Genomic DNA, 72,089 nt, shown 5'->3' on the forward strand with positions numbered 1-72,089 from the left:
GTATGAAACTGTTAATAATCCAAATGTGCAGTCTTCAATTGCATTATATATGCCTTAAACAACAAGACGGAAGGAAATGAATATAATAAATCTTTTTTTTTTGCCATGTAATACAAACGTATTCAGAAAACCTACTGAAAGACCCCCGCGGGGAGTCCCTTCTCAGGGAAGTACGCACCCCATAGGCCCATAGGAAACTGAGGCCAAACTCCCTGTAGCTATACAAGGATTTAATGGCACACAAACACACAAACAACAAAGGATCACTCAAGCCAGCATGCTGGGGATGAAACTCATGCACCACGCAGGGGGCAGGGGAGTTCAACCCCAGCCCAAACTTTTTACAGGCTTATAAAGGCAAACAAACCAAAAACAGGGGAGCCAAAAGAATTCGCGCCATTACACATAAATGGCTTATTTAAATGGCGGCGGGATGATTACAAATTAACAGGGTAATATATGCCTGTAAAGATGTAGAAAGACACAAGGGCTTGGGACTTCTCGAGGTCAGCAGAACACCTGGTCAATGTATGATTTATGGGGTCTATAGGGAGGTGCCATCCTGCCAGATGGCCATTTGGTCCGCCCTGATAGCAGTGGCTAGTTCCTGTATATTCTTTTTTATCTTTTATGTCTGGACATTCTTAGCTACAGGGTGGTTTTGGCTGTGCATGGACTCACCTGGGTCTATTCTTCAGCCCCGAATTTCTTGAACTTAGATACCACAATGCTATAAGACCCAAAATTATAACTTTTGCTGTTCATTACCCACTTCTTTTAGTGGATAGCTCTAATTTTAGAACGACCATTCTTCTTGTTGAAGAGTCTGATATTGCTGTCTGAGGACCATGACTTGTATGGTGTTTATTTTATCTTTAACAAAAGCAACCAGCTTATTTAAAATACATGGCCCAAAAGAAAGCAGGAGGAAAAAAATAATCAGAGGGTCTGCCAGGGTGGAATCAGTGTCGTAAAACAGGGAGACCTATTAAACCAATTTTCATACCATCCTTAATATGCTTCTCTTTCTGTGCTTCGTTTTTCTAACCTTTCTCTGAGCTTAGCCATGGAGTCCCTGATAAAACCAGAATGGTCTACATAAAAACAACACTCTTCTTTTAGTGCGGCACACAGTCCACCTTCTTTGAGAAAAAGTAGATCTAGCCCCCTCCTGTTCTGTAGCACTACCTCTGATAGCGAGGTCAAAGATTCTTCAAGTTTGGTGATGGACTGCTCTAGTGCTCCTAGGTCTGCATCCATAGCGGTTGTGCAATTCATGAAAATAGTGGGGGGTCTGTATCAAGCCAGTTGTGCCTGTGGCGACCCCAGCTGCTGTTCCTAGACCCAAAAGGACTACTAAGGTCATGGTAATGGGTTCCCTTTCATACCGGGTCCAGTGGTTGAATCCATTGACAAAAAACTGTCATCATGATACAGAAGCCTCGGAACACTCTGAACTAAACGACAATAATCTTTAGAAGTATTAAAAACAGAAGTAAATACACAGGGAGTGAGTCCAGTGTTGCAAGCCCATACTGTGTCTAAGGGAGGGACTAAGTACTGACCTCTATTATTGGAAGACTGGAGATGATGAGTCTGATTACAGAGGTACTGTTTGTCATGTGGGACTTGTTCCAGGCAAAGTCCATTTCCACAGACAGCTGCTAATGTTATTTTTCTGTTTTCTCCCCAAGGACACTGAGAATTGTCCTCAGCCTTATTGTATGTCCTGACTTGAGCAACTCCTTCATAACATGGGGGATTGTAGGCATAACACAGCCAACAAGACTTAGTGATGTTGGGATTGGTACATTTGAGTACCAAAAAGCCCCCTGTACCAGATTAAACAGACAGTTTTCAGAATCTGGGGGAGTAGGGGCAATGTAAGTTTCACGTCTGAGGAAGGGGTATAGACTTCTGTTGGAATAGCTGGACCAACTAGGGTAGGTCCGGGAAAGGTAGGTCTGGGAAGGGACATTGGAAGTTTTTTAACAAGAACGGGGTTAGGTCCTACTGCCTGGGTTGGGGGACACTTCATCTTTAGCCGAATCTTAAATGTGAATCCAGGGCCTGTCCCTGTCACATAAAATGTTAGGCCCCACTGTCTTCCCTTTATCCAATCTTTTTTTGTCTCTTTTGCTTTTTGAGTAAAAGTGATGTTTAAGGAATCATGGCCCTTATTTCATCTGGATACTATAATAATATCGAGCTACAGGTAGGGTCCCAATGAGTGGTACCAGTGGTATCACATCTCTACTGACTACAGAAGATGCCCTCTATTCCCCCACACCAGCAAGCCTCTTTTTTATTTACCCTATCCCTGGGACAGACATAAAAGGGCTCCTGACCAAGTCTCCTCTGTTTAGACCTACTATTACAGCCTGGTATATCTGCATTGTACTTTCCTTGGGAACTTAACCCCTGGTGATATGGCAGCTTGTGATAGATTACCTCATCTTGGGGCACCGTTTCATGTGACTATTCAGGGATGTTCCAGGCGTCTAATCCATCTATCAGGGCACAGATTTCAGGAAACAGAGGGGGCCACCATGTATAAGGGGGGGTCACCTTTGAAGTACTCCATACAGTATCTCCATCTTGATAGATGTCCTCCCATGTCAGGGTCATAAGAGTGTGAGGATTATTACCCAAGGTTGGGGTACAGTGAAGGCACAGTTTAAGAGAATTGTCAGTAGCTGCCACCGTCCAATTTTCTCTGAGGTCGTCTTCATCCTGGTTGGGTGCCTTTTTTTATGTGGGATGTGTGGATCCAGGTGGCGATCCTGTCTACCTTTGCGACCTTGGGGGTGGTCAGCAGCACTAGATAAGGTCCCTTCCACCGGGGCTCAAGCATGCCAGCCCAATGTTGTCAGACCAGAACTGAGTCCCCGACCTGGAACCTGTGGGGCACTGCAGTGGTCCCTGGTGTGTAGACTTCTTTGATCTGGTCCCAGATCTGTGTTTTGACAACTTCTAAGGCATATAATGGGTAAACAGAGAAGAGGGTGAAGAAGAGTCATCACTGGAATCAAATATCCCATCAGACTCGGTCAAGGCGGGTGGTCCCCCATGTAGAATTTCATAAGGAGAAAGGCCGAAACACCCAGGTGTGTTTCGGGCCCTAAGGAGCACAAAGGGAAGGAGGGTCACCCAGTCTTTACCGATGGTCTCAATAGCTAATTTAGTTAGGGTTTCTTTTAGAGTCCTGTTCATTCCTTCTACCTATACTGAGCTCTGGGGTTTATAAGCACAATATAACTTCCAATTGTTCCCCAATTTTGTGGCTAATTCCTGACTTACCTGGGCAACAAATGCAGGCCCAATATCCAAGCAAATTACCCTGGGGATCCCAAACCGGGGTAGGATCTCTTCAAGGATCTTCTTGGTCACCACCTGAGCAGTTGCAGACTTGGTGGGGAAGGCTTCTACCCATCCTGAGAAAGTGTCTATGAAAACTAGTAACTCTTTATTACCATATTTTCCATGTTTAACTCAGTGAAGTCTACTTCCCAGTAAACTCCAGGTCTATCCCCCCGTTGTCATTTTTCTTGTTCATTAAAGGGGCGTGCAGCATTAATTAGGGAACACACTTGCAGGATTTAGATACTTGTTCGTCTCTTAGCCTGATCACATAATAGTTTGAGGACTGGATTAAATCACACAATTTCTTTGCTTCCAGATGTGTCAGGGGATGGATGCGTTTTACATATGCCTTTCCTTCTCTATAGGGCAAAATAATTTTTCCTTCTTTTGTTCTTGCTATCCCATGGTAGCTAAATCCTTTGGACTTCCCTTGTTCTTCAAGATCTTCAATCATCTCATAATCTTTGAAGGTGTATTCAAAACTGATCTCTGGGGTCCCTTTTGGTTCTTCTATATTCTCTAGAGGCAGTGCAGGGATGCCTTGTACCACCTGTTTGGCCACCCAACCTGCCATCTGATTTCCCTGGGCTACAGCACCTTGCCCCTTTTGATGGCCAAGGCAGAGGATGATGGCCACTTTCGTGGGCATGTGTATAGCCTCTAGGAGGGCCAAGATTTCTTCTTTATTTTTGATTTCCTTGCCTGCCCAAGTAAGTAGCCCCCTTTGTCTATAGATGGCCCCATGAATGTGGGCTGAGGCAAAAGCATATTGGCTGTCAGTGTAAATATTGATTGCCTTACCTTCTGCCAGCCACAGAGCTTTAGTTAGCATCAGGAGCTCAGCCTTCTGAGCCGAAGTTCCTTCTGGAAGTCTACTTGCCCAAATTACCTGTTTTCTGTAAACCACTGCCTCTCCTGCTCTTTATTTTCCCTCCACCACAAAGCTGCTACCATCTGTGTACCAGTCAGACACACCTGGCCAAGTTCGATCAGTCAGATCCTTTCTCATTCCAGTTTCTTCAGCCAGGATATCAGCACATTGGTGTACCCAGGTGGAGTCATCCATCTCGGGGAGGAGGGTGGTAGGATTGAGGATGGCAGGTGGGGTAAAAGTCACTCGGTCATTTAGCAACAGGCTCTGGTAGTGGATCATCCGGGCATTTGTCATCCAATGGTCAGGGGGCTGTTGTACAATACTCTCTAACACATGGGGAGCGATTACAGTCACATGCTGACCTAGAGTAAGCTTGTCAGTATCTTTAACAAGTAGTTCTACTGCAGCGATGGCTTTTAGGCAGGAGGGCCATCCACTGGCAACTGGGTCCAATTTTTTTGACAGGTAGGCCACTGGCCGCTTCCAGGGCCCCAGAGTCTGAGTCAGGACTCTGCAGGCTACTCCAGCTGGCTCGTCAATGTATACGGTGAAATGCTTAGTCAAATCTGGCAGGGCCAAAGCCTGGGCTGCAATCAGAGAAGCCTTTATGCTGTTAAAGTCTTTTTGGTGTTCCTCTGTCCAGGTGAACGGGACTTTTTCTTTAGTGAGTGGTTACAGAGGGGCCACCAACATCGTGGACCCTAGTATTCAGAGTCTACAAAAGCGTGCCTTTCCCAGAAACTCAAGTACTTGTCACAGAGTGGTGGGGGTTGGGATCTGCATCACAGTCTTCTTTCGAGCTTCAATGAACAACTGCTTTCCTTCTCGTGGGGGTGTATCCTAGGTAGGTCAAGTCCATAGGGCATAGCTAAGCTTTCTTAGCGGTATACCAATTCACTTTTTTCATTTAGAAGGTTTTTAGTCTCTTCAAGGCACAGTTCCTGGGTTGAAGCTGCAAGGATTAAATCATCTACATACTCCAGGAGAGACATTTGGGGGTTCTGTTCCCTAAAGGGCACAAGGTTGTGGTGGACCACTTCATCAAAAAAAGTGGGTGAATTTTTGAACCCCTGTGGCAGCCTAGTCAAGGTTAGCTGACCTGTATATCCTCCTTCAGGTTCTCACCACTCAAAAGCACACAGAAGTTGACTGCTCAGGTTTAATCTGAGACAGAAAAAGACATCTTTTAAATCCAGGACGGTGTTCCAGGACCCTTCAGGTGGTAAGGAACTTAGCAAGTTGTGAGGGTTGGGCACAGTTGGGTGAATGTCCTTTACCCGTTTATTGACTTCTCTTAAGTCCTGGACAGGCAGATAGTCATTTGTCCCAGGTTTACACACTGGCAGGAAAGGGGTATTCCAATGGGACTGGCATGGGGCCAATATACCCTGTTATAGCAGTCTCTGGATATGTGGTCGAATGCTGTTTTTAGCCCCTTGACTATTGGGGTATTGCCTGACTGAAACAGGTTTGGCAGCCACTTTTAGCTCGACTATGTTGGGTGGCACTTGCCTAGCTAATTCCATCCCAGCCTGCTCTGCCCAAACCTCTGGAAAAGCTGTCAACCATTCTTTAAAGGGTAAAGTCTCAGACTTCTGTTTGTGGAGGTGATATTCTTCTTCTAAATTTAAAACTAAGTATGCCACTGGATTCTTCTTTCATGATACCTCAGGTCCGTCAGAAGTAAACTGGACTTGTGCTTTCAATTTTTTCAAAAGGTCCCTGCTTAGCGGGGTGCTGGGTGTCACAAGAAAAGAATGTGTCACTTTATTTTTTCCTATGTCTAAAATACTTTTGGTTGTCCAGGGATAAAGCTTGCTACCAGTGGCTCCCATAACTAAAATCTTCTTTGATCCTAATTGTCCTAAAGCTTCAGTAAAGACTGAATATTCAGCTCCTGTGTCTATTAGAAAATTAACGGGGGTCCCCTCCACAGAGTGAGTTACCCTAGGCTTGGGGAGGGGGACCGAGCCCCGACTTCCCTGGTCTTCTTCAAGTGCCAATACTTTGGGGCCCCTCTGCTTCTTCTTTGGGCAGTCTCTGGCCCAATATTCTTTTTTCTTGCAGTATGTGCATTGGTCTTTCTCAAGTGGCGGTCTCTGTTCTCCTGGGGGTCTTCTTGCCCTGTTGGGCAGGTACCCTGACTGACCCTTCTGTGAATTTTCTCCACCTACCACTGCGGCCAAAATCTTAGTCAAGTTCCTATCCTGCTGGCGTTCATGCCGGTTTTCTCTTTCCTTTACCTCTTTCTCTTCTCTCTCTTGCTTTTCTACCTCAGTCTCTCTCTTGTGGTACACTTTCTCAACTTATTTTACTAAATCCTGCAGAGTATAATATTGGAGCCCTTCTAACCTCTGTAACTTTCTTTTAATATCAGAGACAGACTGACCAATGAAAGCTATGGCTACAGCTGCCTGCTGTCCATCCAAAGAGGGATCAAACGGGGCATATCTCCTATAAGCCTCCATTAATCGTGCTAAGAAAACTGAGGGCAGCTCCATTGAACCCTGAAGGACTTCTCTTACCTTGGCCAAATTGGTGGGTCGCTGTGTGGCCCCCTCTCTCCCTGCTACTAGAGTCCAGCAGTAGACTGTGAGATGCTCCCTATCTTTCACAGTATTGAACACCCAGGAAGAACGGGCCAAGGGGAAAGCTGCATGTATAAGGTTGGGGAGATTAGTGGGGGTCCCATCTGGTCCTGGGATGATTTTTTCTGGCTTCTAGCAGGATCCTCTCTCTCTCTTCAGTTGTAAAGGGGACCTGAAAAAGTTGCTGGCAGTCATCCCAAGTGGACTGGTAGGAGAACATTAGGAACTCAAGGAGTCCTGTTAAGGCTGAGGGATTCTATGAGAAAGAGGAGTGATTAGTTATACATATCTGTTATACATATCTGCCAACACATCTACCAATGAAAATGGCCAGTACTGCAATGGGACTAACTGCCCCGGGGCAGAGGCAGGTCCTCCTACATAAGCTCTTAAAGGCAAAGCAACAGTGGAATCTGGTTTAGATTCACTTCCCTCTGAATTATGGCCTTCTCAGCTAGGAGTCCCTCCCAACGGTCCTGTCACAGAGGCTACCCTGGGGTTTGCTGGGGTGGGCAGCTGTGAGGGATCAGGATTAGAAGTTCTTTGGGGGTAAGGGGGTGGGAAGGAGTCAAGGAAAAAGGCATCATCAATTTCAGGATAGATCCTCAGGGGGGCCGATGGAACGTGCTCTGGCAGACCCGCAGGCATCATTTTCGGTTTCATGGCTACTGCCACCATCGCTGCCTCAGCTCCGGAAGTCCAGGAACCCAGTCAGGGTGGCAGATTTTGTACCAGGTCCTGCCACACAATTATATATGGTACCGGATCAGGATGCCCTCCTGCGGTCTGAAAAATAACTTGACACCTAGAATAACAGGCAGGCTAAAATTTCCCTGCGAAGGCCAGCCCACACCGAAAGCTGGCCATTTAGAGGAGCAAAAAGTTTGCCAAGGTCCCTTCTTGACATCAAAGGAAAGATTGTTGGCCCTAGTCATAACGTCTGTCCAATGGTTCTGAGTAAGTGTTAGTGGGGTCGTCACAGTCTTTCCCATGTAAAGCTCTGTCACACACATGATAAAAACGATTACAAAGGCTACAAGACTCAAAAACAAAACCAGTCGCCTACTCTGTGTCAACCAGAGTTTCTGAAAAGAATCAGACGGCCTAGTAACAGGTCTCAGAAAGAGATCGTCAAGGAGAAAATTTATCTCCTGACTTTTCCCGAGGGGGTTTACTAGGCATCTCTGGCCCTCCCCCTGACTTCCCTGAAAGTCTCCCAGGGCGAACAAATGGTGGACACCTAGACACATCGGTCCTTATCTACTTTGCTCTCCCTTCGAAGCGCTGTCTCATAAGAGCATTTGCAAAACTGAAACTGTGATCTCACAAGATTTTCAGACAGAATATAGAGACAAAACCAAGACAAGATAGAGGGCCTTACCTCCAAGTGGGTCTAGGACCCCTGGGTGGTCACGCACCTCCTGGCCAATGCACCACATGAAAGACCCCTTCAATGAGTCCCTCTTCAGGGAGGTGCGCACACAGTAGGACACTGAGGCAGAGTTCGCTGTAACTATACAAGCTTTAATCTCACACAAACACACAAACAAACAAAAAAAAAAAGCACCCAAGCCAGCATGCTGGGGTCGAAACTCATGCACCGCGCAGGGGGCAGGGAAGTTCAACCCCGGCCCAAACTTTTTACAGGCTTATAAAGGCAAAAACCACAAACCAAAAACAGAGGAGCCAAAAGAATTTGGGACATTACACATGATTGGCTCATTTAAATGTTGGCGGGATGATTACAAATTAACAGGGCAATATGTGCATGCTAAGGTGTAGGGAGGCACAAGGGCTTGGGACTTCTCGAGGTCAGCAGGACACCTGGTCAATGTATGATTTATGGTGTCTATAGGGAGGTGCCATCCTGCCAGATGGCCATTTGGTCCGCCCTGATAGCAGTGGCTACTTCCTGTATTCTCTTTTTTATCTTTTATGACTGGACATTCTTAGCTACAGGGTGGGTTTGGCTGTGCCTGGACCCGCCTGGGTCTATTCTTCAGCCCTGAATTTCTTGAACTTACATACCACAATGGTATAAGACCCAAAATTATAAAATTTTGCTCTTCACTACAACATCCAAAATTTTACCTCTTAATCAGATCTCTAACTTTTTAGCTCCAAGTTACTATAGGTTTTGCAATTTTCACAATGTGTCTGACAATCTCCATCACTACAGCCTGCTGCTGTTCTTCAACAATTGTCAGACAAGCAACCAAGCTCCTGCTCTTTCTATCAAAGAAAGTCCCACCGATTCCTCTTGTTCAAAAGTGCGGCTGCACAGGCACTCTCAGGCCAAGGAGGCCTCAGTAAACTTTATCTGAACATTCAGGTGCTCTCAGGCACTCCTTTGTTGAGCCATGCCCAGGCGTTGAAAAACAACAGCCCAGTGGATAAAAGTCATTTCATTTGTACCTGGCTGTCCACTTTGAACAAATGAGCAATAATTCTGTTTTTGTGAAATATAACAGGTAATGACTATTTTAGTTTCAGTCAGTGGAAACTAACAGCTGTTCCCATTAACTCTTTCACACAAATTAACATTTTTGCTTCACGGTCCCTTTAACATTTTCGATTTCCACAGTATTCACACTAGGATGAATACTGAGACATTAAGACCAGGGACATCTTTAGAGCAAAGGTAAACAACTCTGTCTCAACATATGTTTTTTCACAATGGAAACAGACCAGAGACCATGGGGATGCACAACTCTGAATAGTTTATAAAAGGCCCTGTAGATATCTGTTCCTGTATATTGAGGGGTGTGTTTAAGTGGAAAAAACTTACATCTGTCATTTGGGAATAACACATATAAACCTCAAATGTTTTTTTTTTTTTTAAATGAGAAATGTTGACAATTACGTTTCTTATACATAGGGAATATCTGGATTAAGAACTAATCCTTACCCAGACTTCACACTTCCTCTGACCCTGACTCTGTACCTTCCAGGCTAAGAATAGTCTTGATAGCCTGATTTCCCCAGTAACAGGCTATCCAGCAGAAAAGAACAACAAACTTCTCAAGATGCAACCAGTATACTAAGACATGGTTCATGTCTAATTGTTTGCACAGACAGGCAGAATACAGTACCACTACAAAGATTTGGGAATAAGAAGCCAGTGTCTATGAAAATCAAAGAAACCTTCTGCAGCATCATGATCAGGAGTAGTGGAAACTGCAAGCTTTGTGGCTGCAGTGGTGAATACTTCTTCACCTGACAGCTCATCCCAGATTTATCACACTAACCTCACAGGCCACTTTGAAGAATACAAGCACTTTGGATGTGGACAGCTTAAGACAGAATGCTACCCAACAGGATGCCTTACATAGGCTCTATGTGGTAAGGTTGCTACAGAAAGTTAGATGTGTCTGAAGGCATTACTTGGGATCCGTGATGAGGACATCTTCTAAAGAAGTATTGTTAGACAGAAAATTAAAAAAAATGTTGATGTCTGCTTAGAAAGGGGTTTAATATCAGGATTTGGTGATAAAATCCAGTAGATTTGAATTCAGGACTGAACTGCACAAGAAGGCCCAGAATTGCTAGGACTATACAGAAAAATCCATTTCCAGATAAGTTAAACAGAAAAAAAGAAGAGGAATGAAATGAAAAAAGAAGAATGTCAGTGTCCTGATGGTAAATCCTGTCTTTGTGAGCAATAATCAACAAACTTTGAAAGGAATAATGCAACAACGTGAAAAAAAATGGACACACCATTTGAAATATCTTACATAAATCAGTAAAAAAAAAACATTAAAAATATCTCACTAAAAATGGCAATATTTGCAGGGTGTTGGTGGTGCACAGCTTTAATCCCAACACTTGGGCGGCAGACGTAGGCAGATTTCTGAGTACAAGGCCAGCATGTTTTACAGAGTGAGTTCCAGACAGCCAGGGGCATATAGAGAATTCCTGTCTCGAAAAAATCCAAAAATCAGACCATACACACAAATAAGAAAATAAACAAACAAACAAAAACAAAAAACAAAACACACACACAACACAGAAAAAACAGAAATACACCAATATAAGGCAATATTCCCTTTCCGTTTTGTTCTGTGGTTTTCTTTTTTAAATGTGTTATTGCATCTCAGAGATGCCTCCTCTTTTATAAACACTGGCATCACAAACACATCATAGATAAAAACTTGCAACATCGCCACAGGTGGTTTACAACTCCTTCTACTTCAGTGACAAAAGGGACTCCACACACATACTCCTTCCATAGAGTAAATGTATCCAATATCATACAGATTATTCAAAACAATGGAAATATCTTCAAATTATCTCAACACTTATGCCCAGTGATCAGGTGTCTCAGCTTGACGCTCCCAATGATCAATTGTTTATAAGTACTAGCTTGTAAAACTGTAAATGAGTTGTCTATCTGGAACCCTTTATAAGATCCTGACCTCAGAAAGGATCCTGTTCAAAGCCATTAGCCACTTTTTTTTAATGTGCACATTTAATGGGATAAAGTAATGAGACTTTTCCTAATTGTAGAAACGACCTCGTCTCTTTATATTCCCCCACATTTTTTATTACATATATTCTTCTTTTACCTTTCAAATGCTATCCCAAAAGTCCCCTATACCTCCTGCCCCCTGCTCACCTACCCACTCACTCCCACTTCTTGGCCTTGGCATTCCCCTGAACTGTGGAATATAAACTTTGCTAGACCAAGGGCCTCTCTTCCCAATGATAGCCGACTAGGCAATCTTCTGCTACATATGCAGCTAGAGGAACAAGTTCTGTGGGTACTGGTTAGTGCATATTGTTGTTCAACCTATAGGGTTGCAGACCCCTTCAGTTTTTGGGTACTTTCTTTAGCTCCTATATTGGGGGCCCTGTATTCCATCCTATAGATGACTGTGAGCATCCACTTCAGTATTTGCAAGGCACACTATTTCATACACCAGCAAGATTTTACTTAAGGGACCCTGATATAGTTGTCTCCTGTGGTGTTTTGCCCTCAGTCACTTCTATGCTTCAGAAGAAACAAAGTTCTAGTTGTGTGCCATGCAGATCATGTACAGGGCTGTCAATATCCCCTCTCCTCCAGCAAAGCCTCACAAACAGTCACAACGATTGTCTTCCAGGACAACTTTGAGTGCCTAAGATAAGGATCAAAGCACCTCTGCTTGCTCCAATGTCTAAATGCCACTGAAGATTAAGAAATTCCCTAGCAAGACCCTAAGATTCACAGTCCAGGACCATTTCAGCAACCCATTACTTTTCTAGGGTCCAAACTTGTTGCAATTCTACAGACCTATACATTAGAGCCCTTCTCAAGAGCAGGCAGCAACTGCTCCAACTGCTTTCTCCAAAAGCAGCTAAACAGAAACAACCTGCAGAGGCAGGTAATCTGCTCCTGGTTCCACCAAGGTGACTTTGCCTTTTGTGTGGGGTGGTGGTGGGAGTTTACCTGCTGTGAGACCCTTTTCCTGTAGTTGTGCTCATCCACCAAAGCACTTGGAAAGACAAGGAAAGAGTTCCTCATTCAAAATCCCTCCTCCTGCCTGTGTTGTTTGTGTTTCTAAGGAGTGGTAAATTGGCTCTATTTGGGGGGGTTCTTTTTGTCTTTGTGAGTCCACACACAGTGATTGCTCTCTCCTATTGTACCTTTCTCAGAAAAATTAGAATCATAGTCTACACATCATTTCTTTTATTTTATAAACTTTGATGGTGGGTATGGTTGTTTGTGTACATGTCATTTTGCTTGGACACTTCATGTGTAAAATACCTGCAGAGGCAAAAAGACACTACAGCAGCATATGCTGCTGGAAATGGAGGAAGTGAGAAAGAGAAAGGAAGAGGGGGACTATTAATAAATTTTAAAGCTTTCTAGTTAAATCCGCTCTTCAAGATAAACAATTGAAAGTGTAATTAGTCGCTGGCCTTGTTATATTAGTACTGACTATAACAGTAAAGCATTTGAAATGTTTTGTAAACATTTTTATTAATTTTCAAATACAGGGTAATGTGGAACTTTAAAAAAAACACTTCTTCTTTAAAAAAAAAAAACAAAGGACAAGATAAATTATATCCCCATGCACATTATTTAAATCACACTTTAAGAACTTTGAAATTTGGATGTCAAAGAACTTAAAAATGCCTGATAGTATCTTAAATAGGAGACATAATCATGTCTAGGTCAAATGAAAATAATCTACTTATTGGTATATGGCTTGATCCTAAGTAGCTACTTTATTGGGAAATGGACAAGAATAGGTTCTCTTCACAGAATGCTGCATATATGAAGGCTAATTTTTGTGACAAACTAAAAGGTGTGTTTGCTTAGTGCCCTGACTGTAGTGACAAGAAAGCTGTATTGGGTATATGTTTTTGACCCACCTTTGTTTATCATTTTCCCAGTTTGGACAAGCTAAGATGCCTTACTTCAAGGTTTTTAAGACTTATGGGACATGGCACAGTAGAGACTGTGTAATCTGATTTAGAAAGCCTAGTCTCAGGATAGAATTATAGTGATTCATCTTCTAACCTCACTGTGAGCAGTTATTCTAATTCAATATTGGACTGGTCTATTTATAATTCCAGTATTAGAAGAATTAGGGAAGATAGCTAAAATCTTAATTAGCTAGCAAATTTAATTTGAATCACAGCCTCCACCCCAGAGAGGCTGCAGCCTTTCTGCTATTCTCAAAGCCACCTCTCCCACACCTGGATCTCTAAGACTAAGCTTGATCATTGCTAATTTGCAACTGAATGGGGTACCTGAACTTCACTAAAGAAACTTTCACACTGTTGCTTATCACAGTCCCACCTTTGTTTCTCAAGCAGGTCATCCAAGTCCTTCAGCCTGACTGTATCAGATATACAGCCTTGCCTCCAACAGCGCAGGTGGCAGTTATTGATCTTCATTCTAGTACATATTATGACTTTGGTATGAATTGGGAATAAGGTGTGCTAATGAGGGCTGGACATTCAATGACAGACATCCAGATCTCAGAACCATACCAATCTAAGACAGAGGTACATGCCAAAGGCCATGACTGTTGATAACACAACACAGAGCCATGTTTTGTGTGAAATATAACACAAACTTGTTGCACGTAGCATCCATAATGGAATTTGATGCTTCAGGAAGATCTAAGATTTCCTAAGGTGTGGCCTCCAGCCACCATAACTCCCAGGCAAGACTATACAGCATAAATACATTTTAAGCCTCAGTACAGCACTTTTTAAAATATTATTAATGGGGGGGGGAGATAACCTCCTCCAACCTATGCAGGTTCAGACCTTATGCCATTGAGGCAGGGCCACCTGCAGTGCAGCTCCTCAGCTAATTTCCTTTGATGTGAGACTACCTGCCATCTGCCATGAGGCCAAATTGGTTCTCCAAGATTTTCTGTAGTTAACTGCAATCTGTGAATTTGGTGACTTAGTGCTAAAAGGCTGTGCTGACAAATTGGTATCAGGAAAGCAAGAAACTTGGCATGGCAGAGAATGGGCTTCCCCCTTTATAAGTGCAAACTTTTATTAAATGTTTGAGCCTAGATCAGAAAAATGTCTTGGCTCCATTTTTCTCTCACCTATATAGTTCCCCTCTCTTTTCAGCCTCTGTTTGCCTCCCAGGTGAAACACAGTTCATGTTAGGTAAGGCCTGGTTTCCAACAGTTTTGGTCCTGATCTTTATCACATTGAACACAAGACAGAATTTTACACTAACACTAAAGTTATTTGCCTGTGCTTAAAATTCTGATTACAAAACACTTCCTTTAGAACAGTGGAGTGGTTGATGAACACCAGACTCTTACTTAGCAATAGTTGGCCTAGGAATTTGGAATAAATTTCTTATTATGTGGAAGAATCAAATTGAATTTAATAGTTTTACAACAAGCTAGGAAGGAAGCAGACATAAAGGAAAAAAAATTCTAGAGTAGATCAGTACTAAAACTGAATTAATCTGAGGGTTATCTGTGTGGTAGTGGGGAGGCTAGAGAAAGAGGGTGATATAGAGGGAGAGGGACAGGGACAGGGACAGGGACAGGGGCAGGAAGGAGGAGGCAGAGGCAGAGGTAGAGCAGAGGCGGAAATGGAGGTGGAGGTGGAGGCAGTGGCAGACTGAGGACCTAGAATTCCAAGCCACAGAAAGGAGCGTAATTGAGGCATTGTCTCCATAACAACTGAAAGCAACATAACCTAAGAGCATCTGTAGATTTCCTGGACAACCATTCAAAAAGCTAATCTTTCAAATTCCAACCAAAATTTTCATAGAATGAGAGGATTGGGATTTCGAAATCAGGTGAACATATTTCTTATTATTCATTAATATTTTTTACTTAAACTAGCAAAATGTATGTATTCATTTTTTTTAATTTCCAATGTATTTCATTATTATTATTATTATTATTATTATTATTATTATTATCATTTTTTTGTTATTTTTATTACTAAAAATCAGTTTTTCAGTACAGTTCTTGTTTTCCTCTTGGTTCAATTTGGTTAGAATAGCCTCTAATTTTCTCTCATTGATTAAATAGGTTGTAACTTCTTTTGCTTTTATGTTGTGAATATAAGTTATCGTTGTTAAAAGCCTGTTAAATATACATGACATTTTCTAAAGCTAAAATTCATATACGTTATAACTGTATTTAAAATCTATTTGTAATATTAACCATGGTAGAAGCAAAAAATAATCTCAAACAAAGTCCTGTATGAAAGGAAGAAGTGACCAGTTCCTCATTAGGCAGTGACCATGCCATCTCCACAGGAGAATATGCAGTGTAACTGTGGCTTCATAGAATGAATTGGGTAGTGTTCCTTCAGTTTCTAATTTGTGGAACACTTTCATGAGAATTGGTATTAGGTCTTCTTTGATGGTCTGATAGAATTCTGCACTACAGCCATCTAGGCCAAGGGTTCTTTTGGTGGAAAATTTTCATGATTGTTTCTATTTCTTAAGGTGTTAAGGGGCTGTTTAGATGGTTTATCTTATGGATTTGGTATATGTCTAGATAATTGCATATTTCACTCATCTTTCGCAGTGTTTTTTTTTAATTATTCATTACTTAACTATGTAGTTTATTCATTTCAAGTTTTTTTTTTTCCAGGCTGCATTCCATGGAATATCTTTGGCTGAACTGGAATTAGCTCTATAGACGAGACTGACAAGGAATTTAGAGATTTTCCCGCCTCAGCATAATAAGTCCTGGGATTAAATGTGTGTTTGTCCCCCCATTCCCTGGCACCTAGGAATTAATTTTGAAGACTACTTACATACCTTCATATAGTTCAAAATATAGTTCAATATTACAAAATGGAAGCCTATCACAGTGACTCCTGCTTTTAACCAGAGGACTATGGGTCTTATGAAATCATATCTCTTTTGACTTCTAAGACAGCCATACATACATAGCCAATTTGAGGCCAGCCAGTGCTAATCAATACAATTTGGCCAAAATGGAAAGAAAAAAGAAAACAAAGTGAAAGTGCCTTTCTTATTTTAAGAATGGGCTACATTATAATAACACATACTCACTCACACTCAGACTCACAGAAATAGACACACACAGAAAAACACACATACACAATCAGACAGAAACAGAGAGTGAGACAGAGACAGAGAGAGAGAGAGAGAGAAAGAGAGAGAGAGAGAGAGAGAGAGAGAGAGAGAGAGAGAGAGAGAGAGAGAGAGAGAGAGAGAGAGAGAGAGAGATCCACAGTGCTGGTGTTGGGAATCATAGCCACCTCCTATGTGGTAGCTTCAACTTTGTGTAACAGATAAGTCATCTTTTTAGATGCTGGCTCTACTTTTGAATTGGCCAAGAAAAAACTGATGCTATGCAGTCTGGAGCTGACCTTTTGGATTTCATAGGATCCCTGAAAATGGTTTCTGAGCTAGAGAACATAAAGTTTAATCATTCCTGGTGCATCTCACATATCTTCTGCCCAGTCTCCAAATGAGACACACGGAATTTACTGTTGGGGAATTGATAAAGGGTGTTTATTTCTGACAAGAAGCCCCTGAAGGATTACACCAATACAGTTGAAACAACCTTAGCACTTGTCAGAATGTGGTACCTGCCTTCTTTATGCTTCTCAGTGCAGCTTCATTTAGTGTGTTCATTTAGTCCTGGTCAGAACACACCACAGAGCAGAAACAAACATTCTTTTCAATTTTTACCACCTTCTATTTTTTCTTCTTTTTGTTGTGTATCTTGACAGACCCTTGCAAGCATTAATTTATTCTTAAATGAATTTGGAGCTTTTGAGTAATGTTCTCTTCCTACACCTTCCTTCTCTCTCCAGAAATGTGGAGATCTTTACATGACTCAGAGTATAAAATCATTGGCTACTCTTGCAGAGGGTCTGGAATTCAATTCCCAGTGATCATCCTGTGTGTCACAGCCACATGTAAGTTTTGTTCCAGGGGATCTGATACAAGCTAACTTAGGACCTCCATGTAGTCCAGGAATGTTCACATCCAAAAAATACACTCCTTCAGGTAAAAATGTTCATCCAATAAAAATAATGAAAAGTATGCTGTTTACCAATCGCCATGTAGAACTTGATTTCCAAATGAACACACATATTATGAAGAGCAGACTTTAAAGTATGCATGTAGGTCAACCATTGTGATATGTTTGGTACTTATTTTTTCTTTCTTTTCTGTTTTGCATCCCCTAGGACCTCGCATCCCTATGACTTGGAGGAAAGTAATCCAGAGTTCTTCCATAGTCTCTGCTTCAGTTTCTGCCTCTACTTACAAGCTCTGAATCAAGTTCTGTCCTGACTTTCCTAGGTCATGCAATTTACAAGCTGAGACTTGTAAACAGAAAGAAACCATTACCTCCTTTTGTAGTTTTGGGCCCCGATCTTTATCACATTGAAATCAAGACAGGCTTGCATACTTACACTTATGCTATCTGACTGTGTTTAAACTACTGGCTACAAACAGTTTGTTCAGAACAGTGGAGTGACGGTTGAATGCCAGACAGTTACCTAGCAATTGTTGCCCTATGAATTTGGGTTACATCTCTCATTATACTGAAGATTCAAATTCAATCAAATGGTTTTAGTACAAGGTAGAGAGGCAACTTAATGTTCATAGAAAACCAATTCCACAGTAGATCAATTCTAAAACTAAACTAACCTGAATGTTATCACAGCACTAATAAGTAGCAGTGGGACAATCAAAGGTATAGGAAGGTGCAGAGGCAGAGGTTCAGATACAGGCTGAGGAAGAGAATGTAGAGGCAGAAATAGAAGGAGAGGCAGAGTCACAGGGACAGTCATAGGAAGATTCAGAATTAGAGAATGAGTCAGAATTTGTGGTGTGCATGTACCTGGTGTGTGTCTTTGTAATTCTTGGACATTTTAGGAAGTTACATTAATTCAAGTCCTGAGAGGTGGGGTGATTGGTTATGACAAAGCTATCAGATTGCAACAAGTATACCAAGACATGGTTTCTGTCTAATTGGCCACGCAGACACAAGGAATACTTATAAAAGGAGAGATTCCAAGATAATGGCTTTCTTCCTACTGATAAGCCTGCCTCCCGGAGTCTCAGCATAAACGTTAATTATGATTCATTAGAAAAGAGCACACACAAGACTGCAGAATCTCAGCCAACGCTATTGAGAACACTTTTTTTTTTAATCACAAAGCACTCACACAACATTTTAAAAATCCTTTACTGGATTCATCTTCTAAGTATACACTATATGTTATATTTAGTGTATCATAAAATACTAAAGAGGAGTATCTACTTATGCACACTGAAAGTGTACTTCAAACAGAAAGCATTAATACTGTTACTCCATATATGAAACATGTTTATGAAGTAACACTAAGGGAGATTTACACACAATATTTGCATTTCATATGAGGTCCCCAGATGAAACTTAATTGCATCAAAACACATGGCACAGCATGGAACAGGTATGACTAATATTAAAATAGTAAACAGCTGAATGCAGGAAGTATGGAATACAGAGTTACGAAGATTGGTGGAATACTATATTTACATACAACAAACATTAGTGAAAAACTCCTGCTGCATTAACTTTGCACAAGATCGAGCGTCAAAGCTAGTACTTTTTGTCTGGTGTTTGGTGGTTGGTTACGCAAGTTGGTTGTGGTTTTTTCGTAGCCATAGTTAAAGAAGAAGCACTAGGAAAAAAAATTAGAATCAGAGATTTTCTAATTCCTCTCTCTACCCTTATTTCTGTCCTTTCTAGTGTTTTGGGGTATAAAAAGAAGAACCTAGAAAATATCAAACACAAGCTATAAAAGTGAATCTTCCTTGCCCTCCACCAGAAATCATCAACCGTGAAGAAATACACTTCATCTTCTTTATCATAAATTTTAAAGGACTCTCTTCAATAGCTTCTTGACAGGACTCTTTCTTTTTACTTGTGTGTATGTGTGTGTGTGTATGTGTGTGCCTTGCTGTGTATAATTCCTTCCTGTGTTGCTATCCATTCATGTTTGTGGATTTACTCACAACAAAGCAGATACAGTGCATTGGATTATCTTTTGCCTTTTTTGCTTGTTTGTTTGTTTGTTTTTGTTTGGTTTTGTTTTGTTTTTTCTTTTCTTGTGGTAGGGAGTGCATCTATGCTTTTTGTTGGGAGCTATTACTGCAACGCGATTGTCTTGATCTCTGAATTGGGTCTCACCCCCCCCTCCGTTAAGAAAAGAGGGTCAAAAGCAGGCCACAGACATGCTGCTCCAAGAACAACTACAGATTGTTCCAACCCTAAGTCAGTGCTGGATGTCCTGACCTCAAGATGTACCCTGATAACACCAGTTTCCTGCTTCCACCAGTAGTCGCCAAAAGAAAAATTTCCGCTGCCCCTTCCTTCCTGCTGAGAAGTACTTCCTCTCCCCCCCTACCTCACTGCCCCATCCCTCTTGCTGAGGTGCATTGCTTCTGCCCCATTCCTCCTGCTGAAAGGCACTTCCCTTTTTGCTTGTGCATTTAAACCTTGGTCATGGTTAATACATTGGGGTCCTGATATAATTCAGAACGTTTCCATATCTTTTTTTCGCACAATACCCTAATCCCTCTCTACCCCCCATGTATTTCTTAGGAGAAAGTCCTCTCGAGACCCTCGAATAACTGGACCTGCTGGACGGGTCAGCTTTTGAAGTTCCAAATCAAATTGAGTGACAAATCTACCTTAGACAGGGTTTTGAATACTTTAACAGAAAGTATTTCTCTCTTTATTACTAAGAAATTATAATCTTGTTTTTCTTGTACTCATGAACTGTTACAGAACATTTAGTTCCATTTCTACCAATTTTATGCAGACACTAAGCAATGCCAACCCATTGCTGATATTTTTTATTGATAATGCAATTTGATCAATACATGAGTTCTTGTTTCTGCCTTGTGTCAGATTGTGTTTTCTTGAAGACTTGTATCTTATGGGCTATAACAAAAACTTGGAATGCTTGTAATGTACAGTTGAGGAAGGTGGTCTGGAGACTCGGGGGTATTTCTGTGTATAGAATGAATGCCAAGTGCCTGGTGTTCTATCAGGGAAATGTTGCACCTTAGGCTACAGGCTCATCGTTTGTCCTCATACATTTGGGGACAATATTTTTTAGTACCACAGAGCAAACATTACAGGTACTTACTTTTTAAACTGTCAGTAATCTCTATATCTGAAATTTGGGTTTTGGAACACACTGTTCTCTCAAAGCTAGTCAGAAAATACTTAGCCATATGAGCCCAATCCTTGCTTTTTATCCTGAGAGTGGAGGAAAACTGGTTTTTCCTGTAAGGGTTTTGCAATTCGAGATTCTGGTGTCAGCAGAGCTTACATGACCCCTATTGAGGTTGATCATTTGTAATAGCAAGGGAAAGGTGGGAGGATCAGTACCCTGATGGCTCAAAATAAGTCTAGAATACACTGCATTCTTCCCCTTGTGGGTGCCATCCCTGTCACATTTTGAAGAGAAACATTGCTCCTCCAGGAAGCTGGAGGAAATTGGCCTGTATTCCTTTGGATGCTGTTAGACCCAGCCTCCAGGTTTGGACTGACTATCATTAAGGCCCCTGACCCTGCTGCTCTCACAGTTCTCCACAAAACAAGAGACTCTCTTTAGCTTTTGTGCTGAGTGATGTCAGCGCTGCTTCTCATATACTGATTAACTAGGCTATTTGGGTCTTAGAAGAATGTCTTTTTCTCAACTATCTATTTACCAGGTAAACTGTCAGTGAGAATGGTGAGACATATATTCTTGGCAAGGTTACCATAATTAAGGGCAGGGAATATGAAGATAAGGCAGACTTTTTAATATATTCCCAAAGTCTAGCTTTAATTGACACTCTAATGACTGGCACAAGAAACATGAGATTGTAGGTTGACTTCAAAGTGTAACATATGAGGTCCATATAGAAAATCAGGAGATGACTCTTGAGAACAGCACTGGGCTTTAAAAAATTTGTTCCACCATTTCTTTCCACTATGTCACCATCTTAATAAGTATGTTGTGAAGGCAGGAGATGGTGTAAGAGTGTTCTCATCAGCATCTAGCTCCCCATGGATGCTTGTACACTCTATCACTTCAAGATATCTGTGGCACAGTGGTACCTGATTAACAAAGAAGCCTTTGTAGTGCCACAGAGCAGCAAATAGTGGCCTAGGAGCAGGAAGTAGGAAGGTTGACCATGGCCCTCCTTTCAGGATTTACACTATAAAGCCGAGACTCACTGTAAAAACACACGTGTTTCAGACATTTATCTCATGGAATGTACAGAGAATATCTCTGTCGATTGGTGTGATGGATTTAGACATGACTGAAAATGCTTTTATGTTAATCTGAGTGTGCTAGTAATCTTATGCCAACTTGTGAAAAACCTAGAGTCACCTATGAAGAGGAAACATCAAATAGGATCTCCCTACATTAGATGGGTCTATAGGCATGTTTTTTGGATTAAATAAAAGTATATATTAATTTAATTTTTTCATGTAATATGGGTTGAACAAATTCTTTCCCTACTTTATATCCCTACCATTCAACTCAGAGACACTGTGAAACTTATAGAAGTCATGGGCCAAATGGATTTAACAGATACATGTGGAACATCTCTCCCTAAAACAAGAACACACATGGTATGCACTCACTGTTATGTGGATATTAGACAAAGAACACAGAATACCCATGATATTATACAGTAAATATCTGCACCGAAGCAGTACCCATACTGTATTCATATCATCACGAATCAGTATGCACAGTTCTCAGTACTGTGCATCTCCTAAAGGAGAATTGCCAACCTCAGATTTAGCAAGGCCTCAACAAGAATTATATCACTGGTAACACCACAATTCGTGGCTTTTAGGCTATATTAGGAGCTGGAGGTCATCCTCCTCATCTCTGTTATTCCCACAGCCTGAGGAAATTAGGGGAGCATGCAGTAACAGCAAGGGTGGAAAACCAGAGACCAGCAAAGGGACTAAGACCGTCTATCAGAATAAAAACCAATCTCTTCTAATATTTGAAATATCTGCCTTTCTAGCCCTTCTAATAAACCTATTTCTCTAATCAGACCTAAAGCCAAAATGCATGGTAGAATGTCTTTAGAATGAAAATAGCAGTTGCCACCTTAAGCCTTTGTTTGCAGGGATGCACTCCCACTGCAGTCTGATTGGAGGATGTTGATTGACCTGCTTGAGAAAAAGAGATCCATCCAATGAGAAAGTAGCAATGCAAAGCTTCTTTTGGGGAAGTCCAGGTACTTTATTCAGTTGCAAATTGCAAAGCTCTGAGAGTAGCAAGAAAACAGATTTTCTGGGAGGCTGAGTCCCCAACTAAATTCTATGCAAAAGAGGAATTTTAGTTCTCAGAGTGATACTTATAAGAAGATTCAGGATCTGTGTTCAGCAAACAAATTAATCTCTTGGGCAGCCTCTGTACTCCATCTTCTCATGAAAAAACACAAACCGAGCCCCTTCCCCAGATTATAATCGGATCTGGACCCTTCCATTCCTTAGTTAGTGGGTCCTTTCATTTTATCAATGCATATGAATTAGTAGTAACTGGATGCCAGTGGTGATCTACTGCAGACTGACCTTTAATATCAGTTTGCAAAAAAAATTAGTTCAAATAAAGTAAAGGCAAGATGTGCCTTTGGTGACCTTGGGCGATATAACTGCCACTGTTTTGTCATAAAAGGCCAATTCTTTAAGGTGTGATGAGCACATTGAACTATTTCGTTTGCCATGGGCTTATAAGGAATTCAAGTTTTATATTTGATTCCAAATTCCTTACAGAATGAAATAAAATATTTACTAGAATAGGATGGCCCATTATCTGTTTTGATATGTTTAGGCAATCCTATTGCATTAAATGCTTGTGGGCAATGATCAATTACATTTTTAGAAACCTCTCCTTTATGCAGAGAAGCAGAAAAAAGCAAAAAGAAATCCTGAACAAGTATCGATACAAACATGTTCATATTTTAGTTTTCCAAATTCTGCATAATGGGTTATATCCATTTGCCAAATATGTTTAGACATAAGGCCTCTAGAATTGACTTATAAATTTGGCACTGGATATAATGAAATATATTTAGGACATTGCTTTACAATCATTTCGCTTGTTCCTTAGTGATCTTATGTCTTGTGTGTGTGTGTGTGTGTGGTGGTGTGTGTGTGGTGTGTGTGTTTGTGGGTATGTTATTAAAATAAAAGTTTAAAAAAGCTTTGAAATTTTGTAAGAAGAAAAGCTGAGAAAACTGTGCTGAGAAAGCAATCCAATAAGCCGCCTTTCTCCATGTACCCTGCCTATACTCCTACATGTGTCCTGTCTTGATTTCACTCAGTGATGGAGTGCAATGTAGAAATATAAGACAAACTAAGCCTTTTTTTAAAGGGAAGGGAGGAGATGGTTGGTGGGATAGGGATTTGTTGAATGGAAAATGGGAAGGGAACTATCATTTAAAATGTAAATAAATCCCAAAATTAATGAAAGAAAATATAAGTCCTGTGCAGAAATCCAAAGTGACAACATGAAACTGCTCACCTACAATCTCCTAAGCTCAAATGTGTAGGGCTTGGGCATGCATGACTTCCATCTGTGCCTGCAGGCCACTGAAATCTGCATCAACTATGTGGAGATCTACCCTGACTTCCTGGCACAGATGCTCCCCAAAATGAAGTGGGAAGTGATTGTGCTGAGAGCAGACTCCTCAATATTGGCTGAGGTACTTAAAGATCCAACTGAAAGCTATTAACAGGATGAAACGTTTTTGAGGAAGATGTACGCACATGTGGCTTGAGAATTGGATGGTACCCTGCAATGCTCAGAATCTGGACATCTCTTCCCTATAAGCTGCAGGATCCCCAATATGGTGTTGAATGATGAGGATACAGAGATATAAACTTGCTAGCCACCACACTGTGAGGTGGGAATGGGTGCACAGGTGAAGGAACACCCTCGTGGAAGAAGGGGGACAGGGGATGTGATAGCGGGTTTATGGAGGAGTGGGAAACTGGGAAAGAATACAACATTTGAAATGTAAGTTAAAATATATGTAATTAAAAAAAAAAGACCAACCATATAATTCAAATGAGGGGCTCATCGCTGCCACCGAATATGGAGCAAATGATGGCCTAGTTGGACACAGTGAGAAGAGGGGATCCTGGTTCTGAGAGACTCTATACCCCAGTGTAAGGGAATGGCAGAACAGGGAAGCAGGAGTGCTTAGGTTGGTCAGTAGGGGGAGGAGGGGCATGTTAATGGGTTTTTAGAGGGGAAACATGAAATGGGATAACATTTAAAATGTAAATATAGAAAATATCTAATAAAATAAAATAATAAAATAAACAACCTTGGGAACAATAAGTTAATAGCAGAATAAAAAAAAATCAAAGAAGCTGGGTGTGGTGTTGCAAGCCTTTATTCCCTTGACTTGGTAGGCAGAGGCAGGCAAATTTATGAGTTCAAGGCCAACCAGGTCTTCAGAATGAGTTCTACAACAGCCAGGACTACACAGAGAAAACCTGCCTCGAAAAAATAAAAAAATTAAAGAGAAAGAAAGAAAGAAAGAAAGAAAGAAAGAAAGAAAGAAAGAAAGAAAGAAAGAAAGAAAGAAAGAAAGAAAGAAAGAAAGAAAGAAAGAGCAAAGCACCAAAGCACTCATGTGCATGCAGAATAGCACTGGTTCTAAAGACAGCCCTGTCCAAATGATACAACAGCACATGTTTTCACAAAATGGATTCTGAACATGTCCTCAGATTGGTCCTTTGACTATACTATCTAGGTTATTCCCCTCATGGTCACAAGAAACAAAAGGAAGTAACATAATAGTCTGAAGCAGATATCAGACTGATGCCAAGACGAGCCTATGACTCCATCATGTTTTCTGTTTTCAAGCATCCAGAGAGTGGTTCTCAACCTTTCTAATGCTACAGTTCCTTCATATATATTCTTCCTCATGCTTGGTGAGCCCCTACATAAAATTATTTTTTCCTACTTCATAACTGTAATTTCCTAGTGTTATAAATCCTAACATACATACCTGACATAAAGATAATCTTAGACAACTCCCATGAAAGTGTCACAAGTACTTACAACTTGTAGGTTGCCATTCACAGTGCCAGGCAATACTAGTAAGACTAGCCAGCTCCTTGATATTTACACTTTCTGCCTTCCAGAACTGTACTAAGATAGATGTGGTCTATTTAAGTTGTTTAATCATGTGATCATCTGTAAAACTACTTGGAAACACATACCCAAGTGGATGATGGAGTCTATTTTTCCTGTCTTGGAATCTTGGCAGGGATGAGTCAGCTCTAATGAAATAGATGAGAAAGGTTACTGGATGAATTCCTATTCAAACTCATTGGAAACTACAGCAAATCTGTTTTGTCTGCATGAAGAATGGATGAGGATTTGTGCTCCATTATAAAGGTCAATAAATTGACTAATTTGATTCCTGCCTGTATATTTGTGTGCGCTTTGTACTTTTTTCTGCTTTGTGTTGTGTTCTGTGTTCTTGATTATTAACTCTAGGGTCCTTACCATACTTGCAAAATGAAACTTTTCTCACTTGGAAAAGCTTTCATTTTTGTCCTCTGTATACAATACGATTCTTTAAAAAAATCAGTTTTTGAACCTTTGTACTAATAGTAAGATCAAAATTTCTGGGAAGACACTTTTCATTGAAAATACAGCTTTTCATTCAATAGATTCAGATTACTGTCCCCCCAAATCCTTCTACAATCTCTCCACTTCTTGACCCACCCAAATTCACACTTTTTCTTTCTCCCTTTATTAAAATACAAACATGCATCTAAATAATAATGATACTATTAATGATACTAATAACAATAATAATGAAGATTAAGATACAAAATAAACAAATGAACCAGAACAGAACAAAGCAAACATAATAAAAAGAGGCAAAGAAAAAACACAAGAAATATACATGTAGACACAGAGACATATACATTCACAAACACTCAGAAATCTCATAAAAACAAAAAAAACTGCAAATCATAATATATAAACAAAGGACCCTTAAGGTATTCTTTAAAGAACCCTGCCAATACCTTATTATATAAAGGACCTCCAAGATTGTTATCCAATTCGGTTTTCATTTGCCAGGCAAGGCTGAACTAGAGACTTAGATTTAAGCAAGGTTTGCATACCCAGTGATACCCTAGTGGAAATTCGAATATTTTCCTTTCCAAGCTACAAACTAGAAATAACTTCTGAGATAAAGATAGTGGCATGCATGCCCTTCCCTCTCATTGCTTGGGCTCTTTCTATCTCAGACCTTGCAGGCGCTGTGCATGCAGATACTGCTACAGACACTTTTAGTTCAATGCAACTCATATTAGAAGGCCTTGGGTGAGAGTTTTAACCACTTCGACCTATGGGAGTGATAGGATGATAAGAAATATCAATGGCTCATTTAAACTTTGATTGCTTCATTTTCTATACTCATGCTGGTTTGCAGCATGACCACCTTCATAGTCTCTGTGAGTTTTGACATGATGAATGAACAGGCATTCTTCAGAGGATGTAAAGAATTAAAGCTCAAGAAATGTATGAGGTGGCCCACTAGCCACTCAAGTAAGGTTACTAGCCACTCAAGACCGCATGCCTGAACTTCATCTCTGAAATAATATACATGGTAGAAGAAGAGGATTGGCTCTTCCACACTGTCCTGCAATCTCTACACATGTGCAGTGGTTTGTGCACAGTTACACACATCTGTACTTAAGCAAACAATTGTACCCATAATGTAAGTACATTAAAATGTATAAAATCATATAAAAACAAGCAGACCTCCTACTGGAAGTTTCAGAGAGACTACATTTATAGGATTTGGAGCTTGTTTGTTTCCTACAAACCTCCCATGCAGATGGGAGGTTTTACATCTACTTTCCCACAAGTAAGTCTTCACTTGAAGCACTTGCCTGGGATTCCTGTAGAGTTGGTTTTTCTCACCACATATGAAGAAACGTCTGTGTATTCTGAGTGCCCTAGATGTTGCTGAATTGAAAAATGTACATGTAACACAGACTTCCCATAATTGCTGAAGGCAGGCCCTCCTTTCTTTCTTTTACTGTAGAAGTATCTTTTCCATTTTGTAAACAACAGACAGTAGTAGTTTCCTTCCTAATACAAATGTCTCTGGTTTAGTTAAATAGATTTATTAGCTTCAAATCAGACAATACCATGAAAGTTCATTTTCAGAAGGGTTAAGTGGAATTGAATTTGTGTTGTGTATTACTAACTGAGAGGCCAATTTATAACCACAGAGCACTTTGAGGTGAGTGGAAAAAAAATTTACAATTATAAAATGCATAAAATTCCTTACCAAATTTTTATCAAACTTGCTTTATACGTAAGATCAACCAAAAATTAACAGACAACTACCAAACAGTTAAAGCATAACAATGCCAATAAATTAAAAGAAAATGCTTATTTAGAAGTGGGAAAAGATAAGCTTTTATCGAATCTGCTTAATTGTATAAGAAAGAGAAACATCACTTTTCTTCACATGCTCAGAATTTAAGAGGGGGAAACAATTCCACGCGATAATCCAGTTCTATGTACACAAAATTAAGCAAGATCCTCATAATTAATGTGTGAGTACACAATGCCTGACTCAAATTCTATCAAAGACGCTAAAGTCCTGTTAATGCAGGCTCATCAGTCTCACTGTATTTATTATTATTATTATTATTATTATTATTATTATTATTATTATTATTATTATTATTTATTAATTGCTGTTGTTGGTTTTTTGTTGTAATTAAATAATTTAAATTTAAAGTTTATTAAATTTCAGTAGGTGATATTCAAGAAATGTATAAAACTTTTCATATTGACCAGGGACAAATGACTCTGCACTAAAAAACTAGATCTCATTACCCATATTATTATCTGGTAACAGTGTGCACAAGCAGACCTGAGACCTAACAAAGTTGTCCTTTAGTTCCTCATTTTGCTCACATCAGCATATGTAAACCATTGCCAAGTTCAGAGGCTAAGAATCTGCATAGTATATTTCACAGACCAAGTCCTCATCGATGACAGAAACTGTGGCTATGTACTCTGTTTATACTTTATTCCTCACGATGAAGGAACAGGAGAAAGCAAGAAACTGATGCTCTAAAGGGCTTACCAAGAAACTTCCCTGGACAATATTGGTATGAATTAGTAGAATTTGATTAAAAGAACACTTTGTCCACCAGGCTTGGAAGATGTAGAAAATGTAAAACTATTAAAGAGAAAAATGTAAAGCTGTACTTGTAATATAGTTAACAAAACACCCATGGAAGGAGTTACAGAGACAAAATTTGGAGCTGTGACGAAAAGATGGAGCATCTAGTGATTGCCATATCCAGGGATACATCCCATAATCAGCTTCCAAACGCTGACACTACTGCATACACTAGCAAGATTTTGCTGAAAGGACACAGATATAGCTGTCTCTTGTGAGACTATGCCGAGGCCTAGCAAACACAGAAGTGGATGCTCACAGTTACCTATTGGACTGGGTCACACGGCCCCCAATGCAGGAGCTAGAGAAAGTACCCAAGGAGCTAAAGGGAACTGTAACCCTATAGGTGGAACAACAATATGAACTAACCAGTACCCCGGAGCTCTTGACTCTAGCTGCATATGTATCAAAAGATGGCCTAGTCAGCCATCACTGGAAAGAGAGGCCCTTTGGACTTGCAAACTTTATATGCTCCAGTACAGGGAAACGCCAGGGCCAAAAAGGGGGAGTGGGTGGGTAGGGGATTGGGGGGATGGGTATGGGCGACTTTTGGGATAGCATTGGAAATGTAAACGAGGAAAATACCTAATTAAAAAAAAAGAGAGATAAAAAAGAGTTTATGGTTAATGAGGGTACATTTTTGTTAAGATTGGTTCACATAGCCTGTCTTCCACTTAGCTCTATTTCCATAGCCAATGGGATGAAATTCTGCCAGGCCTGTCTATCATCAATATGAGTGGATGTGCAACTACAATAGCCAAAACTAGGAGTTATCATGGAAGAACTCTTTTCTAAAGAAAAATTGAGGAAGAGTGGATTGGGGTAGCAAGAGTGGAGGAGAATTCAGGGAGCAGAGAAGAGAAGGAATACTGGTTTTGGGATGTTGATTGATTAAATAATTTAAAAAATCAGCTCCAGGACAGATTATTTTCTGGTGTTAGAGAAAACTCATCTCAACAATTATTTTTAAGGAGAATTTTATTCTCTGTGATCCTAGAGTGAATTCGTATTGGTGTGTGTGTCTGTGTCGGTGTGTCTCGGTGTGTGAACCTACCATGTTGCTTAAAGTATCTAGCACAATATAATTTGTCTTTCATGAACTCACAAGCCAGGATTCACTTCTCTGACTCCATGGCCATCTTAAGAAGAATCCTCCTGGCCAAGCAGTTGTTATTTCAACATAAACCTGGGATTCAATCTACCTTGCTTCTAATTGGGACCAAAAGTATAAGCCACATGTGTTTCTCTGCCAGACTACTAGTGGATGAGACCCTCGAGTATCCCAGATGCATACCATGTTGGAGAGGGTACATAAGCTCCCATGCACTGACCTTATCAATAAATTAAATGCTCAAACGTTTCTATAGAGAAAACTGCTATACTCATTTAAAATTAAGAAATCACAAATTGTACAACCCTTTAGGCACAGGAGTAGTATTCAATCATTTAAAAAGTCCAGTGTGTGTAATAAAAGCCAAAATAATCAAAGTCACTTTACTGCTCTCTTTTACTTCCAGAGAGATGGATAACTAGTATGGACAGTGAGATCTGTAAGTGGACTTCAAATGCTTACAAGTTTCTAAGGTTTGTGTTGGCTTTCAGGTCTTCTTGTGTTCCCCAAGCTTCCTTGAAAATAGACAATGTCAAGGGAGAAACTGAGGTGACAACTACCTTGCTTACACTGAAGGAAGACACAATCTTATCATGTTGTTCATAAATTTACCTGAATCTTTGTTTTGGTATTCTATGGCGGTCAACATTATAGCCACTGAAACTATGCCATGAATATTAATTCTTTCTGACTTCAAGAGCCCTAATAGCATTTTACATCTCTTCTGAGATAAGTGAAGATTTAAATCATAGTCCATGGTACCTGAAACCAGAGTATAGTGTCTAAGAAAACATTGCTGTGAACACAGATGTCAAACAAAAACATAGGTATGGATACAAATGTCAAAGAAATACTCATTTCTTTTATTACTAATACAAAAAAAGTGTGTGGATAACACAGATAATGAAAGACAGTGGGAAGCAACATAGAATTCTATTGTATCTTTTTTTATGATATGAAACATAACTCTCCCAAATTTTCTAGATTTTAAACCTTCTTTACATTCTGTCCCTGCAATATGCTAATTTTCCTTAGCTTGGCAATTCTGTCTGAGTTTTCTGACTAAGTACATTCTGGTGTCTGAGAAGCCTTGATCGTCTGTTAAACATTTTCTCACACAGGTTACATGTATAGGGATGGTCAGCAATGTGGGTCAGCTGGTGCTTAATGAGGTGAAATATTTGAAGGAATGGTCTCTCACATTCAATACAGTTAAACAGGATTCTCTCCTGTATAAAATCATTGATGTTCAACTAAATTTGTATTATGATTAAAGGTTTTCTGGCACCAGGGACACTGATGTAGTTTTATTTCTTAGTGAGTCAGATAATGTATTTTAAAATCTGAACGGTGTTTTTCTGCGTGTGAGGGTGCATGTGTGTGTGTGTGTGTGTGTGTGTGTGTGTGTGTGTGTGTGTGTGTGATATGTATTCAAGGTCCAAAGAGACCAGAAGACTTAGAGACACAAGTAGGTTTTTATTCTTGGTTTTTTGTTCTTTTGTTTTGTTTTGTTTTGTTTTGTTTTCTAGACAAAGTTTGTTTGTTTACGCCTGGCTTTCCAAAAACTCACTCTGTAGACCAAGGTGGCCTCAAACTCAGAAATTCGCCTGCCTATGCCCCCAGCCCACAAATGATGGGATTGAAGACCTTTTCCCACACTACCTGACATTAGACAGTTTTTTTGTTAAACTATATTTGGTGTTATAAACAGAACGGGAAGTTTAACATGTACTGTTTAAGAATTGAGCCATCTCTTTCTTCACAATGCAAAAAATAACAAGAATGAATTAAGTAGAAAAATATTGTGTAATAGATATGAGGGCTTATTTATAATTGTTTAAGAGTTAAATAATAACAACAAAAAGTCAAAAAGCTCAGTATGGACATATGTATACAAGTTGCCAAGTAACTTTTAACAAAACACACAAGCAATTCAATGAAGGAAGGCTATAAATGTCAATAAATGATGGGGAGCCAATTGGACAATGTGATGAGTGTTCTTGGGTTTGAACTTTACTGCATCAAAAATTAATTAAAATCCAACTGACTGGGCAAGACGTTAATGGATTTTTTCTTAATAATTTGAAATGGCAAGATCCATTTTGAATCTGAATCTTTCAAGTGGGAAAAGTCACCTTAAACCTGGCACACACTTATATAAATATTCTGCAAACTATATGAAAGACGTGGAAGAAGAGAGTTTGTTTTCTTTGCCTGTTTGCCCTCATTGGGAAGCCCATTCCTTCACTGTCAATACAGGCCATTTTCAGTATTCCATAATACACTGGAGACTACCTGTGACAATCCACCTCATTGACTGAATAACTATTAGGTTCTTAGAATATCAGTTGGTAGACAGCTATTGTTAGATCACACCCTGTAATTCACTTTAAAGTATATTTAAAGTATATTTAAAGTATATTATTTAACAAAATATTATAAATGATAAAATATATTACATATAAAATAAATTATATATAATACATACACCATAGTTTTATAAAATTATGCATATATATAATTTGTGCTGTATGTTTTGTTTCACCTGAGAGCAGTGACACATAATAGGTAAAAGAGTCAGCCTCAAACTCAATCTCAACTTCATACTGTATGTAAAATAATTCACAAGGGCATGTAAGAACAAATTAAAAGATTTAGGAAAATTGGAGTATATGTATGATTAAGAGAGTTAAGAGTTCTAGATTTCATGGAAGAAATATTCATTCTAAGAGAAATAATTGATCCTCACTAAAATTAAGAACTTTCACGCTGAGCTGGATGGTGGTGGTGCATGTTTTAAACCCAGAACTTGGGAGGCAAAGGCAGGTGAGTTTGTGGTAAAACTGTTGTACAGATTGATCTTGAGGACAGCCAAGGTTATGCAGAGAAATTGTATCTTAAAAAAACAAAGAAAACAAACAACCCCAAAACAAAAAATAACATAGAAAATTTTTTTTTCTGTAGCCATTCCTGATTCAACAGTGAAGAAGCAATCTAAATCAATTATAACCCAAAAGGTAATATCTCCCAGAGTGTATTTTTCACCGTTACAGTCCAGGTTACACAATGTATACACAAAGGAAAGGAGTTATAGTTAACCAGTTAAACTAGTCAGGTGGTTAGCTTGTAGATGACCAGCATTACAACACTGTAGAGTGTCTTCTTCAATGGGTTAGCATAGCCCATTCTTCCTCAGATAAATGCATTTGTATATCGTCAAATATTAACATTCCTGAAGAAGAGAAAGGACTTGAATTTAATACTGAGGCAGAAGCAGTTGTTGTACCTGTCTGTGAATCATGGCAGGCTGCATAGTGAGGAAATTATCAGTAACGAATTTAGGTGGAGAAACTGGGATAACCAGAGGTAGGCAAGTGGACCAGATAATTGGTTGTAAAATATCCAGTTTCCACTCTGATCCTGACAAGTCTAGTCGCCTGGAGATCAGTAAGGTTGAATGTACCAAAGAACACTAGTGGTCTTAGCAGCAGGAAAAATCTAAAATGAGACTGCCTGAATTCAAAAGGGAAATGTTAAAATAAAATAAAACAATAACAAAAAGCAATCTGACTTTCTCCAGCCCCTCTATGGTCCAGTAGCCTCCATGGCTATTTAACACCAACAAACCACTAGTAAACACTAGTGTTGGGCAGATTTGTGTGTTGCTATAAAGCTGCCTTGATCATTTGCTTTCTTGGGTGTTATCCTTCATGAAGTTATTTCTCTCTTTTCCTTCTCTGTAAAATATATAAGACTAAACTTAAAAGCATTTTCTGAAGTGATACATGAGTCCCATCCTCTCCATATAAGATCTGGTTACCATGAGTCAGCCAAAATAAACTCTGCCTGACATTCTTAGGTTGGATTCTGAAAGAGGTGGTTTCTGTTGTCACTGGGGTGTCACTTAGTTCCCCATTCACTAGCAGCACCTAGAACATGGCACTAGGGTACAAAGGCCAGTGGAAGTCCTCCTCTCTCAACTCATGGATGTATTTTCATAAAAAAGATATTAATCTCAGCATCTATTCCACCTCTAGAGAACATGAATGCCAGCCTAGGCTCCTATACCTAACAAAACTCTCAATCACCATAGACGGAGAAAACAATATATACAACGACAAAGCCAATTTTACACATAATATTTCCTTAAATCCAGCCCTACAAAGAATAATAGGTGGAAAACAACAACACAAGGAGTGAAACTACACCATAGAAGAAACAAGAAAGTAATCTTACAACAAATCCACAAAAACATGCTTCCACCTCTAAGAATAAAACTAATAGAAAGTAACAATCACTTTACCTTAATATCTATTAATATGAAAATTAATATTATGATCATAACCTAATTGAATGAAATTCAAAAATATGAGGAATTAGAAATTGTCCGTTTTTCATTATGTTGTTCCTAATTTGGTAAATAGGATTAATAAGTACAATATTGTATAATCCATATAGTCTTTCTTCTTGTTTGTACATAACACTGTATTGCTGTGTGCCACATAATGGTCTTGAAAACATGCTTCCCCTATCTCAGCGTCTGTATTAGTAGGATTGTTTATTTGATATTTTTACACTATACTATGGTTTTCAAAACAGCTTAAATTTTTCAAAACTCTTTATAAACCAAAATAAATGTAGACAATTAATTTGGGAGGTGGCTTATAAGAGAACAGCAAAGAGTGAGACTAAAGGGTTTGCTTGATATTTATTATTATTGTATAAATTCTGAAGAGGACTTTATAAGTTACTATTATTCTGAGATGAATGCTTTTGAAAAAAAATCACATCCAATGAAACTATCATCAACTAACTTCTGTGACACTCTCCAAGCAGAACAATTCTTCATTGAAACAGTTGATCAATGACTTCATGGATAGACCATCTTAATAAACACCCATTCCTTAAGTGAATGTACCCTGTTACCTGTGGCCTGAGAATGACAACAATCACTCAAATCAAATAGCTTTGAACATAGCAGGAAATTAGTATCCAAAAATCATGCCTATAGTTCATTCCTTGCCACAGCAGATATGTCAACTCTACCCTTAGTACTATGAAGGTAAAATACTTTGGTGATGTGAGGGACATTCAAGTACAGCCTTATTACAATGAAATCCAGTGTCCATAAACTGTTCTTCTTTTTTTCTTTTTTTTTGTATCACAGTAAGCCAAGATTTTTTTTTAATTTTACAATTATTATATACTTTCTTTGTTTACATTCCAAAAGTCCCCTCCCGCCTCCCCCCTTACCTCTCCTTGATCCCCAACATACCTATTCCCACCTCCAGGCCCTAGCAGTACCCTGAGCTGAGGCATATAACCTTCACAAAACCATAGGCCTCTCCCCCCACAGATGGCCTACCAGGCCATCCCCTGCTACACATTCAACTAGAGACATGAGCTCTGGAGGTATGGGTTAGTTAATATTGTTGTTCTTATTTAGGGTTTCAAACCATCTCAGTTCTTAGGGAACTTTCTCTAGCTCCTCCATTGGGAGTCCTGTGTTCCATCCAATAGATGATTGTGAGCATCCACTTCTGTATTTGCCAGTCACTGGACTATCCTCACACAAGACAACTTCAGGGTCCTGTTAGCATAATCTGTAAGTCAAGAATTTTAAGATCTACTAAAAACAAAACAAAACAAAACAAACAAACAAACAACAAACAAACCTAAAGACTATTTATGTTCACCAAAAAAACTAATAGTGATATATTATTTTAATATATCATACAGTTAATATATTTGGAGTTATTTAAAATTTATGAGAAAAAAGTATTTTCAGTATTGCTGCAGACAAATATATAAATAAGACTATTCAATTGATTGTTGTTTTCTATCAAACAACATTTTTAATATTCATTTTTATTGTTACAATATTTTATAAATATTAAGGAACATGATAAAAAATGGAAGGTTTGATAGGTTTTGAGTGGGCATCAGCTGGAGGAGTTGGGGTACAAAATAAAAAGAAGAATGTAATGTAAGTCTGTTTACTCAAAATATGTTTTTAGATGTTAACAAATTCAGATAAATTGAAATTATGTACATTTTCTTATCATAATGAAATAAAAATTAAATCAAAACATATTTCTAGAACTGGTGGGATTGCTCAGCAGTTATGAGAACGGGCTATTATTTTACAGTTCCTGAGTTCAATTCCCAGCAACAACATGGTGGCTTACTACCATATATAAAGTGATCTGATGTCCCCTTCTTTCATGAAGGTGAACCCATAAAAAGAGGACTCATACATTTTAAAAATGATAGACTTAAACACATTAAAATGGTTCTATAATTATTATTTATTATTATTATTATTATTATTATTATTATTATTATTATTATTATTATTATTAAAGTGTCTAACTACTTCCTTTCATTTCTTTCCACCAAACCAGCCTTGGAAATCTAATGCACAAGTAGGAAAACACTGGAAGTAAATGGGCGGAATGCTCTTGGATACATGAAATACACACTAGACTAGTTGAAAAAATGGAAAAACTAGCTGTTAAGGGCAACTGTTGGTTGGGCATTGGTGGTTCATGCCTTCAATCACAGCACTTGGGAGGCAGAAGACAAGGATTTTTGAGTTCAAAGTCAGCCTGGTGTAAGTTACAGGACAGACAGTGCTACACTGAGAAACTCTGTCTTGAAATTTAATAATAACAATAATAATAATAATAATAATAATAATAATAATAATAATAATAATAATAATAATAATTAATAATAAAAAGAAAAGAAATGCACCTATTCTATGCAGAGGACCCGGCACAAAGCACCCACATTGTGGCTCATAACATATGCACAATCACAGTTTCAGAGAAACAGTGCTCTCTTGCGGCCTCTGTAGGTAACAGAGGCATAAGTGAGAGAGAGGGGCTGCTCAGCCTAGCACATAAGTGAGAGAGGGGACCTGGGCAGCCTGGCATATAAGTGAGAGAGAGGCCCTGCCCAGCCTAGCACATAAGTGAGAAAGAGGGCCTGCAAGGACTAACATCTAAGTGAGAGGGAGGTCCTGGGAAGCCTAGCACATAAGAGAGAGAGAGAGAGAGAGAGAGAGAGGACATGTGAAGCCTAGCACCTAAGAGAGAGAGAGAGAGAGAGAGAGAGAGAGAGAGAGAGAGAGAGAGAGAGAGAGAGAGAGAGAGAGAGAGAGAGAGAGAGAGAGAGAGAGAGAGAGAGAGAGAGAGAGAGAGAGAGAGAGAGAGAGGGAGAGAGAGAGAGAGAGAGAGAGAGAGAGAGAGAGAGAGAGAGAGAGAGAGAGAGAGAGAGAGAGAGAGAGAGAGAGAGAGAGAGAGAGAGAGGACCTGCCCAGCCTAACGCCTAAGTGAGAGAGAGGGCCTGAGCGGCCAAGCAAATAGGTGAGAGTGAGAGGGCCTGCACTGCCTAGCACACTCTTCTATCAAGCTGAGGACTAGGAAAGTAGAGAGAGGAGAGTACCAGAGGTTGTAGGAAATCTGAATGCTCCCTTCTAAACTCTTAGGGGCAGCATAGACTCTTCTGCTGTGCATGTGTACATGCAGAAGTCCACATTATTAAATGTTTATGCACATAAATAAATAAAAAACCAAAAATGCTTACAAGAGCCTCTACAGCTGAAATTAAGTAGAGCCATTTGCTTATTTCATATGTTACATATTTGTTCTGGATTTTCAAGTCTGTAAGCACTTGTCAACCAACAAACTGGAAATCATTTGTCTTAAAGCCAGTAGATTATTCCCACCTTCTAAAATCTCCCTTCAAAGGACTTGGTATTCCATGAACGCATGCGCAGGGTGTATTCAGCCAATCAGCACAGTCCTTTGGTGAGACCTGTTTGCTCCAGCTGGCATCACAAAGGATCCTCTGAGGCTTCTGTCCGGGTCTGGCCTCTGACAACGTTTTTTTTTTTTTTTTTTTTTTTTTTTTTTTTTTTTTTTTTTTTTTTTTTTTTTTTTTTTTTTTTTTTGCCATTGAGGAGCTAAGCACAGAAGGGTGCGGTTGGGAAGGTGTTCTCCTCTTAGATGAGCTGTAAGTGATAGTCTGCCCTGATCAGGGTGGTTGTACAGTTAATCGAGGTGTGACAGGGTGGGGAATCTCAGGCCCAGGAGGCCACTATGTGAGGAAAAGCCTTCTGATCACCATTTTCTGTGGAATCTGAGGGTGAATGGAAGGTGGAGGACCGTATTCATGGAAGAGGATCGAACAGGTCAGGGCCATAGAGAATTGGGAACCCTTGGAAGAGAAAAGCTTGGGGCCTGGGGATAGGATCAGAGAAACAGCTGCAGGACTGTGGGTCAGGGAACAGGGAGCCATTGGTGAGATGCCTTGGCGATTGTCCTGTGTGATGTTCAGGATCCCTTAGAAACACACTGAGGATTCCTCCCTCCTCATTGTCTTCTCTATGGTGTGTTCCTTTGGTATAGACTGTATGAACATTGCAGACAGTAGAATGGCATAGGAAGATGAATGAAAAGAAGAAGAGGAGATATTGTAAGAGATTCATAAGTCATTGGGGATGGATTCTGACCACAGATCTTTCTGTCTCAGTCTCCCATGTATTGGGATTAAAGACTTGCACCACCAAGTTCAGCTTTTTCTCTCAGTTTAGGTTCTGTAGGATGGGATCTATCTTTGTAGTTTCAGCTGGCCCTGCTTGGCCTGGCCTTGAACTTAGAATCTTCAGATGTTTGAAATCCTCGGCTTCTCCAAATCACTAATTTCTCCAATATAAGGTCTTTCTGTGTGGGTGGTGGTGGTAGTTCATGTTTTTTTGTAGACTTAGTGGTGGATCTTTTTGATATGAATATACAGTTACCATGTTCTTTATCTTTCTGGATAGAACTGTGAGTTTACCTTAGACTGAGATAAACTGTTAAACAGAATTGCTGATGTTTTGTTTAAAAATATTCTGTGGGAGATAGGACCAAAATTCAGATGCCTCAACGGTTAAAGGATGTTGCTCATCATTTTTTTGGGAGGAGGGGAGGACTCATATGTTGAAGGTTGGCCAGTTTTTGTCTCTTTTTAAACTGAGAAATGGCAGATTGATAACTTAGGTTCTAAAGGAGGTTTTTAAAGAAGTGAGTTAAAGAAGTTTTTAAAACAAGTTGTGAGGGAGAGGGACATGATAAATGGGATACACGGAGGAAATGGTACGGGTAAGTGTATATATATATGCATCACCATATTGAATATGTACACAGAACTCTCTCAAAGGCAATTGATTAAAAATATACATGTTAAGTCAAAAAGAAATGATCTTTCATTGAGCTAAAATAATTTTTTGATTTTTTGTTATTTTTAATTATTTAAATGATAATTTTTAATCAGGTAACTAAGTTCTTTTTTTTTCTTTTTATTTTTATTGTTTTTTTTTTAACTAAGAAGACTACTGAGTTCTTATGAGAAAAATGGCTCTTAAGAAATTGAAGGTGATACCAAAGGAAAGTTACTTATTACTTTTGGACTTTGATGATGAGGACGATGATATAAAAGTTTCAGAGGAGGCTCTTTCGGAAGGTATAGCATTTCCAGTATTAATTGTGTCCTGCAGTTCATTAGACTTTACCTAGTCACCTGAAATGGAAGAAGTCTTTGTTAAGAGTTTACATATACTTCATTTCTAATTTTACCTATATCTCTCTATTCCTATATACAAGGTTTTGCAGCACATAAACCTACTCTTGGAACTACATCAGCATATGTGAGAGAGAAGAACTTTCTTGATTTTGCCTCAAGAAAAGATGTGAACATTGTTCGTATAATATGTTTGCCAAACATGAATTTATTTCATAAAACCTGCAAATAAATTATTTCCATTTTTTTTCTATTATATATTTTCCTTATTTACATTTCAAATATTATCCCCGTTTCTAGTTTCCACTCCAAAAATTCTCCTGTCCTCTCCCCTCTCCCCCATCTCCCCAACACACCATCTACCAATTCCTAACCCAGGTATTCCCCCATACTGGGGCATAGGATCTTTACAGGAACAAGTGTCTCTCCTCCCATTGATGCCTGACTAGTCCATCCTCTGCTACATATGAAGCTGGAGTCATATGTCCCATTATTTGTTTTCATTTATTGGTGGTTTAATCCCATGGAATTGTGGGGTACTTTGTTAGTTCATGTTGGTTTTTCTTCTAGGGGCCTGCAAAGTCCTTAAGCTCCTTAGGTACTTTCTCCAGATCCATAATTGGGGACCCTGTGCTAAGTCCAAAGGATGTCTGTGAACATCCACTTTTTTATTTGTCAGGCATTAGCAGATCCTCTCAGGAGACAACTATATCATTCTCCTGCACCCAAGCCCTTGTTGGCATCTTCAGTAGTGTCTGGATTTGGTGGTTTTTTATGGGATGGATCCCCAAGTGAGGCAGTCTCTGTATTCTTTTATTCTCAGCTCCAATCTTTGTCTCTATAACTCCTTCCATGATTATTTTGTTCCCCATTCTAAGAAGGAACGGCATATCCACACTTTGGTCTTCCTTCTTCAGTTTCATGGGTTTTTCACATTTTACCTTGGTTATTCTGAGCTTCAGGGATAATATCCACTCATCAATGTGGGAATATCATGTGTGTTTTTTGTGATTGGGTTAACTCTCTTAGGAAGATATCATCCAGATCCATCCATTTCTTTAAAAATTTCATGAATTCATTGTTTTTAATTGCTGAGTAGTAATTCATTAAGTAAATGTACCATATTTTCTATATACATTCCTCTAAAGAGAGTCATCTGTGTTCATTTCAGCTTCTTGTTATTATACATAAGGCTGCTATGGACAAAGTGAAGCATGTTTCCTTATTACAAGTTTGAACTTCTAGGTATAACCTTATCAATTTTATGAGGTCCCATTTGTCCATTTTAATCTTATAGCACAAGACATTGGTGGTATTTTTTTTAAGAATATTCCCCCTTTGCCCATGTATTCCAGGCTATTCCCCACTTTCTCCTCTATAAGTTTCAGTGTCTCTGGTTTTATGTGCAGTCCCTTGATCGACTTAGACTTGAGCATTGCACAGGGGATGAGAATAGATCAATTTACATTCTACTACATGCTAACTGCCAATTGAACCAACACCATTTGTTGAAAATGCTGTCTCCTTTCCACTAGATGGTTTTAGCTCCTTTGTCAAAGATCAAGTGACTATATGTGTGTGGGTTTATTTCTCTGACTTCAGTTCTATTTCATTTATCTACCTGTCTACCACTATACCTGTACCATGTAGTTTTTATCACAATTGTTTTGTAGTGCAGCTTGAGGTCAGGCATGGTGATTCCACAAGAGGTTCTTTTATTGTTGGGAATAGTTGTTCCTATACTAGGTTTTTTTTTTTTTTTTTTTTTTTTTGTTGATTTTCTTTTTTTGTTTGTTTGTTTGTTTGTTTGTTTTCAAATTCCAGGAGAATTTGTAAATTGCCCTTTCTAACTCAGAAAAGAATTGAGTTGGAATTTTGATGGGGATTGTATTGAATCTATAAACTACTTTTGGCAGAACAGCCATTCTTACTATATTAATCCTTCCAATCCATGAGCATGGGAGTTCTTTCCATGTTCTGAGATCTTGTTTCATTTCTTTCTTCAGAGACATGAAGTTTTTATCATATATATCTTTCACTTTCTAAGTTAGAGTCACACCAAGCTATTTTATATTATTTGTGAGTATTGTGAAGGGTGATTTTTCCCTAATTTCTTTCTCATCCTCTTTTTCCTTTGAGTAGAGAAAGGCCACTGATATGTTTGAGTTAATTTTATATTCACCTACTGCACTGAAGTCATATATAAGGTTTATAATTTCTCTGGTGCATTTTTGGGTCACTGATACATGCTATCATATATTCTGGAAATAGTGATATTTTGACTTCTTCCTTTCCAATTTGTATTCATTTGTTTTCCTTTTGTTGTCTAATTGCTCTGGTTAGGACTTCAACTACTATATTGAATAGGTATGAAGAAAGAGGGCAGTCTTGTCTCGTCCCTGACTTTAATGGGATTGTTTCATTTAGTTTAATGTTTCCTACTGGTTTGCTATTTTTTTTTTTTTATATTTAGGTATGGGCCTTGAATTCCTGATTTATCCTGGACTTTTATTATGAATGGGTGTTGTAGTTTGTCAAATGCTTTCTCAGCATCTAATGAGGTGATCATGTTGTTTTCGTCTTTGAGTTTGTTTCTATAGTGGATTAAGTTGACAGATTTCCATATATTAAACCATCCCTGCATTACAGGGATGAAGCCTACTTGACCATGATGGATGATCGTTTTGATGTATTCTTTTATTTGGTTTGCAGTGATTTTATTGAGTATTTTTGCTTCGATATTCATAAGGGAAAATGGTCTGAAGTTTCCTTTCTTCATTGAGTTTTTGTATGATTTGAATATAATTGTAATCTGGCTTCATAGAACAAATTCAATAGTGTTCCTTCTCTTTTGATTTTGCATAATAGTTTGAAGAGTTTTGGTATTAGGTCTCCATGTGTAAGACCCCGAAGATGGACCTCCTCTCAAGTGCAGTAAAGTCCCGGGATGAGGTAGCCAGCACCCCAATGACTTGAGAGAAATCCACACCTGATGCAAACTGCAAGAGGTTTTATTATCAGCTAGCTAAGGACAAACTCCTTCCACTGTGCAGGGCAGGGGCGTATGACTCTGAGATGTGACAGAAGAGGGTTTTTATTAACTAGCTGAGGAATTGGGATGATTTGGGAGGAGAGTTTGGAGGAGTTGGGAAGAGTTGGGAGGAGTGTTCTTCTCTGCCCGGATGTCCTTGGCAAAACTCCAATTTTTGAATCTCTAGCTGTATGGCTCAGAAACCAAAAGGCTTTTTGGTGGCTGTAGAGAACATGGAGTCTCTTTCTGGCTGTATTTTTATAAATCAGGGAAAACAATCTTGGAGAATGTTCAGGTGCTTTACCTTCCAGGGAGAAACACTCTGAGTTGGGGTCTCAACATTTCCCACTCCTTCTAGTACATAGTTCTGATCTTATAAGTTAGAAAATTAAACCTCTGGCCCAGCTGCCAAACAAAGCCAACATGAGGTCACAGCTTTAGGATATGTAAGATTGAGAACCTCAGAAGCCCCTTGAATGAGACAAAAGAGCCTCTTGCCAGTGGGAGGAGGGAGGGAGGGAGGTTCCTGTGCAGTGCCCACTGTGTGTGAGCAGTGCCAGGCCAGAGGGCCATGGCAGGCTGGATGCCAGAACCGGGCACATGCTGGAGGTGTGGCAGCAGGGCTTGTGAGAAGCATCAGGGAGAGTCCTTTTGATCTGAGTTCAAGTTTGCCAGAATGGTGGGTCCAGACCAGGACAGGTACTCCTGTTTGAAATTTATGTGGCACCAAGATGGTTTCTGGTTCGTATGTTTTTTGTTTTTGTATTTTTGTTTTAGTTTTTTATTGTGTTTCAACATTTCCAAGGCATCTTTTCTGACCAGTTGTAGGTCCTTCAAGTGAGCTAGTGGGAGTTCTGAAAAAGAAACATGAGGGTCAAACATTCCACCTGCTTCTGTTAAAGGGGGGGTCCCCAGTTGTGGAGTTCGAATGGTGTAAGTTTAAATTTCCCTGTGGTGTTCCATACTCAGAACAAGGTGAAGGGAAAAAGAGCTGCATAATCTTTTCTGCAGGTCTCTAAACCAATTTAGTCAAGGTTTCTTTTAATGCTCTATTCATCCACTCTACCTGTCCTGAAGTCTGGCATATATAAGAACAATGTATCTTCCAATGGATCCCCCATTGTCTGGCTAACCCTTGTCTTACCTGGGCAATGAAGGAGGGGCCATTGGCTGACGAAAGTACCTTAGGGATGCCAAATCTTAGGAAATTTTCCTCTAATATCTTCTTTGCCATGGCAAAGGTGTTCTTGTTCTTAGTGGGGAAGGCTGCTACCAAGCCTGAAAAGGTGTTTACAAAAAACAAATAGATGTTTATTACTGTACTTGGCTGGTTTAACTTCAGTAAAATCTACTTTTCTGTATGCTCTTGGTCAGTCAACTCTTATCCACTTTCTGGGGGGTGTTCTTGTGGTGCCCAGCAATGGTGAGGGCACATGCTTTGCATTCATTAACAATCTCATGGGCAACATCTGGCAATCTTATAATATAGCAATTTGAGCTCTTAACATTTTTTTGACCTTCTGATTTTCCAAGGGCATGAGGTGGTGTAGATTGGTGCTGTAGATTACCTTTCTCTTCTGGGCAGGACAGAGCAACCATCTTGGGTCTTAGCGACTCCCTGGGTAGTATGCACACATATATCAGGTATTTTGCCTGTTAATTCCTGATCTTCTGGAGTATAATCAAAGCCTGCATCTTTGAGATTATAATGGTCTTGACATTCTTTATTTTTTTCTCTTAGGGCAGCCAGGTCAGGCATCAGATTTCCCTTCACTAGGGCCTCATGGACTTTGTGGTGACTATTGCAATGTATGATGACAAGTTTTTTTGCAAAGTGTATGGCTTCTTACAGTCTCTTGGTTTCTTTTTTTATTTTTAATATCTTCCCCAGTAGATGTGAGTAGCACCCTTTTTCTAAAGATAAAAAGATAAAGAAAGATAAAGATAAAGATAAAGATAAAGATAAAGATAAAGATAAAGATAAAGATAAAGATAAAGATAAAGATAAAGATAAAGATAAAGATAAAGATAAAGATAAAGATAAAGATAAAGAAAGATAAAGATGCATGTGAGTGGTGGCAAAGGCATACCTGCTGTCTGTTTAGATATTGATGTTCTAGTCTATTGCCAGCTGCAAGGCTTGGATGAGTGTGATTAGCTCTTCTCTCTGGACAGTCATTCCTTCAGAAAAGCTGCTGGCACGGATGGTTTCTTTTCCGTTGACCACTGCTGGCACCACTTTTCTTTTACTTTCAATCAAAAAGCTGATACTATCTGTGTACCAATTGGGGCAGCCTGGCCATGGCTGGTCAGTGACTTCTTTCTTAGTTTTGATTTCTTCTGCCAGGATGTTTATACTCCTTCACTGGTAGGGAGTTGTCAGCTTCAGGCAGCAAGGTGGAAGGATTAGGGATAGCAGGGGTGAAAACTACACTCTCTCTACACTCTCTCAGTCAGTAAGAGACTCTGATAATGGGTCCTGTGAGCATTAGTCATCCAGCAATCTGACAGCTGTCTAACAATGCTTTCTAAGGCATGGGGGCAGAGGGGGTTTACTACTATAGTTCCTTGACCTAGAGTCAGTTTGTCAGCATCTTTGAGAAGTACTGGCACAGCAGTGGTAGCTTTTAAGCAAGAATGCCATCCACTGGCCACTTGGTCTTTTTTTTTTTTTTTTTTTTTTTTTTTTTTTTTTTTTTTACAAGTAGACTACAAGTCTTGTCTATGTCCCCAGAGCTTAGGTCAGGACCTATCTCACTATTTCTGCTCTTTTATCTAAATAGAGAGTGAATGGCCATGTCACATCTGTCAGGACTAGGGCTGAGGCACTAAGCACGATTTTTTAATCTTTTTAAAGGCCTCCCCATATATGGGGTCCATGAGAAAGTCCCAGTCTCTTTAGTAAGAAGGGATTATTAGTGAGTGCCAGGTGGCAAAGCCTTGCTTTTTAACTGGTAGCAACAGAGTATTCCAGGAAGACTGACAAAGGACCAAACACGCCTAGTTCTAAGAGCCTTTGAAGGTGAGGTCTGATGCCCTCTCCGGCCTCTTTGCTCATGGTGTATTGTTGTACCCTGAAAGGAATCACACCAGTTCTCAATCTCACAATGATGGGGGGCACCATTTTTGCCTCAATTATACCCCCAGTCTTTGCCCAGGCTGTTGGATATCTCTCTAACTAGGTTTATTCTAGTACTTTTCTTGATGGGGCTTGAGGCTCATGTAATCTATATACTTCTTCCAATTTTGATGTTAAATTTATAGAGACAGAGGCTTGCCAAGGGATTGAAGTTCCTTGCAAAGAGCAGCTTATTTGGGATTTTAAATATGCTAGTATGTCTCTCCACAATAATGGGGTGGAGCTTGAGGAATGATGAGGGAGGAATGAGTTACTTGGCTTATTCATAGATTAACTTTCTTATCAGTGGTCCAAGAGTATGGTTTCTGACCAGTAGCCCCGATTACTAAGGATTGCTGGTTCCTCAATTTCTCCAGTGGCTCTGTCAGGACTGAAAACTCTGCTCTGATATCATGAAGGGAAGCCATGGGGGTCTCTTCCACAGTTAGGGTTACCCTAGTCTCACGTAGGGTGTCTGTTCCCCATATCCACTAGTCATCATCCTCTGGGATAAGGACTTAGGTGGTCTGGTATCTGTCTCTTTCTTGGGGCAGTCTCTTGCCCAGTGTCCCTTTTTCTTTACAGTACCCACATTGGTCCTTATCTACAGGTGGTGTGAAGGTCCTATGGAGTTCTGAGGTCTTTTTGGCCCTGTGTTGCCCAGTTACCCTGTCTGCCTATTCCCTCCATCTTTTCTATAAACTTCGTTATCAACTGCTAATGTATCCAAAATCCTAATTAAATTTCTATCCTGCCTTCCATCTGGTCTACTTTCTCTTGACTCAGCTACTCTCTCTTCTCTTTCTCCTTTTTCTTTTTTAGTCTCTCTCTTATGGTACACTTTCTCTGCCTCCTTAAACAGATCTTGAAAAGATAATGTTTGCAGATTCTCTAGATGCTGTAACCTTCGCCTAATGTCAGAAGCAGAATGCCCAAATGAAAGTCATGGCCACTGCTGCCTGCTGGCTCTCTGACATAGTGTCAAAGGGAGCGTAATGCTTGTATGATTCTAAGAGGCATTCTAAAATCACTGCTGGGGGCTCCTTTTCCCCTTTAGGATCCCTCTTACCTTGACCAAATTGCTTGGGTGCCTGTTAGCTCCTCCCTTTCCTGCTACCCTACCCCTGTGTAAATGTGTCAACTGCTTGCTACCTTCAGGCCTGTTAGGGTCACAGTCAGGACCATTCAGAGGGAAGCCTGCATCTATTTCATTTGGAAGTTGTGTCAGCCATTCATTGGCTCCCAGCACATATTTCTTGTCTCAAGCAGAATCCTTTCCTTCTCCTCTGTGGTAAAATTAAACTGCAATAGCTATTGACAGTCATCCCAAGTGGACTGATAAGAGAACATGAGAGATTCCATTAGATTAGTAAGGCTAGAGGTGTTTTCAGAGAAGGGGGCATGTTTTGCCTTCCAATTGTAGAGATCAGAGGAGGAAAAAGGCCAATACTGAAGGAGCTGCATTTCCATGGTCTGCTGGAGTAGGGCCATAAGTACTTAAAGCCAGCGCGATTGTTGAGTCTGGTCTCAATAGGCTCTGAGCTCATTTGTCTTGGTTTCCAGAAGCTGGTCACGCCCCCATGTTTCCAGCAGTACCCTTTTGAGATATCTGGGAAGGGACCGGTTGGGGATATGAGGGTGGAGTATCACGCCATTCTGGAGGTTATTACATCTCTGGAAATATCTCAAGAGGAGCCAAGGGTTGCATTCCTCCCTTCCCCCCGCCATTTACATCTTCGTTTTGTTTTTTTTTTTTCCACTTAGTGGCAGAAAGCTAGGACTAGGGAGCCCAGCTTGTTCTTCTGTACTCAAGGTTTCAACCAGGTGCTCTCTGGTGGTCAACTAACATCAACAGGTGGCAATTTTGTAGAGCAGAAAGTTCTCCAAAATCTCTTTTTGACATCTACAAAGAGATTGTGAGTCCTAGTCATAATTTCAGTTTGATGCTCATGAGTCAATCTAAGGGGAGTGCTAATAGTCTATCCAAACTGCATAGTCACATACAGGGAGACAAACAATATATACAGTAACGGAAACACATGGCCGAGTTAGCAAATTCTCACTTGGCACCCAGTAACAGAAACAGTAAACACACTCTCACTTGGTACCCAGGAACATTAAAAGATGGCCAAGTGAGCACACACTTACTTGGCACCCTGATGGGAGATGTCCAGGCATCCCTGGAGCTCCCTCAGACCTCCAGGGATGTCTCCCAGTATAGTGTGCGATTACTCCTGACATGCCTGTCAGTAACCCTCCCCTCCATACAGAATAGAAAGATTGTAAACCATGAATTCTGAATTCAAACACTGCCGGCAGACAAAAACATAGACAAAGACAGGATCCTACCGGCAAGTGGCATCTCTGAGAAATGGGATAGGCCACAAATCCAGGCAAACGAGCCCCCATATGTAAGAACCCCAAAGTTTGGCCTCCACTCAAGTCCCTGGATGAACTGTCCAGGACACCAATAACTCCAGAGAAAACCACACTTGATGCAAAATGCAAGAGGATTTATTATCAGCTAACTGAGGACATTTTTAACACTGTGCAGGGTAAGGGATTTTGACCCTGAATGGTGACAGTGGGGGGCTTTTAACAGCTAGCTGAGGAACTGAGATGAGTTGGGAGGAGAGATGGGAGAAGTTGGGAAGAGTTGGGAGGGTTTAGGTGGGTTGGGAGGAGATTTGGGAAGGTATGGGAAGAGTTGAGAGGAGTGTTATTTTCTGCTGGATGTCCTTGGTAAAATTACAATTACCATATCTCTGGCTGTAAGGATAAGAAATGAAAAGTCTGTTTGCTCACTATAGACAACAAAGAACTTCTTTCTGGCTGCATTTTTAGAGATCAGGGAAAATAAGCTTGGGGAATGTCCAGAGGCTTTACCTTCAAGTGAGAAACAATCTAAGTCAGGGTCTATCACATGAAGATCTTATTGAACTCTGATGGTTCATCAGATCCTGGGCTTTTTTTGGTTGGGAGATTATTAATGACTGCTTCTATTTCTTTAGGAGTTATGGAAGTAATACAGAATTTCTCTGATCCTGATTTATATTTGGTACCTGATATCTGTCTAGATACGTGTCCATTTGTTTTCCTCATTTTCCATTTTTGTTGAGTATAGACTTGTTTAGTAGGATCTGATTATTCTTTGACTTTCCTAAGTTTCTGTTGTTATGTCTCCCTTTTCAATTCTGGTTTTGTTAATTTAAATACTGTCCCTGTGCCCTGTACTTAGTCTATCTAATGGTTTATAATTCTTGTTGATTTTCTCAAAGAACCAGCTCCTAGCTTGTTTGATTTTTTTATGTAATTCCTTTGTTTGCACTTGGTTGATTTCAACCATGAGATTGATATTTGTCCTGCCTTAAAGACATCTTGAGTGAATTTGCTCCCTTTTGTTCTAGAGTTTTTAGGTGTGCTGTCAACCTACTCCAGTATCCTCTTTCCAATTTCGATTCAGAGGCATTCAGAGGTATGAGTTTCCCTCTTAGAACTGCTTCCATTGTGTCCCATAACTTTTGGTATGTTGTAGCTTCATTTTCATTAAAATCTAAAAAGTCTTAAATTTATCTCATTTTTCTTCCTTGTCTGAGTTATCACTGACTATATTTTTGTTCACCTTCTATGTTTATGTGTGTTTTTAATTACTTATATTTCTATTTCAGATCAGCCTTAGTCCTTAGTGATCTCATAGGATGCATAGGATTATTTCGATATTTTTATATCTGTTGAGACAAGTTTTGTGACTGATTATATGGTCAATTTTGGAGAACGCATCATGAGGGGCTGAGAAAAAGGGATATCCTTTTCTATTCGAATAAATTTTTTATAGATATCAACTCATGTATTTGTTTCATAACTGCTGTTATTTTAACTGTGTCTCTTTTTAATTTTTGTTCCCAGGGACTTTCCATTGATGAGGGAGGGGTGTTGAGCTAATATTGTTTCGGGTGCAATGTGTGTTTTTGAGCTTTACTAAATTTCTTTTATGAGTGTGGATGACATTGCATTTGGCGTATAAATGTTCAGAATTGGGAATTCATCTTGGTAAATTTTAACATTGATGAATATGAAGTGTCCCTCCTCTTTTTTTTTTTTGATAACTTTGGGTTGAAAGTCGAATTTATTTGATATTAGAATGGCTACTCCAACTTGTTTCTTTGGAACATTTGCTTGGATAATTGTTTTCCAGCCTTTTACTCTAAGGTAATATCTGTATTTGTCCCTGAGATTTGTTTCTAGTATGCTTGGTCTTGCTTACACATCCTGTCTGTTATTCTATGTCTTTTTATTGGTGAATTGTGTCCGCTGATATTATGAGATATTAAGGAAAAGTAGTTGTTCCTTCCTGTTATTTTTGTTGTTAGAGTTGGAATGTGATTCATGTAGCTTTCTTCTTTTAGGTTTGCTTCAAGATCAATTTCTTGGTTTTTCTAGAGTGTAATTTCCCTCCTTATATTGGAGTTTTCCCATTATTACCCCCTTGATGGGCTTGATTTGTTCGAGCATATTGTGTAGATATCGTTTTTTTCACAGAATACCTTGTTTTCTCAATCTATTGTAAAATTTTTTGATGCGTCTAGTAGCCTTGTCTGGCATTTCTTTTCCCTTAGGGTCTGTATGACATCTGCCCTGGATATTATGGCTTTCATAATCTCTGGGGATAAGTTAGGTATAGTTTTGATAGGATTTCCTTTATAAGTCACTTGACCATTTTCCCTTAGAGCTTTTAATATTCTTCTTTTTCTTTTCTTTCTTTCTTTCTTTCTTTCTTTCTTTCTTTCTTTCTTTCTTTCTTTCTTTCTTTCTTTCTTTCTTTCTTTCTTTCTTTCTTTCTTTCTTTTTTATGCATTTGGAGTTTTGATTTCTATATGATGGAAGAAATTTCTCTTGTGGTCCAAACTATTTGGAATTTTGTACGCTACTTGTATATTCATAGGCAACTCTTTCTATAGGTTAGGGAAATTTTCTTCTATAATTTTGTTGAATATATTCACTGTCCCTAAATTTGAAAAACTTACTTGTCATTGATACCTATTATCCTTAAGTTTTGTCATCTCCTTGTGTCCTGGATTTTCTTGGTGTAAATATTTCCTTTCTAAAATCTTTTCCAAAAATTCACATGGAGAGTTTTTCCAGAGAAATTCAAATCGATAGTACTTTATTAACTATTACTTATATAGAATCCTTTCAAATGTTACTGTTTTCTATTGTTAATACAGTAAAGAGCCCAGCATTTGATAAAAATGAGAATATATCGCCTCAAGCAGAAGCAGATGAAGATATGGGGTAACATTTTCAATATTTTTGCCAGCTCAATAGATTACTTCATAAGTAGTGTTTGTATTCCCTTCACTGGAGAAGTAGATTCAGTAAGATAGCAATACAAATCTGACACTGCTATATGTTGAGTTCAAGCCCAGCTTGAGGTCCTTCAGACCTTGTGATAACAAACACATAGCAACTAGTACAATATGACCACCTGCCTGAGATCTTCCAAGATATACACACAAAGAAAAGAAGAAAAATCATGAAAATAAGAGGGGGACCAACTGGAAAGAAGAAGGGTCTCAGCAAGAGTGGGAAAGTAATGAATAAACTACTGTGGGTGTTAATGTATGAATTGGTAAAAGTAAAGGATACAAGATCACTTTGATACTCCACCATGTATTATATATATATATATATATATATATATATATATATATATGTTACATTTGTCCCTAACCAAACATTATATATTTATTATAAATAATTAAAAGAAGGTTCTTTTTAAAGTTTTGTGTGGGTAAGAAAAATGTCCTACCAGTCCACTATATTTCTTGCATTAATTTTTTATTTTCCTTTCTTCACAGAGATGAAGTAGACAGTATGTTGGATAAATCTGAAGGTATGTGTTTTTGGAGGTATTTGCCTGTTTTTTAAAGAGGTCAGAAGAGGGCATCAGATTTCTAGACTGTATAGCAAAAGGGGACACTTTTAGGGTTCACAGTAATTGTAGTTTCCTTTAAAACACATATGAGATAACTTCTCAGCAAACATTCAGAATGCAAGATTAGCTGAAGATGTAGCTCAGTGGTAAATCACCATTTAAATGTGATGAGTTTCATCTTCAGTGGCAAAAACAAACAAACAAACAAACAAAAAAAACAAAACAAAACAATAACAACAAAACCCCAAACAAACCAACAAATGCACCAAATTAAAAAAAATCCTACCAAACAAACAAAAGACAGTTATAAGTCTTGCAAATGAAATGTTAGGTTGTCTAGTTTGCCAAATTAACTGCAAATTGTAAAATGAGCAAGAAACCGAGTTTGCTCTTGTAAGGAAACAAGCAAAACCAGCAATAAGCATTTTAGGAGCCTAAACTTAGGCATGATTAGAGAAGAAAAAAAATACAGTGGCTACCACAAGAGAACAAACCTCTCAGAGGGGCTAGAGAGATAGCTGTTTTGGTAATGTGCTTTCCTTGAAAGTATATAAATTAAGGAGGGGGTCTTAAATCAGCTTTAAAAATGCAGGCTGCAACCCAGTGAAAAGTAGGTGAAGACAGCTTGCTGGCTAGCCAGGCTAGTGGCATTGGTGAGCTGCACAATTAGAGAGAACCTGTCTCAAGATTTAAGTTTGGGCAGTCAGAGGTGGTTCATGCCTTATTCCCAGCAGTTGGTAACCAGGGTGAGGTCCAGGACTACAACCCTGCCTTGAAAAAAAAAAAAAGAAAAAGGAAGTTGGAATGTGATTGAGAATGCAGCAAATGTCTATTTGCCGCCTTCTTATGCATACTTATACTGAAATGTATATGCATCAGGTTTTTACAATACTCTTTATGTGATTTACACAATCCATTAAAATGATGGTTTTTGTCTTTTTGTTTTTTCTCTTTGAGGAAATTGTCAATATTAAGAAAGTGTTATAATTTTATAATCTCCACTGTATAGTACAAATAAACATGTTTCAAGAAAAATGATCAGCACACCTTAAAAGACACAAAGGACAGGTATGGAAAGATGGCTTAGAAATTAAGAGCACTTGTTGTTCTTGGACAGAACCAAGTTTTAGTTCCTAGGACCCACACAATGGCTCAAAACCATTTTTAATTCTATATCCATGGGTTTTGGAATTCTCTTCTAGTTTCTATGTGCACCACACATGCATGTTTATAAATACAAACATGCAAAAACAAATTACTTAAATAAATAAAACAATTGAAAATTACAAACAACAGCACCTTCATCTGAAACAAAGTAGGAGAGTCTTGTTTGGGGTCCGTTTTATTTTAGCTTTCAAGTTAGTATTGTAAACTTGGAAAATGGAAAGCCTCTGGGTAGTAGTGGCAGCTAAAATACTACCTCCTTTTTGCTCTTCAATGACAGACGACTGATTGAGCCTTTCTCACCCTTAGTACACATGTACAAACACTGCCAATCAGCAAGGACCTTGGCTGAGATTGTTTTCCCGCTATCCAAACCCTGTTACCCAGTATGCTTTGTGGTAGTCATCAAGCCGAGTTCTTGTGGAAGCAAGGTTCTTGAGGAAGCGTGGTAGGGAGAAGTCTCAGTAGAGGTAGTCAATTGTCTGTTGAAAGATGATTAATCCTGTTTGAGCTGGGGGCCTGTGTGGGGAAAAATGTGGAGGGGTGGAGGTGTTACTTTAGGAGTAAGGAGAGGAGGTGACCCTCACAGGACTCAGGAAGGTACTGCTTCCAGGCTCACAATCAACTTTTCCCACTTAGGTCTCTGCTGAGAAAAACAGAGAACTTCGCTAAGGGCAGGAGTTTGAACAGAATTATCTCCTAACAGAAAGTAGGAAGGCCAGGGAATTGGAGACCCTGGAAGTCTTCTTGGGGCTTGGGGATGTGAGGAGTGATTAAATTGGAAGTCAGTTAGTGGAGCCAACAGATTAAAACCTTCTTTTAGCTGCTGCTGCCTGCCAGGAATTCATTAAAAACGAACTGAAAACCAGTCTTCATTTACCTCTACCTGTTGTTAAAATGGCAGATTCCCGAAATTTCTATTTATAGGCTCCAATTGCCTCAAAATACAGAGTCTACTCTCAGCCTCAGAAGTGCTGGGACTTCAGATATAATTCAGGTCAGGTTGTTGTTATTTATTTGTTGTTTTGGTTTAGGAAAGTAAGCTCTAACTGAATATCTCAGGATTGTCTGAAACCTCACCTGCAGCTTTGACTGGCCTTGAAACTGAAGTCCCCAGCCTTACAAATGTACCTGGGCCTGAGGTAATATGTGTTCTTTATTTTTTATATTTAAAATTTGTTTGTTTGTTTGTTCGTTTGGTTGTTTTTTCTTCCTTTTTTCCTTGTTGAAGATTGAAACCAGAGCTTCTTGCTGTAGCAGTAAAATATTTGTCCAGCCAGAAAAACTTTATATTTTAGATCTGCTTTAGATTTGTATTATGATGAAAAAAATTGAGGAGCTTGGTTATGATAAAAGCAACCATGATTTCATTTGGAGATTGAGATGCAAACACATTTACTCTAATTTATCAAAACCCTAGCAACAATGGGACCAAAATTTAGATCATCCTGTGATTGCATATAAACCCACTTGAAGTCACAGTTAAAGCCATCATATTCGGTGTGTGTGTGTGTGTGTGTGTGTGTGTGTGTGAGTGTGTGTGTGTGTGTGTGTGTGTGTGTGTGTGTGTGTATTTACATTTCAAATATTAGTCATTTCCTGGTTTCACCCCAGAAATTCCCTTTACCATTCCACCCTCCCTCTGCTTCTATGAGCATGTTCCCCCACCCACCAACTCCCATGTCCCTGCTCTAGTATTTGCCTACACTAGGGCACCAACCTTCACATGACCAAGGACCTCTCCTCTCACTGATGTTTGACAAGGACATCCTCTGCTATGTATTTAGCTGGAGCCATGGTTCCCCCTCTTTGTTTGCTGGCTTAGTCCCTGAGTGCTCTGTGGGGGGGGGCGGTCTGCTTGGTTCATATTATTGTTCTTCCTGTAAGGTTACAAACCCCTTCAGCTCTTTCAGTCCTTCCTCTAACTCCTCCACTGTGGACCCCATTATCAGTCTGATTGTTGGCTGTGAGCATGAGCCTCTGTTTTTGCCAACCTCTGGCAGAGCCCCTGAGGACACAGCCATATTAGGCTCCTTTCAGCAATTATTTGTTGGTATCCACAATAGTGACAGGGTCTGGTGTTTATATACGGGATGGATCCAAAGGTGGGGCAGATTCTGAATGGTTGTTCCTTCAGTCTCTGCCCTGCACTTTGTCTCCATATTTCCTCCCAGTAGTATTTTGTTCCCCATTCTGAGAAGGACGGAAACATGCACACTTTTTTCTTCCTTCTTAAGATTTATGTGGTCTGTGAATTACATTTTGGGTATTCTGAACTTTTAGGATAATATCCCCTTATTATGAGTGCATACCATATTTTTTCCTTTGGGATTGTGTTACCTCATACAGGATGATATACTTTAGACCTATCTGTTTGCGTGTGAACTTCCTGAAGTCATTGTTTCTTTATGGTCACTATACATTTTTATCACTATTTCTCTATAATACAGCTTGAGGTCAGGGATGATTCCCCCTGAAGTTCTTTTATTGTTGTGAATAGTTTTTCAATATCCTGGATTTTCGTTATTCCAAATGATTTTGCATATTGCTCTTTCTATCTTTATAAAGAATTGAGTTTGAATATTGATGGAGAGGGCATGGAATCAGAGCTTACTTTTGGCAAGAAAGTCATTTTTACTAAATTATTTGGGACACCAATCTATGGCCATGGGAGATATTTCCATCTTCTGAGAATTTCAATTTCTTTCTTCAGAGACTTGAAGTTCTTGTCCTACAGAACTTTGACTTGCTTTTTTCGTGTCACACCAAGGTATTAAAATATGAGACTATTGTGAAGCGTGTTGCTTCCATAACTTCCTTTTCAGCCGGTTTATCCTTTTAGTAGAGGAAAGCTACTGATCTATTTGAGTTAATTGTATATCCAATCACTTTGCTAAAGTTGTTTCTCAGGCTTAAGGGTTCTTTGGTGGATATTTTGGGGTCACTAAATATACTATCTTATTACCTGTTAATAGTGATATTTTCATTTGTTCTTTTCCAATTTTTAACTTTTTGACCTCTTTTTGTTTTCTATTTAATCTGGCTAGAACTTCTAGTACTATAGTGAATAGGTAGGGAGAGAGTGGGAAGCCTTGTCATATATTAGTGGGACTGCATCATGTTTCTCTCCATTTATTTTGATGTTGGATCCTGGTTTGCTACTATGTTTATTTATGGGCCTTGCTTTCTGAATCTATCCAAGACTTTCATCATGAAGGCGTGTTGATTTTTTTTTAAACGATTCCTCGGCGTCTAATGAGATAATACTGTGTTTTTTCCTTGAGATTCTTTACATATTGGATTACATTGATGGATTCCCATATATTGAACCATTCCTGTATCCCTGGAATGAAGCCTCTTGATCATGAAGGATGATCATTTTGATGTGTTATTGGATTGTGTTTAACAGAATGTTATTGAGAATTTTTGCATCAATATTTATAAGTTAAATTGGTCTGAAGTATCCTTTCTTCATTGGGTTTTTGTATGGTTTTGGTATAAGAGTAAATGTGGCTTCATAGAACAAATTAAGTAGTGTTCATTTTCTTTTGTTTTTGCATAATAGATTGAAGATTGTTGGTATTGGTGTTTCATTGAAAGTCTGATAGAAATCTGTACTAAACCCATCAGATACTGGGCTTTTTTTTTTTTGGAGGGGGAGGGCTCTTAATGACTGCTTCTATTTCTTTGGGGGTTATGGGAGAGTTTACAGGGTTTATCTCAACCTGATTGAAATTTAGTACCTGACATCTGTCTAGATAATTGTCCAATTCATCCAGATTTTCCACTTTTGCTAAGTTACAGGCTTGTGTAGTAGGATCTGATGATTTTTTGGGATTTACTAAGTATCTGTTGTTATGTCTCCCTTTTCATTACTGGTTTTGTTAATATTGATACTTTCCCTGTGCCCTGTAATTAGTCTGGCTAATGTTTTATCTATCTTGTTGAATTTCTCAAAGGTCCAGCCCCGAGTTTGTTTGATTTTATGTTATAGTTCCTTTGTTTCCACTTGTTTGATTTCAGCCCTGAGTTTGATTAGTTCCTGCCTTCAACTCCTCTTGGGTGAATTTCCTTCCTGTTATTCAAGGGGTTTTAGGTGTGCTGTCAACCTACTACTGTATCTTCTCTACAGTTTCTATTTAGAGGCATTCAGAGCTATTAGATTCCCTTTAACACTGCTTTAGTTGTGTTCCACAACTTTCGGTATGTAGTAACATCATTTTTTTTTAAACTCTAAAAAGTCTTATATTTATTATTATTTTTTTTATTTCTTCCCTACCTGATTTATCACTGACTGGATTTTTGTTCACCTTCTACGTGTACATGGGTTTTCAATTATTTATATTATTATTTCAGATCAGCCTTAGCCCTTGGTGATTAGATAGGATGTATGAGATTATTTGGATATTTTTATATCTGTTGAGGCATGTTTTGTGACTGATTATATTGTTAATTTTGGAGAAGGCGTCATGAGGTGCTTAGCAGAATTGTCAATTTTTGTTCTAGAATAAAATGTTCTATAGATATCAACTAATGTATTTGTTTCATAACTTCTGTTAGTTTAACTGTGTCTTTTTTTAATTTTTCTTTCAAGGATCTTTCCATTGATGAGTGAGGGTTGTTGAAGTCTTCTACTATTATTGTGTGTGGTGCAATGTGCATTTTGAGCTGTACTAAAATTTCTTATATGAATATGGATGCCATTGCATTTGGACTATAAATGTTTAGAATTGAAAATTCATCTGGGTAAATTTTAACTTTGATGAATATGAAGTGTCACTCCTTGTCTTTTTAGATAACATTGGGTTGAAAGTCAAACTTATTTGATATGAGAATGGCTACTCCAAATTTGTTTCTTTGGAACATTTGCTTAGAAAATTGTTTTCCAGCCTTTTACTGTGAGGTAATGTCTGTCTTTGTCCCTGAGGTTTGTTTCTGGTATGCTGGGTCTTGCTTACACATCCAGGCGGTTAGTCTATTTCTTTCTAATAGGTGAATAGAATATGGTGATATTAAGAGATACTAAGACAAAGTCTTTCTTTCTTCCTGTTATTTTTGTTGGAATTTTGTTCATGTAGCTATCTTCTTTTAGGTTTATTTCAAGATTAATATCTTGCTTTTGCTAGCATGTGATTTCCCTCCTTATATTGGAGTTTTCCCTTTATTATCCCTTGAAGGGTTTGATTTGTTCAAAGATATTGTGTAAATATTGTTTTTTCATGGAATACATTGTTTTCTCAATCTATGGTAAAATAGTTTTGCTGCATATTATAGCTTTGGCTCTTATTTCTGCTCTCTTAGTGTCTGTATGATATCTACCCGGGATCTTATGGCTTTCATAGTCTCTGGGGAGAAGTTAGGTGTAATTCTGATAGGAATTCCTGTATATGTTACTTGTCCATTTTACCTTACTGCTTTTAATATTCTTTCTTTGTTTCGTGCATTTGGTGCTTTGATTAATATATGATAGCAGGGATTTTTGTTTTTGTTGTTGTTTTTCTGGTCCAAACTATTTGGAGTTCTGCATGCTTCTTGTATGTTCATGGACATCTCTTTCATTAGGTTAGGAAAGGTTTCTTTTATAGTTTTGTTGAAGATATTCACTGGCCCTATAATTTGGAAATCTTACTTCTCATCTATACCTGTTATCCTTATGATTTTTCTTCTCCTTGTGTCCTAGATTTCCTGGATGTAATTAGTTAATTTTTAAAATCTGTTTCAAAAACTCAAAATGGGCAGTTTTTCCAAAGAAATTCAAATTGATAGTACTTTATTAACTATTACTAATATTGCATACTTTCAAATGTTTACATTTTCTATTGTCAATACAGTAAACAACCCAGCAATTGGTAAAGATGAAAATATATCGCCTCAAGTAAAAGGACATGAAGACAGGGGGTAATATTTTCAATTCTTTTTCTTTTTTTCTTTTTTTTTTTTTTTGCCAGTTCAATAGAGTACTTCAAAAGTAGTGTTTGTGTTACCTTCACTGGAAAAGTAGATTCAGGAAGATCAGCATTTCAAGGTCAGATGCTGCTATATGTTAAGTTCAAGCCCAGCTTGGGATCCTTTAGACTTTGTGATCACAAACACATAGGAACTCATACAATAGGACCACCTGCACGTGATCTTTGACACACTCAAAGAAAAGGAGAAACATCATAAAAATAAGTAGGGGACTATCTGGGGAAAAAAAGTGTCTCGGCAAGTGTGGGAGAGTTATGAATAAACTCCTTGTGGGGTGTAAACGTATGAATTGTTAAAAGTAAATAATCCAAGTTCAAGTTGGTAGTCCACCATATATTTTATATGCATATGACATTTGTTCCAAACCAAACATTATATATTTATTATAAAAAATTAAAGAAGGTTCTGTGTAAAGTTTTGTGTGTGGTAAAAAAATGGCCTACCAGTCTCCTATATTTCTTGCTTTAATTTTTTATTGTTCTGTCTTCACAGACATGAAATAGGCAGTATGTTGGATAAATCTGGAGGTATGTGTTTTAGAAATATTTCCCTGTTTCTTGAAGAGGCCAAATGAGGGAAACAGATCTCTATAGAACCTATAGCATAGGGGGATAATTGTAGGCTTCACAGAAATTATAGTTTTCTTTAAAAAAATACATACAGATGACTTCTCATCCAACATTCAAAACTAAAGATTAACTAAAGATGTAGCTCAGTGGTAAAGCACCATTAAAAGTTATGAATTTCATCTTCAGTGGTGAAAACAAAAACAAAAAACCAGCAAAAAACAACAAACCCAGCAAATTAACAAAAAAAAAAAAAAAGAACCAAAGAAACAAAACACAGCAATAAGCCTATGTCAAAATTAACTGCAAATTGTAAAGTGAGCAAGAAAACCAATTTGCTGTTGTAAGGAAACAAGCAAAACCACCACTAAGCATTTTAGGAGCCTAAACTTAGGCATGATTAGAGAAATAGAAAAAGAAAACAAACAAACAAAAGACAAACAAACAAAAAATTGCAGCGTCTATAGCAACAGAACAAACCTTGAAGAGAGGCTAGAGAGATGGCTGTTTTAGTAAAATGTTTTCCTTGAAAATAAAAGTGGGGGCCTAGAATCCACTTCTAAAATGTAGGCTGCCAACCAGTGCTGAGTAGGTGAAGACAGCTTGCTGGCTAGCTGAGGTAGTGGCATTGGTGAGCTGCATATTCAGAGAGAACCTATCTCAAGTTTTAAGTTGGGTCAGTCACTGGTGGCACATGCCTTAATCCCAGACGTTGGGAGGCAGAGGCAGGGAGATTTTTGATTTTGACGCCACCCTGGTATACAGGGTGAATTCCAGGTTAACCAGAGCTATACAGATAAACCCTGACTTGAAAAAAAAAAGAGAAAATGAAAAAGAAATTTGGAATATATTTGAGAATAAAACAGATGTCTATATCTGGCCTCGTTATGCACCCATATACTGAAATGTATACACTCCATTTTTATCCTGAAACTTTATATGATTTACACAATCCATTAAAATTATGTTTTTTTGTTGCTCTTTTGTTAGTTTGTTTTTTTGTTTCTGTTTCTGGAAATAGACAACATTAACAAAGTCATTTTTTTATACTCTCCATTATATAGTAAAATTAAACATCTATCATGAGAAATGGTCCAGCACACCTTAAAACACACACAGGATAGGAATGGAAAGATGGCTTAGAAATTAAGAACACTTGTTTCTCTTGGACAGAACCAAGGTTTAGTTCCTAGAACCCTCATAATACTCAAAACCATTTTTAATTCTAGATGCAGGGATTTTGGCATCATATTCTAGTTTCTAGGGGAACTAGTCATACATGTTATATAAATACAAACATGCAAAAACACTTTAGTTTAAAAAAAAACAAAAACAAACAAAAAAAACCAAAAAAAAAACAAACAAACAAACAAACAAAAAAAACAATTTAGAGTTACACAGAACAGCCCCTTCATCTGAAACGAAGTAGGAGAGTCCTCTTTGGAGTTCATTTTATTTTAACTTTCGAGTTAGTATTGCAAACTTAGAAAATGGAAAGCCTCTGGGTAGTAGTGGAAGTTAAAATACTACCCGCTTTTTGAAGCTTTAATCACAGATGACTGAAAGAGCCTCTCTCACCCTTAGTATTCATGTGCAAACACAGCCAATCAGCAATGGGCTTGGCTGAGATTGATTTCCCGCTGTTCAAACCCTGTTACCCAGTATGGTGGCTACAAAGAGTTCTTGAGGAAGCAAAATTCTTGAGGAATCATGATAGGATGAAGTCTCAGTGGAGGTAGTCAATTGTCTGTTGGTTAATCCTGGTTCAGCTAGGGGTCTGGGTGGGGATGAAGGTGGAGTTTTGGAGGTGTTTCTTCAGGAGTAATGAGATTAGGTGACCCTCACTGGACTCAGGAAGTTGCTAATTCTAGGTTCACAATCGATCTTTCCCACTTAGGTCTCTGCTAAGAAAAACTGAGAACTTCACTGTAAGTGCAAGAGTTTGAACAGACTGGCTCCTAGCAGAAATCAGGAAGGCCAAGGAAATGGAGACCCTGAAAGTATTCTTGGGGCCTGGGGATGTGAGGTGTGAGTAAACTGGACTTCACTTAGTGGATGAAACAGACAAGAACCTCTTCTGTGCAACTGCTTCCCACCAGGAATTTATTAAAAAGAAACTGAAGACCAGTCTACATTTTAACATGTTGTGAAAATGCCACATTGCCGAAATTTCTATATATAGGTTCCAAACTGCCTCAAATACTAGAGGCTTCTCTCAGCCTCAGAAGTGCTGGGAATTCAGACATAATTCAGACCAGGCTGTCTTTATTTATTTGTTGTTTTGTTTTAGGAAATTAAGCTCTAGCTCTATATCTCAGGATTGTCTGAAACCTCAATTGCAGCCTGGACTGGCCTTGTAACTGAAGTCCTCAGCCTCAGTAATGTAATGGGGCCTGAGGAATCATGCCTTCTTTATTTTTTATATCTAAATTTTGGGGGTTTTTATTTTTCATTCCTGAAGATTGAAACCAGAGCTTCTTGCTGTAGCAGTAAAATATTTGTCCAGCCAGGAAGAATTTTATATTTAAGATTTGTCTTAGATTTGTTTTGTGATGAAAAAGTTGAGGAGCTTGGTTGTGATAAGAGCAACTATGATTTTATTTGGAGATTGAGATACAGACACATTTACTCTAATTTATCAAAAAACTAGCAGGAATGGGAAAAATTTAGATCATCCTGTGATTAGATGTAAACCCACTTGAAGTCACAGTTAAAGCCATCAGTGTGTGTGTGTGTGTGTGTGTTTGTGTGTGTGTATTTATTTACATTTCAAATATCAGCCATTTCCTGGTTTAACCCCAGGAAATCCCTATTCCATTTGACACTTGCTTTGTTTCTATGAGCCTGTTCCCTCACCCACATACTCCACCTCCCTACCCTGGCATTTGCCTACACTGGGGCATGGAGCTTTCACAGGACCAAGGACCTCTCCTCCCACTGATGTCTGACAATACCATCCTCTGCTCTATATGCAGCTAGAGTCATGGGTGTCCCTCTTTGTTTAGTGGCTTTGTCCCTGAGTTCTCTGGACTGTCTGCTCGGTTCATATTGTTGTTCTTCCTGTAAGGTTGCAAACCCCTTCAGCTCCTTCAGTTCTTCCTCTAACTGCTCCCCTGGGGACCCCATGATCAGTCTGATTGTTGGCTGTGAGCATCAGCCTCTGTTCTTGCCAACCCTGGCAGAGCCTGTCAGGAGACAGTCATATTATGCTCCTATCAGCAAGCACTTGTTGGTATCCACAATAGTGACTGTGCCTGGTTTCTGTATATGGGATGGATCCAAAGGTTGGACAGAATCTGGATGGTCATTCCTTAAGTCTCTGCCCTGATCTCCACATTTCCTACCAGGAATATTATGTTCCCCATTCTAAGAAGGACTGAAACACCTACACTTTTGTCTTCCTTCTTCTTGAGCTTCATGTGGTCTGTGAATTACATTTTGGGTATTCTGAGCTTTTAGGATAATATCCACTTATCAGTGAGTGCATACCATGTTTTTTTTTTTTTTTGAGATCACACAGGATGATATATTTTAGATCTCTCCATTTAATGAAGGCATTGTCTCTGTACCATTACCATACATTTTTTATCACTATTTCTGCATAATAAAGCTTAAGGTGAGGGATGATTCCCCCTGAAGTTCTTTTATTGTTGAGAATAGTTTTGGGATATTCTGGAGTTTTGATATTCCAAATGGTTTTGCATATTGCTCTTTCTGTCTCTACGAAGAATTGAGTTTCAATTTTGATGGAGAGTGCATGGAATCTGTAGATTGCTTTTGGGAAGACAGCCATTTTTACTAAATTAATCTATGACCATGGGAGACCTTTCCATCTTCTGAGATTTTCAGTTTCTTTCTTCAGAGACTTGAAGTTCTTGTCATAGAAATCTTACACCTGCTTGGTTTGAGTCACACCAAGGAACTGTAATTTGTGACTTTTGAAAGGTGTTGTTTCCATAATTGCCTTTCAGCCTGTTTATCTTTTGAGTAGAAGAAAGGTACTGTTTTGTTTGAGTTAATTGTATATCTATCCACTTTGCTGAAGTTGTTTTTCAGGTTTATGGGTTCTCTGATGGAATTTTTGTGGTCACTTAAGTATACTATTTTATTATCTGCTAATAGTGATATTTTGATTTATTCCTTTCCAATTTTTATTCCTTTGACCAATTTTTGTTTTCTAGTTGCTCTGTCTAGAACTGTAGTACTATAGTGAATTGGTAGGGAAAGAGTAAGAAGCCTTGTCTAGTCCTGTCTTGTCTTATTTTAGTGGGATTGCATCAAGTTTCTCTCCATTTAATTTGATATTGGCTTCTGGTTTGCTTCTATTTTTAGGTATGTGCTTAAAATTCTTAATCTATCCAAGACTATTATCATGAAGATTTGTTGATTTTTTTCAAATGATTTCTCTTCATCTAATGAGAACTGTGTGTGAATTTGCTTCAATATATGTGTGTGTGTTTGTATGTGTGTGTCTGTGTGTGTGTGACAGATACATATATATGTATCTGATGAATCCGATTGTTTCATAACTTCTAGTTAGTTTCACAGTGTCTCTTTTTCATTTCTTTTTTCCAGGACCTCTCCGTTGCTCAGAGTGGGGTGTTGAAGTCTCTCACTATTATTATGTGGGGTACAATATGTACTTTGAGTTCTAGTAAAATTTCTTTATGAATTTGGTTGCCCTTGTATTTGGAGCATAGATATTCCGAATTGTGAGTTCATCTTTGATGAATTATCCTTTGATAAGCATGAAGTGACATTACTTACCTTAAAAAAAAAAAGTACTTTGTGAACCTCCTTATTTCACAGTAGGCCCTCTTGACTACTGAGGCGTTTTTGTAACAGCTTTGAAGGAATTTTAAAAGGAAAAAAAATAGATGTAAACAATTTCACAGTTCCATGTACTCATACCTAAGTGATATGTATACAAAATTTTGTACATGAAACATATTTTCATTGATCCAGTGCTAATTTTATATTAAGTCAGTTTCTTTTCTAGGAGTCTTCTGTGCTTCCTTCTTTATATGGCACAGGGCAAAACTGAATTCTTTAATGTAACCCTTATAACTTATTTTTAAATTTTATGTTATGGTTATTGTTTTTTTTCTCCTTTCACGTGTGTATGTGCACAACTAGTGTGTCTTGTACCTGAGGAAGCCAGATGAAAGCATTGAATCCCCTGAAACTGAAGTTATAGGTAGTGAGCCACCTTGTGGGTTTTGGTACTCCAATCTCAGAAATCTGGAAGGGAACCAGTGCTCTTAACTGCTGAATCATCTCTCCAATCCCTTCATTGTTTTGTTTTGTTTTGTTTTGTTTTTTTATGAAACGAATTATCTAACTGTAAGTGGAAGACAACTTACTAAACAATGAGAGAATGATACTCAGATTCTAAAGAATCTGTTTTAAATTATATGTAACTGAATGCTAAGTGAGCTTTCTCAGAAGACAGTAACTTGTCTTTGAGATATGGTGTCATTATGTAGTTCATGCTGGCCTGCATTTTCCTATTTAACCTATGCAGTCTTTACACTGGAAATCTCCTGCTTAAGCTTCCAATATTAGGATCATACACAAAAAAAACATCTTACATGGCTTACTAAACAATGCTCCTAATACCTATTTTTTGGACTTATTTATGTGTATTAGTGTTTTGCTTACAGTTATATATGTGCACCACATGTGTACCTGTTGCTCAGATATCAGTTGATTATTTCAGATACCTGGAACTGGAGTCAGATAGTTGTGAGCCACCATATGAGTGCTAGACACCAAACCTATGTTCTTTGCAAAGAAAAGGAAGTACTCTTAACTGCTGAGCCATATCTCTACCCCCATAAAACAATATTATATTTTTAAAAAATAATATTTTGCTTCTTTCAAGTTACCCATTTTACCAGATTTTTTTTTCAACTGAAGGATTTGCTCTATTTGGAGGAGGCAGAATAATCATTTAATAATCTGATTTTATCTAGTACTATATATGGTGAGAATATTAAACATGTACACCATAATATAGCTTCATCCTAGTTACTGAAATCTAACTGTACATGCTAGAAAGGTACTAAACATTTTCTCAAGCATTACAATTTTCATGAACTGCAGCAGTTACTGATCAAAAGTTCCTACCATAATTTTCTTCAAGTGTTTTTTTAAAGGATATGTTCTGAAGTATAATTAACAATTCACTTTAGAAATAATTTTATTTTGATTAAAAAACTTGTAGATCTTTGTTTTAAACATAGATTTTAACATTTTTATCTATTTTTATTTATATAGGTATTTTGCCTATAAGTATGTCTGTGAGTCATATACATATGTACCTGGTGCATGCAGAATTTAGAACAGGGCTCCAGAACTCCAGTTCCAGTATCACATCCCCTGGAACTGGAGTTGGAGATATTTGTGCACATTATGTAGGTGCTAGGAATCAGACGCAGGTTTGATTCTGACAGGGTCTCATTTGTAGCTCTGACTGTCCTGGAACTCAGTATGTTGACCAGGTTAGCCTGGAACACACAAATATCTCTCTGCCTTTTCCTCTAGAATACTAGAATTAACATGGGAACCAATATGCCCGGCTGCCCTCTTATTTTAATTGAATATTTTAAACAATGGGTCTAACAGTTCCACAGTCAAGTTTGTTCTTTCAGTTGCATCATCTTTTTTAGATTTGGAAAAGAATTAGCCTTTATTAAAAGTGTTTCCCGATGAAGAATTAAGCATACTTTTGATCCTTTGTTTTGTGCATTTGTTCGTTTGAAAACTGTTCTTGAAGCTCAAAATTATTTTCCTTAAAGAAATTAAAATTCAGATAAGATTAGATATTTCTTATCCAAAATACATTGACTGTTTTTTATCTATGTTGTGGAACATTTCTGTAGACTTTACAGGTTGAACATCCTTCATCTGAACATACCAAACCCTAAGTATTCTAAAGTATGAAGCATGTTTGTGATATCTATCATTTAATTTTAAGTTTCCATAGCATTATTGAAAGAAATTTATCTATATCTATTTTACTTGAAGACATGGAATCACCTAATTTTTCTTCAAAATGACCCTTTATTTTTAATATAGATGACATTTATAAGACGCTTCACATAAAGAGAAAATGGATGGAAACTTATGTCAAAGAATCTTTCAAAGGCAGGAACCAGAAATTAGAAAGATTTTGCAAAATGAACGAACGAGAGAGGTAGAGTTGTTATATTTGTAGGGTCAAATGTGTATCATTTTAAAAATTATATGTGGCTGAAGTTTAAAAAAAATATATCATGTCTGATTCTTTAGTAAAAATGTGTGACTTTGATTTTGTCTAAACAGTTAACCCTATAACATCATGCCTTCAAGCAAACTAAATCTAATTCTTAGAAATCTATGAAAATTTTATTTTCTCCTTTAAGTCAATGTTAATGAGATTTAAATTTTAATTTACACTCATTGTGGAAATACAGAAGTCTTGCACATAGTCTTAGGAATGTAATTTATGGATTATTATGTTTAACAATATTCAAAAGGAACAACTACAATTACATATGCAGACAATTTGAATATTTTAGGTGACATATGTTTTGCACTGTCTTTACTAAGGCAATGCATGAAAAATAAATTAGAACTTATATTTGGTAGAAAATAATGAAAAAAAAACACATTGAAATATAATTAAATTTTGTACATGTATATATATGTGTGTGTGTGTGTGTGTGTGTGTGTGTGTGTTACTTGTGTGTTGTGTGTGTTTATATTTCTTTAATTTTGAAAAGCTAAAACATAAATGAAAACCTCTCTGATAATATGATAGGGGAAAAATCTATAATGATTTCCCATTAGATATTTTATACTGCTATTTTTCTTTTTATAGTATGAAATGTTCAATTGAATTTGTTTTGAGTGTTCTTTTTCATATTGGTATGAAATGTGCCTGCTTTTGTTACTGTGCTTTACAGGAAGAACATCAACAACAAATTTTGTGAGCAGTATATAACTACATTTCAGAAGTCTTATATGGATGTACAGAAATTCAATGAGGAAAAAGAAAAATCAGTGGTTGGTACCATAAAAAAAACTTAATATTTAACCTAGTATTACTAAGTAGGAATGGAACAACTAGCCTTGGGTTGAGCATATGAAACTAAATTAAGTTCCACTATCTATCTATCCTTGCTTCTGTTCTAGTCTTACTGAGATATAAACTATTGATTGCATACTATATCAATGTAAACGTCTAGGCATTTTATGGTATACAAGATCATAAATTTTCAAGAGGCAGACATTTGCAGAAAGATCAAGAGATGATTACCAGTGACTACAAAAAAAAAAAGCACAAAATATCAGAGTTGAAAGGAGAAAGCTTATTTATTGGTTTCACCTGGACTGTGTTGTTTATATTAAAAAACCAACTCAATTTGGTAAATCAGTTCTTACAGTCCTAAATTTAGTAAAGATTTAGTAACAACAGAGGATGGAAACAAACAATCTCAACAGCCCTGGAAGAATTTTCCTGTGGAAGAATATCAGCAAACAATTTTAGATCACGTCTCCATTACTCTACCAGTCACTTTAGTCATCACCTGGTTTCCAAGTAAGATCTGAGGCAACGATAATCATATTAACTATTTTTTTTTATTTGACTGTTTAATAGTTTGGAAAGTACTCAATTTGAAAGGAACAGCAAATTCATTCTTGCCTCAGAAGGTATTGAGGAAGCTGCCATTATGAGTCAGTTCCGGAAAGAGATAGGAACTAAAGATAAATAATAAATACTCCAATTGAAGGCAATTTTTAAACATTGGACTCTGGATGACATTTCAAGGGAAAGTGATCATCCCTATAAATAAGGAGTCTAAAGACAGAACAGCAGGGTACTTCAAGATTTGTAATTCTGCATATGGCAGCTGGTGAGTGGGAGCCAGTAAAGTAAGAGAACCACTGGTAGAAAGAAAACTACCATGAGTGAAGGAAAGTTTTAAAGAAGAAAAGATCCCTAAATGTGTCATATGCTGCATGTGGGCCCAATAAGAATGATTTACAGGGCTGGAATATGGTTTAGTTGGTAATCTTTCTCCCGTGTAGGCATGGAGACCCCAGCTTATATTCCCTGCATTGGGATGAATGCCCACACCACCACCACCAACAACAAAATAAACAACAACACACTAGCAAAACTAAAAACAAACCACCACCACAACAACAAAAAAAAGTTGGTGTAGTGGTGAGCATTTAAAAAAAAAAACAATCTCAGATTTAGTTCAGAGATAAGAAGATCTCCAGATCTTTGTAGCCACCAGGTGTAGCATAAATGATGAGCTCTAGGTTTAGTGAGATTCTGTCTCTGAAACAGTACTGTGAAATCAAAGATGACACCCAGTATTAACCTTTTGTCTACAAATGTATGCAGTTGCACTTTTTTTAAAGATAAGCATTGCAAATTAGAGGTAATTTTACTTAATTATGATGATTTGAGTGCAAATGTGAGGTAAAAAATTGATCACAGTGAATAAAGGGCAAAACAGGATTGTAGTAGCCCAAGATGAAAATTGTAAAGGGCTTGTCTTAATTTTTTTAAATGCAAATTATCATGGTTGTGTGCAACCCTAAAGAATACAATGAGAACTTTATGTTACTACTTCTATATGTTGCTTGAGATTGGAATCTAGAGAAAACCAATCTAAGCTTCCAAGACTAGGATTTTACCGAGTTCATGTATACATGGTGCATGCCTATAAACATAAGAACTTGGGAGGCTAAGGCCAGTCTGAGCATTATGAAAAACTCTTTCACATTAAAAAAAAAATTCCTACCCCACAATTGGTAGCATAATTTTATTTCATGTTATTGTAAAAATATACACATATTTAGTCAAAATAGTTGTTAAAATTTTAAATCAGTTGGAAAACTATTCCTTTTAACTTTCATATAGAATTATTTTTGCTCACATAAATGTTTTAGTATTAGATATACATTTAGTCTTTTATTGTTAGACTACCATGCATGTTGCATGGCAGTAACAACAAAAATAAACAGAATTGTTATACTAATGTTTTCCTTTTACATTTGTAGAATAGTTGTCAAAAAGAACAATAAGCATTGAAACTGTCCAAATGTAGTCAGAACCAGACCCTGGAAGCAGGTAAAGAAATGCATGAGAAGTCCATGGAGGTATGTTGCACATGGTCCATAAAATGACCTTAGGAATCTAAATATGTTTTAATAATCATAAAGTTTAACTACTTATTATTTTGAATTATTTCTGACTGAAGTGACTGCTATTATACATAAAATCCTAATGGCTTTGTAGGAATTATTAAAGTTATGAAATAATAAAATGGGAATTTGACCTCAGATGTACCTCATACTTTAATAACACTATAATTATCCTGCTTTATTAAACATAACCCTAATACTAACCCTAATCCTAATCCTGACCTTAACCCTTACCTTATACATCATCTGCACAGAATCTTTCATATTTGTATCCTTGGGAGTTTATTTAATAAGAGGTACTTTTCTGTTTTAGGTTTTGATGAACTTGGGGACCAAGAACTAAGATATGCTTTTTGGTGTAGATGGTGAACTGAGAAAAAAAAATGTCTATGTTTAAAAGAGCCAACATGGAGAATAATCTGAAGTACTCGTCTACTTTCCCATCTTCAGAAAAATGAAGCATGAAAAATTTTCACTTGCTGGTTATATATATATATATATAAAACAAAGAAAAAATATCTACCTTTTTTTGTCTCCTATGAAACAGAGTTTTAAAGTTTCTTTAATCCTTTTTATTCTGATGATTCTGAGAAGGAAGTTAATCCCAGTGATGTGATTACAAAGTTAACTAGCAGTTATACCTTAAGAGTCAAAAGAGAACTTCTTTATTTTTTTTTCCATTTTTTATTAGGTATTTCGCTCATTTACATTTGCAATGCTATACCAAAAGTCCCCCATAGCCACCCACCCCCTCTCCCCTACCCACCCACTCCCCTTTTATGGCCCTGGGGTTCCCCTGTACTGGGGCATATAAAGTTTGCGTGTCCAATGGGCCTCTCTTTCCAGTGATGGCCAACTAGGCCATCTTTTGATGCATATGCAGCTAGAGTCAAGAGCTCCGGGGTACTGGTTAGTTCATAATGTTGTTCCACCTATAGGGTTGCAGATCCCTTTAGCTTCTTTGGTACTTTCTCTAGCTCCTTCATTGGGGGCCATGTGATCCATCCAATAGCCGACTGTGAGCATCCACTTCTATGTTTGCTAGGCCCAGGCATACTCTGACAAGAGACAGCTATATCAGAGTCCTTTCAGCATTATCTTGCTAGTGTATGCAATGGTGTCAGCATTTGGAAGCTGATTATGGGATGGATCCCCGGATATGGTAGTGTCTACATGGTCCATCCTTTTATCTCAGCTCCAAACTTTGTCTCTGTAACTCCTTCCAAGGGTGTTTTGTTCCCACTTCTAAGGAGGGGCATAGTGTTCACACTTCAGTCTTCATTTTTCTTGAGTTTCATGTGTTTAGGAAATTGTATCTTATATCTTGGGTATCTTAGGTTTTGGGCTAATATCCACTTATCAGTGAGTACATTTTGTGTGAGTTCCTTTGTGAATGTGTTACCTCACTCAGGATGATGCCCTCCAGGTCCATCCATTTGGCCAGGAATTTCATAAATTCATTCTTTTTAATAGCTGAGTAGTACTCCATTGTGTAGATGTACCACATCTTCTGTATCCATTCCTCTGTTGAGGGGCATCTGTGTTCCTTCCAGCTTCTGGCTATTATAAATAAGGCTGCTATGAACATATTGGAGCATGTGTCCTTCTTACCAGTTGGGGCATCTTCTGGATATATGCCCAGGAGAGGTATTGCTGGATCCTCCGGTAGTACTATATCCAGTTTTCTGAGGAACCACCAGACTGATCTCCAGAGTGGTTGTACAAGCCTGCAATCCCACCAACAATGGAGGAGTGTTCCTCTTTCTCCACATCCACGCCAGCATCTGCTGTCACCTGAATTTTTGATCTTAGCCATTCTGACTGGTGTGAGGTGGAATCTCAGGGTTGTTTTGATTTGCATTTCCCTGATGATTAAGGATGTTGAACATTTTTTCAAGTGCTTCTCTGCCATTCGGTATTCCTCAGGTGAGAATTCTTTGTTCAGTTCTGAGCCCCATTTTTTAATGGGGTTATTTGATTTTCTGAAGTCCACCTTCTTGAGTTCTTTATATATGTTGGATATTAGTCCCCTATCTGATTTAGGATAGGTAAAGATCCTTTCCCAATCTGCTGGTGGTCTTTTTGTCCTATTGACGGTGTCTTTTGCCTTGCAGAAACTTTGGAGTTTCATTAGGTCCCATTTGTCAATTCTCGATCTTACAGAGCAAGCCATTGCTGTTCTGTTCAGGAATCTTTCCCCTGTACCCATATCTTCAAGGCTTTTCCCCACTTTCTCCTCTATAAGTTTCAGTGTCTCTGGTTTTATGTGAAGTTCCTTGATCCACTTAGATTTGACCTTAGTACAAGGAGATAAGTATGGATCGATTCGCATTCTTCTACATGATAAAAAACAGTTGTGCCAGCACCAATTGTTGAAAATGCTGTCTTTCTTCCACTGGATGGTTTTAGCTCCCTTGTCGAAGATCAAGTGACCATAGGTGTGTGGGTTCATTTCTGGGTCTTCAATTCTATTCCATTGGTCTACTTGTCTGTCTCTATACCAGTACCATGCAGTTTTTATCACAATTGCCCTGTAGTAAAGCTTTAGGTCAGGCATGGTGATTCCACCAGAGGTTCTTTTATCCTTGAGAAGAGTTTTTGCTATCCTAGGTTTTTTGTTATTCCAGATGAATTTGCAAATTGCTCCTTCTAATTCTTTGAAGAATTGGGTTGGAATTTTGATGGGGATTGCATTGAATCTGTAGATTGCTTTTGGCAAGATAACCATTTTTACAATGTTGATCCTGCCAATCCATGAGCATGGGAGATCTTTCCATCTTCTGAGATCTTCTTTAATTTCTTTCTTCAGAGACTTGAAGTTTTTATCATACAGATCTTTTACTTCCTTAGTTAGAGTCACGCCGAGATATTTTATATT

The 72,089-nt window shown here is 38.4% G+C and overlaps 1 long non-coding RNA gene across 1 annotated transcript; it reads left to right on the forward strand.

Annotated features, from left to right (window-relative positions):
* The first annotated feature begins 37,647 nt into the window (after window positions 1-37,647).
* On the forward strand, window positions 37,648-50,621 carry Gm21758. The gene is made up of 3 exons (XR_882337.1): window positions 37,648-37,676; window positions 48,781-48,848; window positions 50,599-50,621. It is a non-coding gene; the product is annotated as a predicted gene, 21758 (long non-coding RNA).
* The last annotated feature ends 21,468 nt before the right edge of the window (window positions 50,622-72,089 follow it).

Source organism: Mus musculus, chromosome Y (assembly GCF_000001635.26).
Source record: "Mus musculus strain C57BL/6J chromosome Y, GRCm38.p6 C57BL/6J".
Classification (NCBI taxonomy): Eukaryota; Metazoa; Chordata; class Mammalia; order Rodentia; family Muridae; genus Mus; species Mus musculus.